This window comes from the organism of the source record quoted next, unplaced genomic scaffold (genome assembly GCF_019419815.1).
Source record: "Pyrus x bretschneideri cultivar Hongxiangsu unplaced genomic scaffold, Pyrus_bretschneideri_v1 Contig13, whole genome shotgun sequence".
Classification (NCBI taxonomy): domain Eukaryota; kingdom Viridiplantae; phylum Streptophyta; class Magnoliopsida; order Rosales; family Rosaceae; genus Pyrus; species Pyrus x bretschneideri.
The window spans coordinates 4,146,094-4,208,882 of record NW_025999424.1 but is presented as its reverse complement, the minus strand read 5'-3'; the positions used below and the strand labels follow the sequence as shown (position 1 = coordinate 4,208,882).

The 62,789-nt window shown below is 36.8% G+C and overlaps 6 protein-coding genes, 1 long non-coding RNA gene and 1 other non-coding gene across 24 annotated transcripts; 2 read left to right on the top strand and 6 right to left on the bottom strand.

The window, feature by feature from the left end:
* Positions 1-6,754: 6,754 nt before the first annotated feature.
* Positions 6,755-7,757, bottom strand: LOC103962740. The gene is made up of 2 exons (XM_009375506.3): positions 7,596-7,757; positions 6,755-7,220 (listed from the first exon to the last, which is right to left on the bottom strand). Exons 1-2 carry the CDS (start codon positions 7,706-7,708, stop codon positions 6,992-6,994), a joined length of 342 nt encoding a protein of 113 aa, XP_009373781.1. The 5' UTR covers positions 7,709-7,757; the 3' UTR covers positions 6,755-6,991.
* A 74-nt stretch (positions 7,758-7,831) lies between these two features.
* TRNAI-AAU lies at positions 7,832-7,905 on the top strand. The gene has a single exon. It is a non-coding gene; the product is annotated as a tRNA-Ile (tRNA).
* Positions 7,906-21,520: 13,615 nt separating this feature from the next.
* LOC103962772 (MYB-like transcription factor EOBII) lies at positions 21,521-23,515 on the bottom strand. Its single transcript, XM_048578669.1, has 3 exons — positions 22,750-23,515; positions 22,438-22,567; positions 21,521-22,295 (listed from the first exon to the last, which is right to left on the bottom strand). The coding sequence occupies exons 1-3, from the start codon at positions 22,889-22,891 to the stop codon at positions 21,740-21,742; spliced, it is 828 nt and encodes a 275-aa protein (XP_048434626.1). The 5' UTR covers positions 22,892-23,515; the 3' UTR covers positions 21,521-21,739.
* A 2,139-nt stretch (positions 23,516-25,654) lies between these two features.
* Positions 25,655-30,910, top strand: LOC103962738 (probable tRNA (guanine(26)-N(2))-dimethyltransferase 2). The gene is made up of 12 exons (XM_009375504.3): positions 25,655-26,198; positions 26,949-27,251; positions 27,360-27,447; positions 27,705-27,826; positions 27,943-28,082; positions 28,176-28,248; positions 28,596-28,684; positions 28,778-28,883; positions 29,319-29,531; positions 29,619-29,813; positions 30,063-30,140; positions 30,327-30,910. The coding sequence occupies exons 1-12, from the start codon at positions 26,103-26,105 to the stop codon at positions 30,561-30,563; spliced, it is 1,740 nt and encodes a 579-aa protein (XP_009373779.2). The 5' UTR covers positions 25,655-26,102; the 3' UTR covers positions 30,564-30,910.
* A 518-nt stretch (positions 30,911-31,428) lies between these two features.
* LOC108865496 lies at positions 31,429-32,655 on the bottom strand. Its single transcript, XR_001951285.2, has 3 exons — positions 32,588-32,655; positions 31,746-31,886; positions 31,429-31,640 (listed from the first exon to the last, which is right to left on the bottom strand). It is a non-coding gene; the product is annotated as an uncharacterized LOC108865496 (long non-coding RNA).
* A 614-nt stretch (positions 32,656-33,269) lies between these two features.
* On the bottom strand, positions 33,270-38,115 carry LOC103926583 (glutamate dehydrogenase-like). 17 transcript variants are annotated; one of them, XR_007256239.1, is made up of 11 exons: positions 37,981-38,076; positions 37,784-37,903; positions 37,579-37,685; positions 37,347-37,473; positions 37,188-37,248; positions 36,611-37,058; positions 36,062-36,126; positions 35,825-35,914; positions 35,288-35,416; positions 34,456-34,520; positions 33,270-33,326 (listed from the first exon to the last, which is right to left on the bottom strand). XR_007256239.1 is itself a non-coding variant. In XM_048579038.1 (5 exons), the coding sequence occupies exons 3-5, from the start codon at positions 37,385-37,387 to the stop codon at positions 36,607-36,609; spliced, it is 402 nt and encodes a 133-aa protein (XP_048434995.1). In that variant the 5' UTR covers positions 37,388-37,473; positions 37,579-37,685; positions 37,784-38,115; the 3' UTR covers positions 36,230-36,606. The 17 variants fall into 17 exon arrangements, 1 of the variants encoding a protein (XP_048434995.1); XR_007256250.1 differs by having other exon boundaries at positions 36,611-36,906; positions 37,347-37,414; positions 37,784-38,110; XR_007256237.1 differs by having other exon boundaries at positions 37,784-38,109.
* A 153-nt stretch (positions 38,116-38,268) lies between these two features.
* LOC103926584 (probable UDP-arabinopyranose mutase 1) lies at positions 38,269-41,351 on the bottom strand. The gene is made up of 4 exons (XM_048579037.1): positions 40,714-41,351; positions 39,280-39,530; positions 39,022-39,190; positions 38,269-38,839 (listed from the first exon to the last, which is right to left on the bottom strand). Exons 1-4 carry the CDS (start codon positions 41,023-41,025, stop codon positions 38,501-38,503), a joined length of 1,071 nt encoding a protein of 356 aa, XP_048434994.1. The 5' UTR covers positions 41,026-41,351; the 3' UTR covers positions 38,269-38,500.
* A 1,912-nt stretch (positions 41,352-43,263) lies between these two features.
* LOC103962743 (cytochrome P450 85A1) lies at positions 43,264-45,905 on the bottom strand. Its single transcript, XM_009375511.3, has 9 exons — positions 45,571-45,905; positions 45,068-45,389; positions 44,736-44,885; positions 44,394-44,639; positions 44,209-44,295; positions 44,043-44,121; positions 43,798-43,904; positions 43,564-43,688; positions 43,264-43,477 (listed from the first exon to the last, which is right to left on the bottom strand). The coding sequence occupies exons 1-9, from the start codon at positions 45,759-45,761 to the stop codon at positions 43,390-43,392; spliced, it is 1,395 nt and encodes a 464-aa protein (XP_009373786.2). The 5' UTR covers positions 45,762-45,905; the 3' UTR covers positions 43,264-43,389.
* Between the last annotated feature and the right edge of the window lie 16,884 nt (positions 45,906-62,789).

Below are 62,789 nucleotides of genomic sequence, written 5' to 3'. Positions count from 1 at the left end.
GCCAGAATGTTTGATATAGAGTCGCTTCGATCCATCATGATGACGTGCATAATTCTTCACAACATGATTGTGGAATATGAGTATGATTATGATGCCATTGATGAATATGAGCCATACACGATGAACAATTCCAGAACACAAATGTATTGTGCTCATGATGCCACCGAAGAACTCGTGCAACACGAGTCATTACAAAGGGATGAACGTTACAATGAAAGGCTTATTCAACGATATACTGCGATTCAGGACCCATATATGCACAATGCCTAACAAATTGACTTGACAGAGCACCAGTGGGAATTGAAACAAGCTCAAGATACTTAAGTTCATTTAGTGTGTTTTTTTTATTTGGTGTGTTTATTTAATTTTATTTGGTGTGTTTTTTAAGTTCATTTAGTGAGTTTTTTTTTTTTGTTTTTTTTGGTGTGTTTGTAATTTTATTTGGTATGTTTATGTAATTTTATTTGGTGTGTTTATGTCATTTGAATAAAGATTCTCTTAGTTTAAATAAATTACCAAATTAAACAAATATACTCTTAGTTTTAAATAAAGTACTAAATTCAATAAATTGGAAACAACATAAAGTACTCTATTCAATAAATAAGAAATTACAACCCAAAGTGATTAGAAAATTATGGGCTCCGATTAAAAACAAATTCCCTAGTCCCTTGTGAATGGAAAATCATCACCTGACCAATTTGTGGTGCTAGGATCATCTCCTCTTATGGTGCTAGGACCATCTCCTCTTGCTCTCGTTTCCCTTGCACGCCTCCTTCACACCACGTCCGCTTTTTCTGAATTCCAAAAATATTTAGAATTCGGTGACTTCCCCTCTAAAGGCTCATTCATAATGTCACGATCTTGTTGAGCCCTTCTTTCTTCTTTAATCTCTTCCCTTTCTTGCCTAAGTAGCTCTCTTTCTTTCTCATTAGCTTGAAATAATCTCTCAACAGCTGTAGCTTTTGCTTCCTCTCTAACCTTATTAGACTCAAATTTAGCCATTTCCCACGCCAAAGTCAATTCATCTTGGCGAGTAAGTTCTTCCATATTTTTGCATAATCATTCTTAGAAGCATTCCCTTTTCTCTTTGAAGCCTTCTTACCTTGAGGCCTAATTGGATAACGGGTCGACCCCGACGCTTGTTCAGGGGGCATTTCCGGCACTTCTTTTGCGTCATCTTCATGAATATGCAAGGTATGATCGGGCGTAGAGTGTAGATGAGTGTTGTTCATGACAACTTCTGGACCGACAGGCACAACTCTGAATTTAGGACAATCTTTGACAATATTCCAACATTCCCACCGGTTGAATGATTTGTTTTTGTTTTTGGTTTTGGCATTATACCAAGCTTGTGCTTGAAGTGTCTACACAATGCGGGAGAAGAAATAATTATAATCAACGTAGCTAATGTAAACTTGGGTATAGTACAAAGAAATAAATAATACATTGTTACCTGATCCGCTAAATTTTCCCACTTCGAAGATTACTACTAACTTGTGCCAAGGCATCTCTTCACATACTAAACAATTGGTTGAGTATTCTCCAACAACCGGGCATCGATTCTTTGGTTCTTTTCCCACCAATTTTCTCAAGATAATTGGTATGAATAAGACTCCACATTTCTCGCAACTGCATCTCATTACCCGTAATCGGATCATGAGTAACTTCAACCCAGTTAGAACACAACGTAACATCTTCAATAAGCGTCCAATTCGTACCTGCATCATTAGTCATTTTGTTGGAAACCAATTGGATTGAAACTTTGAGAGAAAGATCGGAATATGGTTGAAAGTATTTGAGAAAATATGAAATTATGGTGTAAGGTAGAAGATAATGAGAATGTATTTATAGAAAAGTAAAATCAATTTTTTTTTTCTGATTTTTTATTAATTTTTAACATTTTTTATTCACATAATTAATTTCTGCCATTGGATTAAAAAATTTTAAAATCCAGCCCTCCAGATTGTGCCACGTGGCACAACAGGTAAAATTTTAGATTTTTTTACTGTTTTTTCTTTTTTTTTTTATTAATTTATAAAGACAAATAACGTGGACCGTTGATCTCAAATCCAACGGCTGAAATTAAAGAAAGTTTGAATTTTTTTTTTACCGTTGGAAATCCAACGGTCCACAAAAAGTAACCGTTGAAATCCAACGGACATGAAGATGCCACATGTCCTAGCCAATGGTAACCTTTCAGAATCTGCACCGCGGGCCCCACGTCTAAAAACATGTCGGAGACACGCCCCCACGCGTGCTTGAAGTGCACGCGCCTGATGCATAAAAAATAGAACCGTGGTTGACGTCACCCTGACGTCAGCGTTGCATCATCTCCACCTCAGGCTCTCGGGTCAGCGATTCGTGCCAAGCCTGTCGCTCAGGCCCCCTCTGACGCTGAAGCCTGCATGGGCTGGACTTAATCGCCCCAGCGATTTGGTCCTGTTTTGTCTACGGTCCATCAGGCTAAAGGCCCCACTGGACTTGCTCTTATGTATATACATGAATGATTTAACCTTATATATAGAGAGAGCGGAAATGCGGAGATAAATAAGGGCTATATAGAGAAGAGTGGTGGAAGAATGGTGAGGGAGATGTAAGGAAAGGTATACCAAATAAAAAGTAAAAACAAAGATTGAAATTTTTTAAAATTGTTTACATTTCATTTTTATTCTCATTCATCTTTATTTATTATTTCTTCTCCCTCCTGCCATGTTTTTTTGTCTCTTGCAGTGGCTGAGTCAGAATTTTTAATAATGGAGTTGTGATTTCGACCAAAAAGATCTTTATTTGACCCTTTTGTCGAGCATATGGTAGGAACATGCCGATGCTTACCAACATATGCTGAATGCTTATGTCAACATGTGTTAACAACGACTATGATATATAAAGGCTTGTCAAATGTGGCTACAGCAAACTGTAGAATAATGTTGAAGATTGCCAAGACTTTTCAACTGATGAAGCATTTCATCGAGCATTTGGTCCGCACAGTAGAGTCCCACACAAAAAGAGAGAAAAGGAAGACAAATATGATAAAAAAAAATTAGAAAAAGTAGGAGGATGATGTTGTAATTTAGTTTGCCCTAACTGTTTATAGGGTCGAATACAATATACATAGGGTTTTTGAAATTGTTGAGGTCATGGACAACCAATGACACCATGTCGGTTCCGCCACTGGTCCCTTGTGTTCTTTATCATATCTCAAATAAATTAAAAATTAAATTATTTATCAAACGGACTTTGAAGTTAATGGACCATGAAATATAACTATTGTTTAGGCATAATGATATCTAGACATGTATAGCTCGAGGTGTTAAGAATGTGAAGTGTTTATTCTTATGCTCAAGGTCGTATTTGAATGTCCTCTCGTCCAATCTATCTTATACATGTCGTATATGACATACGTATTGTAAAATAAATTTTGTTGTCGAAGAATTGGCTAACTTGGGCTACTAGCCAACAACGAACATTATCATTATAGAAAGAAAAAAAACAATGTTATTTATCCATCTAATAAAATTCTCAAATTCATGTGTAAAACATTTGATGTTTGGAATAAATATTTTAGGAAAAAGGAAATTAAAAGACAGTGTTGGAACCAAAGAAGGCAAAACCGAGCACCCATTTGTCTGTTTTTTTTTCGGTTTGGAGGGAGATCAGGAAAACGCTAGTTTCCAAGGCCGAAGTGACTGCTGGAGTGTCTAAGCAGCACTCCTCCGACTACGTGTCGACCGTCCATTGGGGGTCAGAACAGTGCCAGGTGACGGACATGATTGATGCCAAAACCACCGTGCCGGCGTTTACCCTCCGAACTGTGAAATGCTCTGTACGTCCACATGTCTCGATATAACAGGGGTAAAAACAGAGTTACTGAGTGTTCACTTTTGGCTGTCGACGTCTTGTCGGACGCGTGCTGGGAAAAGATTAAAACTTGAGAGGAGTCCGTTTGCCAGTTTGATTATGCTTTTTTATTAGGAGGCAGATTCTCTGTTCCTCCAACTTTTCGTGCCCTCCCGTATCTTTCTGATTATGTGGTTACGGTTAAATCACGTTAATATTTTATATTATTATTTTTTTTGTCTTATTATTTCTATAAAAAAAATAATATAAAATGTTGACGTGGCATAACCGTGACCACACAAAACAAGAGGGCACGGGAAGTGGGAGGGCAGAGAATCTGCCTCTTTTTTATTATGGCAATTCACGTATTCATAAACAGTAAATGATAAAAGGGAAACAGTAAATCGTAATAGTAGACCACTCTTAGATTTAGGGTAGTGCCATCACACACTCAGTGACGGATGCATATTGGGACCTAGATGGGCGTAGGATTATTCGGAGTTTAGGAAATATACATGTGAATGACTTTCGAAGACCGTCTGAATGTTTGATTACCAATCTTTTTAGTGCTCACGAAGTGTTTGATGAAATGTCTCTCGCATATTGCGTCGACAACACTTTTCAAATTATCTCAATAGCACTCATTAGATTGTTTCTATGTATGTCAATATATGTTGACATATGTGAAACTTGGTTTAGCTGACGACAACAAGCTCATCAAGTGTTCGACGAAATGCCTCATTGAATAAACTGAATTTTTTTTTGCACTTTTCGCGTTCTGTTTTTATCTAAAAAACTTGAATCGTTAACACTGATGCCCCCAAGATTCGAATTCTAAATCCGCCACTGCACACACCTATTTTACTTTTCACACACTCTTCTGATTTTTTGACTATTTGATCGAATGAATTGAAGAAGATTAATGACAAAAAATAAATAAGAGTGTATGAGAGGTAAAAATATATGTGTGAATAGCAGTATCCATAAATTTATAGGGAATGAAAGAAGTAACATACACTTTAAACCTGTAAGATAGTAAAAAGTTAAACAGTTATTAGTTAAAGAGAAATATTGTAACGTACCCTTTTATTTTTCATTCAAAAAATCAATCATAAATCAGATATGTAAATTTGAATTCGAGTCTAAACTCAAGCACTTACTCTATATATGTCACATACCTATCTCGGTGTTAAGTAGACCTAAATGCATTTTCAGGCTGAAATGTGAATCTTAGAGAAGAAATTCAAGATAGAATGAAAAGAGATTTTTTTTGATCCAAACTCAAATGCAGGTCGCAACTGAACATGACTCAAAGCTCAGTCCTACATACCCAAAATACATTTGAACTCTGGTTTCTTTAGCTTTGTCCAATCAAGTTTGCAAGCATCTTCTTAGTTATGAGAAAGGTATAGCACCTTGCAAAGTCTGCTATCCAAGTTGAGTATTTACAACTGGGAATGGCTGTCCTCGATTGAACATCGCTGCGTTTCCATACATGATGTATGCTATTAAAACACCGGGATATACATCCGGGCGTAGGTAAGTTATTCTCTGAAAGAGGAAACACGTTCCTTATTAATCGCGATGTTATCCCAAAAATAGTGAGGGCTAATATAGCATAGGATACCCTATACTCATAGTGGCACATATCCAATTCACCACAGCAGAACTATCGTCTCAGTGACCTTAGTCAAATTGGGCTGCTCAGTGCACCAATAGGCAATAGCTGGTTCATGGTGCCTTGTCACTTCGCATCATCTCTAAGTTTATACATGGAAATATGCACAGTACAGTTGAGATATGAGTCCTCCCACTAACACAATAGTGCCGTGCTTTAAGCTTCACCTGTAACACATATGACTAAGCTTGGAAATCAAAGCGACATAGGCTAAATGCAAGGCCATTTTGCCACTTACAATACCTCGTTACGTATCTAAGTATAGTTTCAATAGATGAGTGCTAATATAGTTTTTGCAGCAGAGAAGTGGGAGAAGTTAGAACTATCACCCCTCCCCTAACCAGATCAACATTTTTACTTCTCTGCGTACTCGTAAAAGTTACACTTACCATAGAAGAAGGGGTGAAGCTTGTATGAGCTGTTCCAACGATATGGAAAAGGGGTGCTTACCTGTTATCCATTAAAACAAGAACCTTCCTACCAACTTCAAAGGGTATATATACTTTCCTGTGAGCTGCTATCTTTGGCAAAAACCCTCTCTTTCCAGCTAGCAATTCACTTCCTAGCAGTTTTGCATCAATGTCCAATCTACCATTTATCTTACGACATGTTCTCGAGATCTTAATTCCTAGCTCAAAGAAAAGAACTGTGGTGGTGGGGGGAATGAAGAAAGAACCGTTCAATGTCACTTCTAATAACAACCAAACTTTACTAGGAAACTCATTCATAAGTTAATAAGTTATAACAGTGCTTTCAAATCCGTGCAGCGGGCGCACCTTCAGATCAGTTGAGGCACTGTATAGACCTACTGACCACATAAAAGATCACTAGCAGGAGCGGACGGAAGGATGGGAGGGAAGCCGTTCATCTGACCTTCAGATGAACTTTCATATTATAGCCCCCTATGCTTCCTATTTGATTCTCTGGCTCCGCCATTAAACAGGCAGCATAAAGGCATCAACCAAATTCAAGCACAAAACATTATATCAGGTTTATCAAAGATGAATATTCCACGAAAAGGGAGAAGATTAACATAGGACCGTAAGAACATAAAACGAATTCAAGCATAAATATCACTGTCAAGGATGAATATTCCAATAAAAGGGAGAAGAATGTAGGAGTTAATACCACCGCCACTAGGAAATTCATCCAACTAGGGAAGCTAGAGTTGCAGAAGTAGTACATATACAGCCTCTAGCACTGACATGTATGGAAAACTATGAATGTACACATATCATATGAACCGCCCTTGGGAAATTATTTATTCCAAAGTATAACAAGATTCACAATGTATATATGGATTATGAACCGTCATATCTCTACTGTTTAATTTGGGTACGTAAATTTCACTGCCCTATATCACCCGTACCAAACAAGTATGGTCACTGAGGACGAAGAAAGCTTTGACATTGATTAATCTTTCTAAGATAACACAAATAGCCTGATCAAGTTTTAGTCTACACAACTTAAACAAACTCAAACAGACGTTGGCTTAGAGCAATCGGGGCACGAAAAATGACCTCTAGCTTGACAATAGGTGCAAGAGATGGATCTTACTTTCGATCCTTCACCCCCAAGCGATTCATACATGTCGTCGATGAGATTTGATCCAAGCATTTCACCTTCTTTGATCAATCCAACTCCTCTACATTTTGAGCATGCTATCATCCTCAAGTTGCCACATCTCTTGCACATTCCCAAGGAACTGAACATCCAAAGGTTTCATACGCACAACACATAAATCAGAACAATAATCCTCGAGACACCAAATGGTGCGTTGGTGCATGCATCAAACTCCTTACTTGTTCTTAATAAATAAGGTTTAAAACAGACACTAATATTAGTCAAACACTGTCGTGTCATTTGGTTAGCAAATTTGGTGCCTGTAGCAATAGCATTACTCAAATCATGAAAAACATCTAATCATACTAGGAAGTTGGGAACTTTGCATTGCTAAGTGGGTTATTTGTGAAATTCTTGGAAACTAATCAGGAGTTGGTGAAGATTATAAACTCAAAACATTAGAAAGAAAGAATGGCGTTTAATGAGAATTAAGAAATGGGGTATTAGCAAGTGTTACCTGCGCTGAGAGGCGGAGATGAAAGCGTCGATCTTTGGGGCGGCAATGGTGGCGCAGAGGAGCAGAGTTCCGACTCCGAATCCGGCTAGCTCGCTCGCCGTTATGTTATCCATTTGCTTTGGTCTCCGTCCCTGCTTTCCTTTCCGAAGGGCCAGGATTTGCTGATAAGCGAAAAAACGCCTTATCTAAAGCTAAACTCTGATATAAATGATTGTCCGGAGCTATCAAACAACAACGGCCTATTAGCTCAGCTGGTTAGAGCGTCGTGCTAATAACGCGAAGGTCGCAGGTTCGAGACCTGCATGGGCCAATTGTTTTTTAAATTTTCCTTTCTGGGCTAAGTTTTAGCATTACGGGTAAATCTATCTGTAGCCCAACTACATTTTTGAGTCTTCGACAATTGTGTTTTGCAGCCCACGTTCTTCTCTCGCTATATTCTAGGAGCCCATAACTAATTATATCAATAGATTCAAATGATTAATAACATGAAAAAAATTAAGGAGATCATTTTTTCAGATTATGTATTGTAAACCATATAATATAACGGTTGATGATTGAACTCTTTCCTTAAATCATCCTAACAACATTTACCTTTACAACTAGTAGTCTTGCAGTTGATTTCACTCAGTTTCTTTTCTTTTCTTTTCTACATTTATCTTTTTACCAACAATTGTAAGGTAAACTTAAGAAGCGGTAAGATTTGTATCGCGGTAAAAATTGGGGAACGACCTGCATGTATCTTAATTAGCTCTTAATTTCCATTTAGTTGCAGGCTTAAATTTATTTATTACAGTATATATAATTACATATCGTAGTGGTATATGACCCAACTGATCTGAGTAGAGTGACTACTGACTGGATGCCTCTGATCTTTTGCCTTCACAATCAATCAGTTGTGGCTTCTAGTTCTACAGCCTGCCTACCTCTTGTCAATCAACTTTCAAATGATATATACTTATAAGTGGTCAACTCTAGGTCATTGACTAATTGACTGGTCAAGACTTTGTCACTTTAGAAGTCAATACCGGCCAAAGGAAGAAGGCCAAGGAAGAACATGTATGATCCATGTTTGACCTATAATCTGTTGTGAAAATATGACTTTAGCCCTTCAAACTCAATTTTCTTCATATAAAACCCTACATAACTTTTTTACTCAAAGAAAACCCAATGACTAGGATCCACATAAGCAAATTCATTAACTTCATATTAATTCACACATTTTACATTTTTTACATGCCTAAAATACCCCTATTACATACTTGATGTGGACAATTAATTGTAAGGAAATAGTAAATGATTTTGCAACAAGAAAAAAAAAAAGACATTAATGTTAAAAATTTATTGCATATTAATTTTTTAGAAAGGTTTTGAATTTTCATAAAACTATTCGATTTAGTTTTTTCACCCTACTCTTGAATACTTTTGAATTTATCCCTTTTTATTAATATATTAGAACATTGTATTTCATTATCTACATGCACATTAATTTACCTACAACAATTATACCATGGGTGTAATATAATATCTCTTTTTTACAATGATGCAAAATAATATACCAACAACAAAACGTGCCTAACATATGTACTAATTACATGGAAAATAATTTACCTATATTAAGAAGGAATGTAGTTCGATGCATAGTATTAAAAAGATTATGTTACACCCATGTTTATAAAACAATAAAACGTGCCTAACATATCTAACAATACATGGAAAATAATTTACCTACAAGTTAGAGAAATGTTATTTGGTTGGGTGTAGCATAAATTTTTTTAATAATTGGAAAAATTAAATATAACTAGGTGTCGTGTAATTTTTTTTTATATAATTAGAACAAATTAATTTACCTACCTACTCTTTGAAATGTTCATTTCCAATGATGCAAAATGTTCATTACCTATCTACAAATTAATTTCCAATAATTTACCTACACCAATTATACCATGGGTGTAGGTACCAACAACTAAACTTGCCTAACATAAGTACTTGTACATGGAAAATAATTTACCTATAACAAAAGAAATGCAGTTTGATGTATAAAATCAACAATATTATGTTCCACTCATGTTTATACAACAACAAAACGTGTCTAACATATATAACAATACATAGAAAATAATTTACCTACAAGTTAGAGGAATGTTATTTGATTCAAAATATATAATATAGGTGTAGTATTTTTTTTTTAAATAATTGGAACAAACTAATTTACCTACCAATTAACATGGATAAAATTGCTACAAAATATATCACGAAAAAAAAAAAAAACTAATTTTCTAGTTTAACATAGATACGGTTAATGCAAACACTTTTTTCATTTTATTTCACTTTTTCTAGTACTTTTAATTTGGCATAAATTTAGGAATTTGAAAAAGGGACCATAAAGTATGAGTGGCATGAGTGTAAATAAATTGCATTAATAGGTCAATAATGTTACTATATGTTTGCAAATTTTAAATTAGGGCTTAAACTGGATCTTTAAAGATAGATGGGTTTTTATCTAGAAATAATGAATTGTAAGGGTGATAGGAGCATAATTAGGCGACTTACTTAGCTTGTTTTCGTGCATCTATGTTGGTAATTCATAGTTATTTTAGTCCTTTATGCTTCTTTTGTGTGTTTTCAGGTTCTAAGGGCTTAGGGAGCAAGAAAGTGCATTTTGAGGCTATTTAGGGCACTTTTGGGCATGGATTGGATAGCTTAATCATGGAGCAAAGAGGATGGACGAAATTGAAGCCTTGTATGCTCTTTGGGGACATCAAACAAAGGGCCTAGCCCAATCAAACAAATCCTTTGAGCCATGGAAAACCTCTAGCCCAATCAAACATATTATGCCATGCAAACCAACCTATTTTAGACCCATTCTATGTACTTAAACCCTAGCCTTTTAAAATAGCCTTATTATCACTTCCATTCACTTATCACTCACCACATATCATTTACTTATCATGTCATTCACTTCCATTCACTTATCACTTATCAAAACCACCTATCATCACTTATCATCACCACATATCATTCATTTATCACTTAACATATCATTCATTCATCTCCTTATCATAACCATACACCTATCACTTATCACTTATCACAACAACAACCTTGCACATGCACTCCCATTCTTTAACCCAATTCCTTTCCAACATCTCACATGCATTTCCACCTTCCTACTTCATCATTTCATCACATTCTCCCTCTTTAATTCCACATGCATTCACTTCATCATTACACCACCATTCATTCTTTATTCCACATACACTCATCATCACACAACCTAGCTAACCCTACATGCATTCTTTATGCAACTCTTCATCATTCCACCATTCATTCTTTATTCCACAAACATCTCACATGCATTTCCACCTTCCTACTTCATCATTTCACCACATTTTCCCTTTTATTTCCACATGCAATTCTTCATCATTGTAGCCACAAACACCTTAAACAAATAGCCATATACATCTCCACTCCTCCTATAAATACCCTTGCATTTATTCATTCAAAAATCATCTCATTCACAACACAACACACCACAAACACTTCCTTAGCCGTGAGTTTCTCTCCCTTAGAATCCAAAAACCATCTTCCATTTCTACCACTCCTCATCCATTTCCATAATTCCCCAACACTTCCATCCCCCCAACCTACCTATCCTTAAACCTTGTGCTACAACAACGAGGAAGAGAAGAGTGCCTAAACGTTCATACAATTCAAGTTTTGAGTTGTTGGAATGTTTAGGTGTTTCTTTGATTTCAAGGTTTCATTTTAATTCTCTTTGTTTTGTACGTATGAGAAATGGAAGAAAAGAGTGCTTAAACGTTCATACAATTCAAGTTTTGAGTTGTTGGAATGTTTAGGTGTTTCTTTGATTTCAAAGTTATGACGAACTAAACCCCCTTTAGCTAGGGGGTGATTCGAAACTATGTTTATGTTTGTAATATGATTTGATTGCTTTTAATTACGTTTCATAAGTTGTGAATTCAATTTGTTTAACTGTTTGATTGATAACCTATTTATGTATGTTTATTAAGAATGAACGCTTAATTTTCATGCATGAATTTGACGCTAGAATATAAGTGAGTTTCACGTAATAGTTATGAACTTATATTCACAAGTAGTGGAGGTTGCTTATAAACAATCGCGTTAAACATATTCTTGGCATAAGTTTCATGCAATCATAGTAACGAATGCCTCGTCAACACTTATAGTTTTCATGATGCTTAATGATTCTTGCTTGTATCTCTATTATGCAATTCATGCAGGGAACTTGTGAGGAATGCTTTGGATTGTCGTATGCAATCATCCAATTCATTAACTTAAGGAAAACTTGACGGTTAATTTAAGCGGACCTAATTAACCCGGGGCGTTGAGAATTCATAATTTATTGAAAAGCAATTAGAAATCGTTTTGTATGCAAGTATAACATGTGTGGCGATGAACCCCTTACCTAGCTTCCCATCCATTCACTTCCGTCAAATCCATATTTACAATTTGTTTTGTTTCCAAGTTTCCATTTTTAGTTTAAAGTCGTCCAAATCCAATCCCCCTTTACTTTATTGTTCAATTTAGTTAGAAATCAATTTAGTTTGTGTTTTTGCATTTTGAGTCTTTTGGTTTGTCTTAGTGTTTTAACGTTTAGTTTCACATTCTTTGAGTTTAGTTTAGTGTTTTATCTTGTTTTTACGTTTTTGAGTCAGTTTCCAAGAGATTAACAATCCCTCCTAATCCCCGGTCCAGAACGATCCCTACTTATACTTATACTACAATTGACAAAAAGAGGGTTTAATTTGTGTGCGTATAAATCTCGCATCAAATTTTGGCGCCGTTGCCGGGGATTAGCAACTTTGCTAATCTCTTGGATTGTTTTATTTTCGTTTGTGTGTATATATTTTTAGTTTTATTTCGTTGATTTTAGAAGCACAACATGGCACTTGATAATGCTTACCTTTTGTCACAGCTCATGGAAAGGTCCCAAATGCAAAACGTTGATATATTTGATTTTCAATCAAGGAATAACGTGTTTTCCAATACTTACAATTCGGATTGGAGTGATCATTCAACTTCTATGTGGTGGGAACCTCAAAATGTTCAACAAGAAAGATATTGGGAGCCACCTCATATTCAATATGCCCAACCAAACTCAAATTCGTCAATAGATTATAATCAAAAGCTTAATGAATTAATTTGTTTGGTGCAGGGTTCACAAAATCAAGCTAAGGAGACTCACCAAGAAACATATTGGCAACCATATGAGGATTCATATGCACCACCACAGCCTTCCCCTCAATCTTCACATCCAAATTCAGGTATATCAAATTATTATAAGGAAGTTATTCAACAACTGAATTCTGTGGAGCAGGGCAGGAAAGCTCAACCATTTCAACAAGACGCATTTTGGCGACCAATTGAGGATTTCGATCAAGCAAAAAAGTTGGCTGAGTGGAACAGTCAATTTAGGCAGAATGCAGAATGCATGGAACAAATTCAAGAACAAATGGTTGAAGATGAGCCCATGGATGAATTGCTACTGCTCGAAGAGGAGGAGGATGCACAAGGCACGGCAAGGGAAGAACAACCCTTGCCGCAACCTCCCAATATTCCTACACCACCCCATTCAAGTAACGTTGTTCCAAATTTAATTATTTCTAACTTTGTTCCCCCAAATGCACCCTTCCCTGGCAGGTTCATGCAATCCATGAAAGATGAGGGGAAGAAAGACATCTTGGACACCTTTCCAACAATTCATGAGGAAAAAGTGGTTGAGGAGCATCTTGAATTCATCAAGGAGGAAATTGGAGTGGATCACACAGCCACAACCTTCAAAATGTCCAATCTGAATGAAAACATCCCTTGTGCATTTGTTGAATGTGCTGCGACTTTAGAGCCAATATTGCAGCCCATAGGTAAGCCATCAACTCAAAATCCAAAGTCGTTTTTGACTAATATGTTGTTGATGTCAATGATTAGGGCACCCACTCTTGAAATTCAACCATTGCCGGAACATTTCAAGTATCATCATCCATTCAATGATCAACTCCATGCCGTGGGTTCCATTAAGGCATGATTGTGTTCTTCGTCCGGCTGCAAGACGTTAAAGAAAGCGCTACTTGGGAGGCAACCCAATACAGTGAATAAAACAAAGCTTTTTCATTAATTTTCGAGAAATTACAAATGTATCTAACAAATGGAGATTCACAAAGGTTGTTTTTGTTTTTGTTTGCGTGAAGACCCACTACGAGGCAAAACTCTAGAAGCGGAAGGCATAGAAGCGGAAGGCATAGGAGCGGAAGGCATCGGAGCGAGAGGCATGGGAGCGATAGGTATCGGAGATAGAGCATTCCAGGCCCCAATACTTGGCGGAACGCTGGATGACCCAGGAAAAAGGTGCCCCTGGAAGAAAGACGCAAGCCGTTGACGATCACTTTGCATCCGACCTTGAGATTCTTGCATCTCATCAAGCTTCCTCTTCATACCCGACGAATAGTTATTGGCAAGCACATGTAAAGTTCTATTCTCGTACTTAAGTTGTTTGATCTCTTGTTTCAGGTTCTCCACCTCCGCCATCAAAGATTCAACCTGACGGGAGCGAGCAAGGAGGCGTTGGCCCATGTTTGACACAGAACCAGCGCACTGAACGCTGAGAGCCAGGGACTCTTGAACGGCCAACTCATCGGACCGTCCTGAAAGCAGCTGACTATCTCTGGGAGTGAGGAGGTTCCGAGCTACTATCGTAGCTGTTGTGGCGTCCTGCATCACAGAGTCTTCACCTGTAAGAGGACCGTTAGAAGAAAAGAAAGAAGGGCGCCATACGTTACCTTGACGCGGCACGCCCGTATCACTGCGGAGACTCAATTCTAAGCTAAGGTTCGATGGGTTTGCCATTTTTCAAAAGTGTTCAAAAAGAAGGGGTGGACGGAGTAAATTTTCAAAAGGGCCGGAGACGAGTATCAAGAATGGGAAATCTTCAGAGTATGTAAGTTGGTAGTGATCGATAGCTCTATAAAAAGCCAAGGCAACGCGTCCACCGATTCAAAAAGCCGGAATTTGAGGCGTAAAGTTCAGCGACGCTCCCTCGGCTTTTTCAGAAAACGCGTTCGACACGTGGAGGCCACCATCACAACTACACGTCTTTAGCCGACAAGCGCAAAGTTCGGCGACGCTTTCTCTGCTTTTCAGAAAGCGCCTGCTCAGAAATCGAAGAGGCGTCTTCAAAGATCGAAGAGTCGTCACTATTTCAAAAAGCTGGATTTGCGGGATCAAAACGTTTGTCGACAAGGGTAAAAGAACAGTACCACCACTTGCTATTGGGAAATCCCTATATTTGTCGACTTTCATCTTTTATGGCAAGGCAAACCTGAAGAAAATGCCCGACTCTTCCTCACCTCTGAGGGCGCACTCCCAGCAAAGCCTTTCGAATCACTCAATTTTTTCTTCTTCCCCAAAGATGATACCAGATGCCTGGAGTACAGATGACCCAGGAGGAAGCAGCACAACAAATACATGTGCTGATTCATTCACCGCTTCTTCAAAAGCAAAGGTATCTCATATCATCAAGGTCAAAAGCAAAAGTATCTCATATCATGCTCTTTCCCTGTCTTTTCCTTTGTCTTTGTTATTACTTGCATGGCAAAGTGAAAGAAGCAATCAGCCGGCACTTGGAGTCTATCTAGACTCTATTCCCTGGTTGCTTACCTAGCTTTGCTGAGCTATCCTCTAACCCTCTTCAATACGAATTGGAGAGATTGAACAAAGAAACAGATAAGAGGAGGAAGCTCAGACCTTCGGGGGAGACCAAAGGAAGCCTGCTGCCCAGTTCAAGAGTAGCACAAAGGAAAATCAACGATGGGAGCAGCGCAGTTCAAGAGTAAGCCTGTGGAAACTCAAGATGAAGCCTCACTGCAATCACCAAGGAGAAGATGGAACGAACACTCCATAACCAGATTTGCATCTCTAAACTCTTCTCTTTGTTAGATACATTCTGCCATGTTTAGTATGTTTAATTGCTGTTTATATGTTTGTTTGTGTTTAGTGTGGTTTTTAACATTGAGGACAATGTTTGATTTAAGTGTGGGGGAGATACTAAAGTGTTTTGATGCAAATTCGTAGGGTTTTATCCACCATAACTTCAAATGTTGTTTCTTGCTGTTTTTAAGTGTGTTTAGTGTGTTTTGACTTAAAAATTCAAAAATCACATAAAAATTTGAAAAACATGTTTTGAAAAGCCTAAAAAGAGTGTTTTGAGTCGTTTTTGTGTCGTAGGTCACCTTCCAACACAATGATAAGGATTTGGTTTCTAATTGCATGACTGTTAAAAAAAAGTTATAAACATGGAGAAAAGTTTGATTTACTCTTGGTATATGCTTGGTTATGGTTATAACGTATGAATTCACATGCAATCATAAAAGAAAAATTCGTTTTTGTAACATGCTTGAAGGAAGGAACTCAAACAAACGCTACAACCCTGAAAAACTTGAGCCTATAACGTTCTTTGGAGAGTATAATCTGTGATTTCTTGTTTTCTAAAGTTGTTGCATGATCTCATTATTATTTGCTTGGTTACTACTTAGAAGGCGTTTCATCATATAGTTCCAAATGCTAGAACTCATGCCCATTTCATTCAAAGCATGTTATTGATTTACATAACATATTCAAGATGAAGTTGTGTAATTGCCACCATAGCCAAATAACCTCACTTCCCATATTTCGTATATGTTGTAAGTTTTACCCCCGTTGAGCTTTGTTTAGCCTTTATTCTTTGTCAAACCACATTATCCTCACCTAGCCTAGTTTAGGACAATCCACACCTTTGTTCTTAGAAGATAGTGAGCATGACTTAAATGAATTCCTTTTGAGTTACATTATGCAAGAAAATGAGTGTGGGAGAAGGAATGCTTGTTCTTAAGTATGTTTTGAGTTTCAAAAAAAAAGAAAAACAGAAAAAAAAAAAAAGAAAGAAAAAAAAAAAAAAAAAAAAAAAAAAAAAAGCTTGAAAAAAATGAAAGAATGAGTGATTGAAGTAAGGGCTCAAAACACCAATTCTGGCCCTAAATTGTCTCCCTTTTTGTTCCAAAGTTGAGTTTTCATTCAAAAGTGAATTCTAAGTTGATTCAATTGCCTTGCTCACTATTTCTTTAAGAACCGTTGTTTTCCATATCCCTTCTTTGTTATCCACACGCCCCAAGCCCCATTACAACCCGTGACTTCAATCTTGAGTGTTATGTATTTCAATTGTGGAGTTTGAATTTGGTATGAGCATATGGTGTCACTGGTTCTCGCGTCTAAGTAGTAGCATTCCATTCATGAGATCATATCTAAACATGCTTATTAACTCCAGAAATTGCGTTCTTTGTGATACATATATGTGAGTGTTCGTTTTCATGTTTACATCAATCTTCTCACATATGACTAGATTAGGGTGTGTAGTTAGAAATTCTGAGTGAAAATCGAGTGCATATCTTGTAAGGAATTGAGCAAATTCTCTAAGGCATGTTACTACATTCAAAACATGGTTTTAAATGCTTAATTGTGAACTAGTATATGGTGACTATGATTAAGAATGTACTTAAGTGTGAAGATGACTAAAATCTGTGAGAATGATGATTTCTAACATGTCATGTGCATTGGAAATCCCTAAGACGGTTGTTGGAAGGTTTAGGTTGTGTTTTACTTGTTTTGTTTCGTTTCGTTTTGTTTTGTTTTTCTTTCTGTTTTGCTCGAGGACTAGCAAAAGATAAGTGTGGGGGTATTTGATAGGAGCATAATTAGGCGACTTACTTAGCTTGTTTTCGTGCATCTATGTTGGTAATTCATAGTTATTTTAGTCCTTTATGCTTCTTTTGTGTGTTTTCAGGTTCTAAGGGCTTAGGGAGCAAGAAAGTGCATTTTGAGGCTATTTAGGGCACTTTTGGGCATGGATTGGATAGCTTAATCATGGAGCAAAGAGGATGGACGAAATTGAAGCCTTGTATGCTCTTTGGGGACATCAAACAAAGGGCCTAGCCCAATCAAACAAATCCTTTGAGCCATGGAAAACCTCTAGCCCAATCAAACATATTATGCCATGCAAACCAACCTATTTTAGACCCATTCTATGTACTTAAACCCTAGCCTTTTAAAATAGCCTTATTATCACTTCCATTCACTTATCACTCACCACATATCATTTACTTATCATGTCATTCACTTCCATTCACTTATCACTTATCAAAACCACCTATCATCACTTATCATCACCACATATCATTCATTTATCACTTAACATATCATTCATTCATCTCCTTATCATAACCATACACCTATCACTTATCACTTATCACAACAACAACCTTGCACATGCACTCCCATTCTTTAACCCAATTCCTTTCCAACATCTCACATGCATTTCCACCTTCCTACTTCATCATTTCATCACATTCTCCCTCTTTAATTCCACATGCATTCACTTCATCATTACACCACCATTCATTCTTTATTCCACATACACTCATCATCACACAACCTAGCTAACCCTACATGCATTCTTTATGCAACTCTTCATCATTCCACCATTCATTCTTTATTCCACAAACATCTCACATGCATTTCCACCTTCCTACTTCATCATTTCACCACATTTTCCCTTTTATTTCCACATGCAATTCTTCATCATTGTAGCCACAAACACCTTAAACAAATAGCCATATACATCTCCACTCCTCCTATAAATACCCTTGCATTTATTCATTCAAAAATCATCTCATTCACAACACAACACACCACAAACACTTCCTTAGCCGTGAGTTTCTCTCCCTTAGAATCCAAAAACCATCTTCCATTTCTACCACTCCTCATCCATTTCCATAATTCCCCAACACTTCCATCCCCCCAACCTACCTATCCTTAAACCTTGTGCTACAACAACGAGGAAGAGAAGAGTGCCTAAACGTTCATACAATTCAAGTTTTGAGTTGTTGGAATGTTTAGGTGTTTCTTTGATTTCAAGGTTTCATTTTAATTCTCTTTGTTTTGTACGTATGAGAAATGGAAGAAAAGAGTGCTTAAACGTTCATACAATTCAAGTTTTGAGTTGTTGGAATGTTTAGGTGTTTCTTTGATTTCAAAGTTATGACGAACTAAACCCCCTTTAGCTAGGGGGTGATTCGAAACTATGTTTATGTTTGTAATATGATTTGATTGCTTTTAATTACGTTTCATAAGTTGTGAATTCAATTTGTTTAACTGTTTGATTGATAACCTATTTATGTATGTTTATTAAGAATGAACGCTTAATTTTCATGCATGAATTTGACGCTAGAATATAAGTGAGTTTCACGTAATAGTTATGAACTTATATTCACAAGTAGTGGAGGTTGCTTATAAACAATCGCGTTAAACATATTCTTGGCATAAGTTTCATGCAATCATAGTAACGAATGCCTCGTCAACACTTATAGTTTTCATGATGCTTAATGATTCTTGCTTGTATCTCTATTATGCAATTCATGTAGGGAACTTGTGAGGAATGCTTTGGATTGTCGTATGCAATCATCCAATTCATTAACTTAAGGAAAACTTGACGGTTAATTTAAGCGGACCTAATTAACCCGGGGCGTTGAGAATTCATAATTTATTGAAAAGCAATTAGAAATCGTTTTGTATGCAAGTATAACATGTGTGGCGATGAACCCCTTACCTAGCTTCCCATCCATTCACTTCCGTCAAATCCATATTTACAATTTGTTTTGTTTCCAAGTTTCCATTTTTAGTTTAAAGTCGTCCAAATCCAATCCCCCTTTACTTTATTGTTCAATTTAGTTAGAAATCAATTTAGTTTGTGTTTTTGCATTTTGAGTCTTTTGGTTTGTCTTAGTGTTTTAACGTTTAGTTTCACATTCTTTGAGTTTAGTTTAGTGTTTTATCTTGTTTTTACGTTTTTGAGTCAGTTTCCAAGAGATTAACAATCCCTCCTAATCCCCGGTCCAGAACGATCCCTACTTATACTTATACTACAATTGACAAAAAGAGGGTTTAATTTGTGTGCGTATAAATCTCGCATCAAAGGGCCAAAATCTAAAGCACCCGTGAAAATATGACCTTAGCCCTTCAAACTCCATTTTCTTTACATAAAACCCTACATAAATTTTTTACTCAAAGAAAACCCAATGACTAGGATACACATAAGCAAATTCATTAACTTCATATTAATTCACACATTTTACATTTTTCACATGCCTAAAATACCCCTATTACATACTTGATGTAGATAATTAATTGTAAGGAAATAGTAAATGATTTTGCAACAAGAAAAAAAAAACATTAATGTTAAAAATTTATTGCATATTAATTTTTTAGAAAGCTATTGAATTTTCATAAAACTATTCGATTCAGTTTTTTCACCCTACTCTTGCATACTTTTGAATTTATCCTTTTTTTATTAATATATTAGAACATTGTATTTCATTATCTACATGCACATTAATTTACCTACGAACAATTATACCATGGGTGTAATTCGATGTATATTAAGAAGAAATATAGTTCGATGTATATTAAAAAAAAGAAATAATTTACCTATATTAAGAAGAAATGTAGTTCGATGTATAGTATTAAAAATACTATGTTACACCCATGTTTATACAACAATAAAACGTGCCTAACATATCTAACAATACATGAAAAATAATTTACCTACAAGTTAGAGAAATGTTATTTGGTTGGGTGTAGTATAAATTTTTTTAATAATTGGAAAAATTAAATATAGCTAGGTGTAGCGTAATTTTTTTTATATATAATTAGAACAAATTAATTTACCTACCTACGCTTTGAAATGTTCATTTCCAATGATGCAAAATGTTCATTACCTAACTACAAATTAATTTTCAATAATTTACCTACAACAATTATACCATGGGTGTAATGTAACATCTTTCTTTACAATGATACAAAATATTGTATGTACCAATAACAAAACTTGCCTAACATAAGTACTTGTACATGGAAAATAATTTACCTATAACAAAAGAAATGCAGTTTGATGTATAAAATCAACAATATTATGTTCCACTCATGTTTATACAACAACAAAACATGTCTAACATATATAACAATACATAGAAAATAATTTACCTACAAGTTAGAAGAATGTTATTTGATTCAAAATATATAATATAGGTGTAGTATTTTTTTTTAAATAATTGAAACAAACTAATTTACCTACCAATTAATATGGATAAAATTGCTACAAAATATATCACGAAAAAAAAATTACTTTTCTAGTTTGACATCGATACGGTTAATGCAAACACTTTTTTCATTTTATTTCACTTTTTCTACTACTTTTAATTTGGCATAAATTTAGGAATTTGGAAAAGGGACCATAAAGTATGAGTGGCATGAGTGTAAATAAATTGTATTAATATGTCAATAGTGTTCCTATATGTTTGCAAATTTTAAATTTGGGCTTAATCTGGATCTTTAAAGATAGATGGGTTTTTATCTAGAAATAATGAATTGTAAGGACCAAAATCTAAAGCACCCTAGTTTTTATTGTGTATATAGACAAATGACTTAGTCCATGATGAGGTTTTGATCAGTGCAGCTCCTAATGCGTTTTCAGTCCTTTTGATTGGGGTTATAGTGATAAAATCAAGACTTTTTCTCGACCAATTACCATTAATTTTCCATTTAAAACTAATTATTAATTTGTTGCAAAACAAAGTTTCCAATGTTTAGAGATCAGTGCCTTTTAAAACAAGTTTAATGCATGAAACTGTGTTTTCTTTCCGATCTTTCTAGTCTGTATGCTGATTAGAAGTCCACATGTACTGTGTTTTCTTCCTCATTTCCCACTGATTACTCGTCTAAAAAAAAGTTAAATGGATACATACGCTAGGAATATATAAAAGACCACACTACCTTTATTTATCATATATATATATATGCAAATCAAAATTAACAATAGTACAATAACGCTTTCGAAACATAAACCAGCATATAGAATTTTATTGATACGCTTATAGCTAACTAGCTAGCTGGATCAGAAGTTCATCATCGATCGTGTCAGTCGGCGACAGAAAAATAATTTTAGTACCAATCTAATGAATGATCAGCATTTCTAATTGGAAGATGTGGCCTCCTACATTGGAGAAAGTGTTGGAGTATCCTCCTCAAAATAAAGCAGGTGAACTAGTTTCACTTCCATTCTGCAATGATATATTGCACGATTCCCCTCCAGAAGATAAAGCCGCAGTAATTCCTTGATTATTGATCTGCATGGCTGCTTTGTTGCACTGGCTTAAGCTTGTGTGTTGCTGCAAATCCATTCGACCGCTTACGTCGTCTAAGTTCCAGAGCTTATAAAACCCTTCTTCTCCTAATAAATCTGACCAAAATTCCACACTTGCTTGGTGCATCAATTTTGGTAAGCAATATTTGTCTTCCTCCATATTTTCTTGCCATGTTGCTTGTGTTTCATGGATATCAATATTATTCATATTGCTTATTATTCCTTGGCTGCAGGCTTCCCAATGATGGTGTGGTGTAGTGGCTCTTGCTTTCATGTTTTGATCTTCCTCTAATTGTTGTTGTTTTGCTTTTAGAATCTCTGCTTTTCGTTTCTCTTGCTTCTGAGTGCATTTCTCTTTCTTTTTGAAATGGGTTCTCCAGAAGTTTTTTATCTCATTGTCGGTTCTGCCTGGCAAGTATCTTGCAATGGTGGACCATCTGTAAATTCATATAACAATTCACATTAGAAATAAAAGATATTGTGTACTTTTGATAATTATTTAATCGAGAGAGAGAGAGAGAGAGAGAGAGAGAGAGGGAGAGAGAGAGAGCATTAGTTAGCTAGGGTATTATTACTTACTTGTTACCCCATAAAGCATGCAATTCAATGATGATGCCTTCCTCCTGAGGTGTTATATGCCCTTTCTTCAGTCCTGGCCTCAGATAATTCACCCATCTGAGTCTGCAACTTTTCCCATTCCTGTTCAGACCTGAAAATAGTATTTTTGTTAAAGAAGAAAAAACCCTAAGTGAGCATGCATGCATGTCTAAGATTATCAGTTAATCCGAAATTAAAGCTCTCATAAACAATATATCACATTTAAATAATTAGAACTGGTGTAAAAAAAGTAGTTAAAAAGCAGTCAACAGACTAGTTAACTTGATTGATTACCTGTAGACCTAGGCACAGAACTCCATCTTCCATCCCCATGTAAGGTGACATATTCACTGAGCAGCTTATCCTCCTCAGGAGTCCAAGGACCTTTCCTCCATCCTTGTTCTCCAACACCACCCCAACCCATCATAGCTACCATCTTTAAGTTCGCACTTTGATCTCTTTCAACTCAACTCAATAAGTAGTACTTGTTTGTTTTCTTCGTATTCTATCGCACACTGGTTATAGCACAATGCATGGCTAGGTTAACTTCCTCTTATATATACACATAATACATGGCATATATCCTCCCTCTGAATCAGTGACTTGAATATTTAATTTGTTTGGTTTAATGCATTTTGATGATCTCAGTCAATATCTTTGAATCGAATCTCTGCTTCTGTCTCTCTCCACATCATAAAATCGAATTGACCCTTCCCTCTACAAACCTGAGTACACGTGTTGAGACATGGGTCTCAACCAGCTCAACACCTTTTTCCAATCACAGCAGAACAGCTGGCTCGTCAAACCCTACTCCGCATATTATATGACATCACCACCAATATTCCTTGTAGCCACAAAGCTACATTTCGATAAAATAAAATTAAAAAAAAAAAAAAAAAACACACAAAGCCACATTGTATAACTTTTCTGTCATTGTTATTTAAGATTAATGAAGAAGTTTCTTAATAAAGAAATGGGTAATGCTAGGGAGACTAAATTTGCAAACTAAATGATATGTCACAAATTAGAATAAGCATGTTATATTAACGTGTAAGTAATAAATCAATCATCAACTTCCATGTCCTTTAGTTTTCAAAACTTTATCCACAAATTTAATCTCCCTAACATTACTCTAAAGAAATTAAGCATAAAATCTTAACTAAGCCGAAATGAGTTAGTGGGTTGTTGATGTCTCCTTGGACAGTGGCTTGTATCCAACTAGGGTTTAACATCTGTGATAAAAGTATTTGCATACTTAATCAGCATTAATATTGTTAATGGTTAATGACCTCTATTTTTTTAAGCACGCAAAGAAGTTTCTAGGATGCTATTTAAGGTAATGGGGGGCATAAAGTATTGAAAGGAGAGGGGATTGATGAGTCACCTATCCTACACCTGGCCTTTGAACTTTGTTTAAGTAACTTATTTGGAAAGTTGAGAAGTGCTTAATTGGCTTAGCTCATTTGTTTATGCATTCTATGCCTAATATAGGTAATGATGTACATAGAAACTATATATTAGTGCTAATCTTTGAAAAGATTACATAAGATAAGAGTTTCAAGATCTTGTCATGCTTAAAGATTCACTGTATAAAATCCTCGATTTGATGGGATCGAAGAAAAGAAAATAGTTTACAAAAGCTTTTGCTCCTCCTTACCCCTTTGAGTACTATTACTTCAGCAATGACCTCGAAACCCTACTTTATGTTGGACAAAACTGGGAACTATCCCTATCAATCTAACCCATACATATCTAAACATTTTTGTCCATCAATTAACATTTAAAATTAATTGAACCTCCTTCATCTATATATATTATACGATATTATTTCTGCTTAATTAAGTGGATGTCAATATATATATGGCTTCTCGAACGATCTAGCTAATTACAATTTACACCATGAATTTCATTTGGGGTAGCTAGGGTTTTTTTTGCAGATTTTATATCGTAGGGAGCATAATCATAGAAAAAGGCTTTAGAATTAGTTAGTGATTAGGTAGGTAGTGTAGCACACTTTGAACCATATAATGTTCCTAGCTAATAAGTGACATTTCTTTATTGTTAAATTTGAACGACGTAGAATAATCATGAATTCAACAGTTAAGATCCACTGCAATATGGAGGATTACCATCAACAGTGGATGCTTAAATCCATGTCTGTCGGCAGTACAACAAATAGAAAATTTGAGAAAACCCTCAAAGCCTACTCTTCGTCTTTCTATTGGGAGTAATATCAGATTTCATAAATCTGATATTATAAGTTTAGAAATGATAAGATGCATGGCTTATAAGAAAATTGTCGAGAGAATTTCTTATTGGAGATGCAAATGCATTCAAATGAACATTTTGCATTTTTGGTTAGCAGAAAAATTCTCTAATGGACGAGATGTAAAATAAAAAAATTCTCTGATGGACGAGATGTAAAATAAATATTTTGGTCGAAAAAAAAATTGTAAATAAACATGTAATTTTACATTTTTTAGAGGTGAATCCCGCCAGTTAGAGAGGGAAGATATATGTTTAGGTATGGTGAGGTTAATGTCACCCAAATTGGTGGTGTTGGTAGAAAGAAGCTCACCAGAATTTGAGCCATTTAGTGGACAAGTCGATTGAGGGCTTGTAATGCAATGTTTGATTCATTGGAGGCCATCTTTGGGGGCATACTATCATCATCAAGTGAGGAAAGATATGTTTTGGAGGAAATGTTTGGGCTTGGGAGGGTGTGGAAAGAGGGGAGAGGCGTGAGATGCCCGGTGGGTCGGCGGGTGGTTAGGTTTTGTGGAGTTGGATTCAAGCCTGTGCTTGTTAATTGGGCTCTATACTTTTCCTTCTGTTGTTACCTTCCGTTTTCCGGTTTTTATTTTTTTTTATTTTCAAATTTTTTATTTAAACAAATGATATTATTTACACTAAGTGGAGGGGGTGGGCTTAACCTTACAATGAGCTAGAAATAATATGTTCAAATTCTTCTTTGACGAGAATCAAATCTAACACTTTTCACTTTACAAATGAAGAGGAAGACAACTAGACTATATTAGAAATATATATAGATATATACAGATTAAGAACCCATATAATCATATAAAAACCCGTAACCAAATAATATTCATAGTTTTTCGTTACATATAAAAATTTCCATTACCATATTAGCAATCTCTCTCACTTCCGCGAACAATCTCTTAAAAAATGTTTTTGTTTCCAATTTTTATTTGGAGCCCCGGATTGGGAGTTACCCGACACCCCACCCAGTCTGCGCACTATCTCCATAACTTCCTGTTCATGTTAGCGAAAACCCACCGTTATTTTCTGAAGTGTACCGGGTGAGATTTAGGGTTTAAGCCGAAAAAGGAGAAAAAGAAAGGTTTCAATTTATCCGAAAAATCATAACTTTTATCGCGATTAGCAGGAAAAGATAGGGTTTTCAAATTAATAAGCATATTTGTTGTCTGCATATAAAAAGTCTTCAGTTTGATGCTAGTTGCACAAACTCTCAGACTCCCTGCACAAATTCGCAGACTCCACCCACAGCTTCCATAGAAGAAGAAGAAGAAGGGGAAGAGAAAGCCTCCTGCTTTTTACAGTTCTGCGTTTGTTCGGGGAAGGAAGAGATTCGGGGGTGGTTTTTGTTTGCATGAAAGTGAAGGAACATGACGACCGATCTCAGTGATTATGCCATCATTAAGGAAGGAGAGGCTGAGATTCTCATGCATGCTAAGAACCAAGTCTTTTACAATAAAACTCAGGTGCCAAAATCTTCTCTTTTTGTGATTTTTTGAATTGGGTTGTGAGGTTTGATGGGATTTTTAGATGAAATGTTTGTGGGGTTTTTTTTGTGTTTTGAGTTATTCTGAATTGGATGTTTGCTGGCTCAGTGTTAGTTGTTCAAAAGTTGGGATTGGCTGCTGGGGAAATAGTGTAGCAATAGGAAAGCTTAACGCTTAGAATTGAAGAATTTCGACATGCGAAAGGTTTTGTTTTCTTTTATTAGTAATCGTTGAGGAATGTGTGTGGTGGAGCCTTGTAGTGTAAAAGTTAGTTGTGTCTCGCATTTGGGTGGAGCATTTGTGCCAATCCATATGTTGAATTATGTATTGCTCAATTGGCTTATCATTTAGTATTTCTGCTTACGCTTTATATATGGAGCGCAAATTAAGTAAGGGCAGAACAGATAAACAAAGAGAGTATATTTGAAAGTTCAACCTAGATTGGATGTGCTTATAGACAAAGCAAGACTAGTTAACCTATAGATAAGCTTTAACTTGTCTACAGCCCTGTGGTCTTTGTTTTTGAAGAGTTAATCCCGTTTTGATTATGTTAGTAGCAATTTTCTTCGTATAGTAAATATTATGTAGGGGGTGCTTTTCAACATGGGTGATTGTTCAGTTTTTAGCATGAGTATGTGCTGGTGGCATTTATTCACTTCAGTTTGCTGGCTGACTTTTAGATTTTGTAATTTAGAGGGAATGTTGATTTTTTCAGTCTGTAATTATTAGGTTAACAACAGAGACATATCAGTTGCTGTTCTGAGGACATTCATAACCAAACGCAAGGAGGAGCATGAAGCAAGATCGTCCAAGAAAGCAAAACCTGCACCGAAGGAGTCTGACAAAGATGCTTCAAATTCTGTTGTAGAAGAAGTACCTAATGAGCCTGCTATTAATGAAGAAAAAACCAATGGAGATTGTGAAATGGCAGCAGAGATATCACAAGGTGAACCATGTAGCGTTTCAGAAAAACCAGACAAGGTCACTGAGGGAAAATGGCGTGGGGAACTGAAGCCACCAAGAGTTCTTGAGGTTTTTCATGAATTTTGATTCGATCAATTAATTAGTTTCTTTAGTCTTTGCTCTTTACTCTGGAAGATGTCAATTCACATTTCTGTTTTGTATCATTTTCGTTCACAGGCCCTGTCAGCTTCTGGTTTAAGAGCTCTTAGGTATGCTCGTGAAGTGGAAGGAATTGGTAAAGTTGTTGCTTTAGACAATGATAAAGGTAAGTTTTAGGTTGTCTCTAACTACTGCACTTAAATGTATATGGCCATTTTTTGTGTTAACCTTTTAAAGATTACTTTGTTTGTCCTGAAAAGAAATGAAGAACTAATGGGCATTTAGACCCAAATTAGATGAGATTATGGACTTCTAGTTTCTATTTAAATACATATTGATATACATAAGTTGTAGCTGCATATGGGCTTTTCTAATTACTTGTAAGCATCATAACAGTTATCACCAATGTTTGTCTTCCTTCAGGTGCAGTTGAAGCTTGTAGGAGAAATATCAAGTTCAATGGTTCAGTTGCATGTTCAAAGGTGGAATCACATCTTGCTGATGCTCGTGTGCATATGCTCACCCATCCAAAAGAATTTGATGTGGTATGCTTATGCTGTTTTATATTCATCACTGCAGATTAATTTCTTTGGGTGGATTCCTATTATTTTGACACTTCATAAGGCAGTAACATACTCTTTGCTGGTTATTGGTGTTTCAGGTTGATCTTGATCCTTATGGTTCTCCCTCTGTCTTCTTGGACTCTGCAGTTCAATCTGTTGTTGATGGAGGATTGCTAATGTGTACAGCAACTGATATGGCAGTGCTATGTGGTGGAAATGGGGAGGTTTGCTATTCAAAGTAAGCAGTAATATCTTTCTGCTGATATACTTTGATTGAAGCATTTTATTCTGATTCTTGGACTTACTTATCACGAACTGTTTTATGGATTAGATATGGTTCCTATCCTTTGAGAGGGAAGTATTGTCACGAAATGGCTTTGAGGATCCTCCTAGCTTGCATTGAGGTATTGTTATGTCCTTGATTATAGCTTTTAACTAGAACGTGCAAACCACTTGAAACTTGTTATTAACAATTTAGCCAGAAGGGAAGTAGAATTGATACTGCATTTGCCTTGGTAATATAGTTGTTGGCACGTCTTTTCTATGGCAACTATTTACAGCTTTATTGTGGGGTGTTTCGTTTGCATAATGATGATGTGGATAATAATTTTAGGTTTTCAATCAAGTTTAGATTGAAGGTAGATTGAACTTGAAGAGTACCCTTATTGGACCATAATTTATATTTCAGTTAATAAAAATTGTATATATTTCTATTTCAGTGCACGGATAATTTCTTCTTGATAAAATGCAGAGTCATGCAAATCGTTACAAACGGTACATTGTTCCTGTGCTATCTGTTCAGATGGACTTTTATGTTCGAGTTTTCGTCCGTATCTACTCGTATGTGACCTATTTCCTTTTAATTCACTTAATGTTATCTATCTAGGCTTCTTTCTTTTGCTGTTAACTGATAGTTCAAATAATTGGTTGCAGTTCTGCAAGTGCAATGAAGAACTCTCCCCTTAAGCTATCCTATGTTTATCAGTGCATTGGCTGCGATTCATTTCATCTTCAGCCTATTGGAAGGACAGTCACAAAGGTATGGTGCTGATATACTATACCTTGGGAGTTAGGTTGTGCTTATGTATTCATGACAAATATCATCTAAGAAATGTTCATTCTCTTGCTTTCCCTGAACTATATGTAAGTGTCGTCTAAATTTTATTTGTAACGAAGACTTTGAAAAGTTAAGTAGAGAGTTATGAGGGTTGATTCTTTGAAACTATCTTTTAGGAGAGTTAACCTCAATTGTAGGACACACATTGATCTTCATAGTTATTACTCTATTATTAGCAAACTTTGCCCCCTTGCAGAATATTTTCATGTGTATGTGTTGAGTATGTTTGACCACTTTTATTTTTACGGCTTTACCAAGAGTTATTTGTCTGTTGAAGTCTTGTAGCTTTAGATAATGGATTTATTTTCTCATCCTAGTTTGTATCAATTCTGATAAGGAATCCCTTTACATTTTCAGAATACCAGTGTAAGATATCTACCGGGTTTTGGTCCCGTTGTTCCTCAAGAATGCAGTGACTGTGGGAAGAAATTCAATATGGGTGGACCTATATGGTCTGCTCCTATCCATGATCAAGAATGGGTGACTTCCATACTATCTGATGTGAAATCTATGAAGGAGCGGTATCCCGCTTATGGTCGCATCTCTGCTGTACTAACAACAATTTCAGAGGTGTGCCCTATGTCTTAATATTTGTCCTAGTAGACAAAAATTAGATGTGCTTATGCAGTTTCACTGATGTGTCTGTATTGTTTGCAGGAACTGCCTGATGTTCCTTTGTTCTTGAGTCTGCACAACCTCTGTGCCACATTAAAGTGCACTTCCCCATCTGCTGTGATTTTCCGTTCTGCTGTGATCAATGCAGGGTATCGTATATCTGGAACTCACGTAAACCCATTGGGGTTGAAATCAGATGCTCCCATGGATGTCATTTGGGACATAATGCGCTGTTGGGTGAGCAGTCTCTTTCAGCTCTCATTTGTTTCTCGCATCATGCGTGTATTAATTTTTCAATAGTAGACAATCTTTTAAGATCCCTGCACGTAGATTCCTTCCTGCCCCCCTTTTAACAGTGTGGTTCTGTTGTTGCTTGCTCCGTCTCTACTCTGTAAATTATGTAGACTTTCTATGAGATTAGTGCTATTTACTATTTCGTTGCATTGGGTGTGTGATGGTATCTTATTGAGCCTTGATTTTGTGTAGGTGAAGAATCACCCGGTGAAACCTCAGCCAGCGGATCAGTCAGGAACCGTGATACTTGCCAAGGAACCCATCCTTCAAGTATGTTTCTCCCATTTTTGGATACGAATAATGATTTCCTTTTTCTTCTGATTATACTTTCCTTTTCTTCTTTTGGTATGTGCATGTAATTTCATGGACCAAATCAACCCATGTGTGAGTGCGCGTTTGAGAGGGCAGAGAGAGATATCTAACGTACCACTCTTTCTGACATTTTCTCTTTTGCAGGCTAACTTTGCTCGAGCTGTTGCGTCTCTTAGCAAGGCACAAACCAAGAAGGTAGCACGCTTCCTTCCAAATCCAGAAAGGCACTGGGGGCCAAAGCTTAGGGCAGGTCGTACAATCACCAGCAAACACATCTCTCTCTTGGGTCCGGAGGCTGTCAATGGACATCTTAACCATGAAGGTGGTGAGGAACATGATGCCAAGCGTCAAAAGATTGAAGATCAACCCACCCCGAATTGAAGAAATGAGTGGTTTTAAGTTTGTCGACCAAGTTGACCTTGAGCTCCATAATCCCAGTACTGAAACAACACACATAATCCTTCGTCATTTTTACTTGGAGACAGCGGGTGGAGAGAGCTAGGCTTCTTGCAACCATTAATTAAGCCATGAGCAACTGGAGCGGCAACTTTCTATTTAATTAGAAGCCAATTTTCAGCAACTTTTGAGTTTGATACACCATTTTTATTTATATTTGCATACCTTTTGAGTTTGTAAGCAATTTATCTTGGTCACATTGGCTTCAATTTTGATTCCATCCTTCAATTCTGTCTGATATTAAATAGTGCAGTTAAAGTTCCAGTTTCTTATCTCTTATGTTTGAGTTATTTCACATCAAACAATTCAAACATGAGTATATGGGCTCTTGGAGCTCCCTTGTTTATCATAGTTATTACTAGAAAATGTGCCCGCGCGTTGCTGCGGGACTTGAATGCATCACCTTGAACTGCATGAATAAGATACATTTTACCTAAATGAAGAGAGGGATAGATGAGTGGAACAGTTGATACGTACTTATTACATCAATTACTATGACTAAATGACGCGTCAATTCCATCATTATGCAATAAAAAAACATAGGGCTAACAAATATGATCAATCATTCTAACATTCTTCCTAGCTTATCCAATCTAAATGACAGAAATGGCTAATTTCGTTGACCAATTAACCGGATTAGCTAACACTTCCTGAAGAGAGATTCTTCATGCTTCACATCTCTTAACTGGAGCTGTAATAGAATTCTAGCATAGTATCCCAAATGCTATTGAATTGGATGACGAAAATGCCGAATTTCTAAATAGCTCATCATATACTTGTGATTTGTGAATGAAGATTTTGTATTCATGAATAACGATTAAATGCTTGACAATTATCGTGCTAAGTAATTATCAATCACATTTAAAATCCAGGCAGAAAAGCTTTAGAAAGATAAATAAAAAACCCATATAACTAAATAGGCTTTGAATATGCTATCAGGCCACATAATTATATACCTAAAAATGGCAACAAACCAGCTTCTTCCTCCCACGACCCGACTTTCTGAAATTTCCCAAGAAGATAAATCCATTAGCAATTGAGAGAAATTCGAGATATATATATATATATATATATAAATCAAGAAGCAGAGGAGCAGAATGTTCAAACCTAATTACACCAGAATCTCAAAACGACCGATGCCCCAGAAATAGCCAAGCCCTATTGCTTCTCCTCGTTCCCAGTTTGCTCTGAAATGGGGATGTGACTCAATAGTTTGATCTGGAATGGGAGTTTGACTTATAGGTTGATCTGCAATGGGAGTTTGAGTTATAGTTTGCTCTACAATGGGAGTTTGAATCTTGACCGAATAAAATTATTGATCAAATTCGTTCTATTTATTAATGCTTGTTCAGAGATATAATCATACCAAACAGAAAGACTCAATCCATTGCTAACATCAGCAACCCTAGTTTCCCACCAAAAGAACTTAGCTCAATAGATTTCTTAGGAAACAATTCTTAGTCGCAGCGAACCATGAACTATGCAACCGAAACAGAACCAGATTAAATAAAAGCACTTTGAGTAAAGAAAACAAAGTGAAATCTGTTTTCCATGCAAAGAATCTTTTGGCTCTCCTTTCAACACTTTTGATACGTTTTGTTTAAAATGGTTTCTGGAATCGGTCATCTCACAGGGTATTCTAACTCTCTTTTTCATTCATTTCACGCAAACCAATCATACATTTAAAATAGGGCTTGAGTAGCCTAATATAAACTACACAAAAAAAGATTTCGAACTTGGTTTAGCAGCTGAAAAGAATTTGTGCCTCCAAATACTAATGCTTACCCATAACCTAGAATTTAAAATTAGCATTTTGTGGCATTTGGATGTGAAAACTGAAGCGGCAGGTGGCAGCAGTGGTACCAAATTACAATTCTAAATCTAGTAACAGAATCCGGTTGATAATTAACCCAGAATATAAAATCTAAATAAGTTAGAGCAAAAATCACCTCTAATGTTTGCTTCTCTTGTACTTTGGTATTATGGGGTTGACTTGTAAACGGTAGATAAAGTCTTGAAAACCGAGAATGAAAAGCATTCTTTTAGTTAACCAAAAACCATTCATAAACAAAGTAAGACATGTAAACAAAAAATAAATCTTGGAAAGCAAACATAAACAAACTTCAATCACAATTACCTTAATACATATTTGGATACAAAGGAAAATTGAATTTATTAAATTTTGATATAAAGAACATTAACTAATGCAGGAAGAACATTTGTGCCTCAATGGTGTGAGAAGTACTCAAAACAAACTTTGTGATGTGCAAACAGAAAATGATCATGCTCTCCAACTTAATGCAGGAAAAACATTTGAATTCTTCCATGATATCCATGTTTTGCACATTTAAATATTTATATACCAATTGAGAATAACAATTTAAAGCCCCCACCCACCCCTTCTCCCCCACCCAAAAAATTCACCTAAAAATCACATTAACCGCCACAATTTAAGAATCCATATTACATTTTTCAACAAAAAAGAATCAGCCTTCAATTATTAGCCTAAATATTGATTTGCAAACACAATGTAGCAAAAGAGTTGTTCAATAGCTCATTTTGGATTATAGGAAGTCGATTCAAAGAACTGAAAAAGCATAAATGAAAATATTCAAGAACCAACCTTTTTTGGAAACCACTGGTTCTAGTCTTATGATCTTTGATTCATTTAGCAAGAACCAAATTAATCTGAAATAAAAAGAAGCCTGTTAGTTAAATCAACTCAGAATTCAAAACTAACATAGATTGACAGTGAAAAAAGGTATTCGCACACACATAATGCAAAACACACGTGTAATATACAATTGAGTAAGATACTTTGATGCCATGTGGATCATTAACTGATCCCTTAAGCCACAATTTTATTTGAATTAATGTACTAAAGATTAATGCTATGTACATTGAAAATGTCGAGTAGATTGTTATATCAAAAGATTTGACCACACAGGTAGGCCATGCGGCTTTGGATCGATATTAGTACTCTTACATGCAAAAAATTATGAAATATTGATTGTTTTATTAATAACGTTAATGAAGATTCTTGTTTTTGGCGTGTGTCAATAAATATTGTTTTGTTACATCATTTTATTACTTAACATTATTAGTTAAATTTAAATACATAATGTTATGATGTGAGGATTATTTTGAATTTAAATCATGGATCTCTGCTCTAATCTGTGCAAACACATCATACACATTTTAAAACAAACAATAACAATAACAAAAGAACCAACAGAGTGATGGCATAAAAATCTCAAGCATGTGGCATCATCTGCCAATGAACAAAAATCAGATGTATCATGTATTGTAGAGGAATAGATAACTGAGAATTCCATTCACAAAGTCACCACCACGACAACAAAGAATAGAAGCATGAATAAAAACATGCAAAACACATACAAATTGTTTTTTGCATAGAGGTTGTAACACTGAAAAAGTAGCAGAGCAGGAGGAAAAAGAGAAATGGAGAGCAAGGTGGTAGCCAAAAGAGAAAATCAGAGTTATTAATATCTTCTTAGCTCTCCTAATTTAATAATTTAGACTCAAAATAAATTCTGTCAGATGTCTTTCTGAATCCATGTTTTGAGAAAGATGGTATTGTCCAAGAAGAGCGGGACTTTTCCTTTCTAAAAAAAGGAAGCCAACAGCAATCATGAATAAAAGTGGGTAGAGAATATAAAATTCTACTTGTCTTTTCTTGTGGCTTTGGTGGGTTTGGCAAATGGCAGCAGAAAAGCAAGAAATCATCAAATTGGACTCGAACTTACCAATTTTTTTATTCAAATAAACAAAAAAAAGGAGTTGGAATCAAACTAACCTCCGTTTTCTATATGCAGCAAACTGCATCTTGTTTTTGCCTTCGCTAGCAACATACCGTTGGCTCTGTACACACCAAAAAACACAGTAAACATCTCATTCATTACTAATAACCATTTCAATTAATTAATTATTTAGACAAATTTTTCAACGATTCCAAAGCTCAGATAAAATCTGCAGGAGAAAATTGAGATTATATGCAATTGTATGTCAAATAACTGAAAAATACCATATATCCAATATTAAGTGCATACACCTATAAACTAATCTTTATATATACTTTAAAATAATACAGATTAATGTAATCTAAAACATTGAAAACATTATCATACAATTAAAGAATAACGACGCAGAAAATTTTCTTTGCATTATTTTCAGATAACTTTTCAGGCAACAACCATTTCTTTTATCCCATTTATCCAACACCACCCGCATTTCAAACAAAAAGGAAGAGTTTAATAACTAATAATTTCAGGCACTTTCCAATTCTCAGCTATGATAAAGGCCATGGATAATTTATTGTGTCCATTTTCCTGCCAACTTAAGTGGCCAGAAACTGAAAATTTCTTATCAAATGTGTTAATGCTGCAATATATAGGATGACGAAGAAAATTCCAGTGAAGATTGGTTGAGGAAATTGACAGTGTCACTACTCGCCTTTGGAAAGATGTCTTTTCTGGAAACCATTTCAAAGTGTTTAGGATCCGAAAACTCGTAATCGATTATAGTGTGCCTAAAATCAAAAAATGACCTTCACAAAAACTAACTCAAAAACCCTAAATCCCTAAACCAGAAATTCACATAATAAAAAAAAACCCTAATTCACAAATTACCTAGTGTTTTCGACAGCGGTGATGTGGCGGCGGTGGTCGCGACGGCAGTGATGGGGTTACAATAGTGAATCGTGATGGTCTGAGCTGCATAACGGCGATCGCACGAAACCACAACCACCTTCTCAAATTCTGAAATATCCATCAAAACAGAATGAGAGGAAATCAAATTTGAAAAACAAAAATATAAACTCCACTGATACAAATAAGAAATACAGAGAGTTACGAAACACGTAGCACGGTTTAGACAACCAATCTGATTTAACCACAAAATGTAATAGCAACCTATTACAATAACATTTATGGCCATTCTATATTGTGAGCACCCCCTTCCTAAACTATGTATATAGACATTTTTAGCTTGAACGATAACAATAATGTAAAAAAAATAAAAAAAGCAATCCTCGGTTTTAACCAAATTTTTTAACCACATACATCGAGTAGGACACAATGGTGGTTCATAATTATAGACTGAAATGCACAATTACTGAGTTGAATTGCAACAATATTGATTAGTTATTGGTAGTGGAGTAAACTCACTGTTCTCTGTCCGGGGATAATTCGAGAGACAGAAGCTAATTTCGGAGTTCGTTCTTCTACATGTGAATACCGGATTAGTGTGGTTTCATCCTGTTAAAGATACGAAAAATGAAGCCATTCAAGCGGTTAGGATATCTAGTAATGATCGTGGAGATGCATAGTAGGAAGAAGATGTAAGATAAAAAACTTATTAGTATGAAATGAATCCAATATCCTAATGTAAAGGAAATTACTCACAGTAGAAATTCTGAATGGACAAAGTTTTGGCTTCCCTTTCCAGCTATACTTGATTAACTGGGAACCTTTTTTTTAATGCAATCAGTGACTTCATGAGAGAGAGAGAGAGGAATATTAACCATACCAAACATCATTTGGTGGATTCTACTCACATAAAATCACTTCAAAAAGTGGTGGCCATTCTAACAAAACGAACTCAATTAACCCAACATCTTAGTAAGTTATAAATCAGAAATATTAAAGGATACAGAGCAGATTAATGCATAGCAGTTATGTATGCAAGGAATACATAATGGTTTTTTCTTACACTCTTTGCATCGAACTTGAGCCATTTGGTTAACTAATGACATAAACATAAATTTTTATACCACATTCACAACAAATGACAACATAAACATAGAACACCAGTTCTGTATGCATACCAGATCAATTATGTTATAAATCACAACATTGACAACAAATGACATAAACATAGAATTTACAAATTACTTACTTTTCAACTCCAGGAAACTGATTTTTGGCTTAATTTTGTCAGTGTCGAATACTTACAATGGGCTTTCCAGTGACAACAGCTGGTGAGTGACCATTAAATTTGGAGTACTCATCCAACATCCATGCCATGGTCTGAACATTGGTGCCCATATCGGGTGCGGGAACATCAGTATGAGTTCCAATGAGGTCATGGATTTTCTGAGCGAAGACGTGATCAGACGCTCCAACTTGCTCAAACTTAAGTCCCTGGGGGTGCATCCGATTCCACCCTCGGCTCCACCATATGGAATGTCGGCCACATCAGTCTTCCATGTCATGAGTTGAGCCAGGGCATTCACTTCATCCGGATCAACCTTTAAGAAAACAAACCAACAACAAATTTGATACAGAATCCCTCAACATAAGACATACACTTCGCTAAGCCCCTTGGGATTTTATCCCCTGTGATATGATCCATATTAGCCTGCTTCTTCGTCGAAACCGACTTCACAAACACCTTCTTCTTCTGTTTTCAAATTTTCAGAAAGACAACAATCAACTACGTTTCCAAGAAAATTAATCAAAAAAAAAAAAAAAAACCTCTTTGATTCAGTTTTCTCAACAACCAAACAGAACCTAAAAATTTCAAGCTTACAATTTTGAAGCGAGCCATGGATAGCGTTTGCAATTTCAGCTCCGTAGCTTTGTGATTAATACTGCAAAAAATTATACACATTTAGAGTAGAAAAAGAGTGAATTTATGCTAGGGATTCGTCGGATAATTAAAACTAAATGAAAAATTAAACAAAATTACCTTTGGGCGTTTAGGGTTTTGGGGGAGCTCTGTCTTTGCATGAGGTTTTAGACGAAGGAAGGTGATGACTGAACGCGCGAGGCAAATTAGGTTTGTTTATTAGGCGCATCCGAACCGTCTAAACATACTAAGGAAATCAAGATGCATCCAAAACACAAACAGTCAAACTGGAATGTGCATGGAGAAGCAGAAGAAGAAAAAGAAGATGAAGAGGGGGTAGTCGATAGCTTACCCGACACTGGTCGTGGTCGGAGTTGACAGAAATCAACGAAGCCCTGTGCGATTTCATCGTTGTGAGCTGTGAGAGAGAATACGATCGTCACATCATGATTTTATCACCTGAAGGTCGACTCTTCCAAGTCAGAAACAGAAAAATTAAAATTCAGGAACAATAAACTAACAAAAACAAATTACAGAAGAGGAAACAATCAAATTACCTCAACAAAAATCAATGATTATTCCATGAGTGCTGATTCTATAGGTTCTAAAGGGGGAAGGTTTTTTTTATTTGAGATGGATGATGTTCGATCTGGGGATTTTAGGTGAGCAGATTGAAACTGAGGGAGAGAGAAAGAGAATGATGAAGAGAATGGGATCTGAGGGAGAGAGAAATAGGGGAGGAAGAGAATGGTACCCTGCCTTTCCACGATCATCAACACGCGGCGTCAAAATCAGTGGCAGAGAGAGACAGTGGCAGCTTCGTAAATAAACTGAAATGTGGTCCAAAACACTGTTTATTTCTACAGTGCAATTTTGCCAGCTTCTTTAGACTAAAGTAATTGAACGAAGAGGAGCCGGCGGAAGATAAAAACTTAGATGCAATCGAGCGTATATGAATGCCAAATTATAAATTGACTCAACAGTAATTCCATTTGGACACGTAAAAGTAAAATTGACATTTCCTATCGAGATGGTAAAAAGCTTGACAATGAACAACTACGTACTTTTATTGCACTAAGCTCATTGGAGAACGTTAAATAAAAATTACATCTGCCGATATGTAACTGAAAGCGATGACCAAACTGGCTCAGGAGGAGGGTAAAAAACAAAAGATTAGATTCACTAAACTAACGATAGATATAACTCCCGGAAGGTACAGTAAAAATATAAAGAGCAAAATGCAGTTAAATCAACTTTTTATCTTCTATTTTTTTTCACTCGGCCTTGCCGTTGGCCAGTTTGGATCCAGGTCCATTAGGGTTGAGCTCATCCCAAGCTTCAATCCATGTTACCATGGCGTCGGCGAGCTTGTCGAAGTAGGGATCCACCTTGCTGAGCTTCTCCTTGACCTGCTTGGAGAGCTCAATGTAGCATGCTTGCACGGTGGTGCAGTCTTTGGGAAGGACAGCAGATTGGAAGAATGGGATAATCTCTTCCTGCCAGAAGATGCCTTTGTACTCCTTCCTCAGGTTCACAAATGGGTTGCTGGCTTTGCTGTGGTAGATATATGGCAGCCCTGTCTTCACTCCAAGCCCCAAATGATCTGTTATCACCTGAAATTTTCATGATAATACATACTGTTAATCTTCAGTATCAAGTACGACACATTGTTCTGACCAACTGACCTAACCGATATATGCAACATAATATAGTATTCACATGAAAGAAAGAACAATGGAAGAATTAGAAGACATATGGGCATATTGTATGGTTAAAACAAGAGAAGAAAGGGAACCTTGGTGCACCAGCCAGCCCACATATCGTCGTAGCGTCCAATTGGCTGACCGTCACCCATAAGTCCGAAGTACATAGCAGGGCCGATGAGGTCACGGTCGAAAGCCAAGTTCATCCCACACATTGGGAACAATGTGCCCTTTGGGATTGTCAGAACAGCATCCACAAACCTAGTGAAAGCGTAAGCATATAATGTTAGGAACATATATTGCACGATGCGTACAATGCAAGATAGGTTTTTTTTTTAGGGAGTGTCTACCTTGTGTTTCTCTCAAGTGGCTTCACAAGCTGTGTTGGTGCATCATAATCCGGGATATTGAGCCAGAGACCGTGAGAGACAGCGGTCGGAACACCCTCACGGAGACTGAAAGGGTATCCACGAACAAAATCCGCACCTTCTCTGAAGGGTTCATACAGCGTGTTGAAGAAAAATGGGGTCGATGGTGCAAGGAGGTTCTTGATGTGTTGCTCCAGTGCATTGATTGGTTTGCCAGATGGGTCTGTTGCAACCTAGAAGTATATACACACAGAAAATCATGATAACTTAAAAATAAGCCAACAATTTCAGAGTTGTAGTACAAACAAATTGAAATTAAGTGCTTCAGAATTGGGAGGGGAAAGGACAGAAGTAAGTTGTACATAAAACAAATGCATATGCTATATCTATATCTAGGAACAAAACAAACAAATATAGTGATGGAAGAAGTCCAACAGAGAAGTTAAACAAGTTCAGTGTAAAAATATTTTCCAAATTTAAAATAGTGGGATGGATGGGATCTTGGGAAGGAGGGATTTTCATGCAACAAAGATGTCTATGCAGTGGCGGCTTTCTAAATTAATCACACATTGATATGTATGAAAGTTTAAAGGCATGACAATGTGAAATTAGTTTGGACACTAAACACACAGTAATGTGTGAAAAGTTAAAAAATATGATAGTGTGTGAGTAGTGTGAGATAACGACATAGTGTCATTGCATGCAAGTTTCTCTGTATAAGGAGAGACATATTGTTATTGAAATTGATTTAAAATAGGGATTTACCTACACACAAATCCTACTGTGGTGATGTGCAGTTTCATGTGTTTAACTTTGCATGCATAACAAATTAACATTATTCAATCCAGATCAAACTAGATGCCATCAGTGCTATTTACATACAATCTCTAACAAATTAAGGACTCTTATTTCATTTTATATGGGACTTTACATGTATTAGGCAATAGTCATATAATTAAAATATACAAAATCAACAGTTAAACATGGGCGGATCCGTGATACCATTAAGACTTATATCTGTAGGAAAGAAAATGGACGAATGCGGTTTTACAAAGGAACCCTAAACTCTTAATCCAACGGCCATATGATTTTAGATTTGGATGATTTTTTGTAGACAAGATCTTTAAGAAAGACTTAAAAAATAAACAATGCGGATCATTGAGATACGTTACGAAATGAGCTCCACAAAGTGTAAAAAAATAATATCACGATCAATTAAAGAAAGGAAAAATCGATAGAGACAGAAGAACGTGCCGCATGAATTATTCAGTCATCCATATTTTACGCAAAACCATGAAATACAAGATCAAATAAAACCAAGATCCAGACTTTAAAAACTCATAAAAAAAAATCAAAATCCAAAAACAAAACAAAGATTGGAAAAATCTAGAAAAATAAGAAAAGGAGAAGCCATACAAAGCAGTCATCGTCGATGGTGAATATGTACTTCTTCTTGGAGACCATGTATCCGAAGCATCGGCAGGCAGAGTCCTTGAACGAAATGCAGGACGACCTCGGACCCAGAATCTTGTTAATGTCGTTGCGGTTATAGAGCTCGTAGTCGTAGCCGTCCGGGACTTTGATGGTCTTCGACGGATCACCGTCCTGGACGATGATGAGGTGGTAGGGCTGCAAGAACGGCCTCCACATCTCCAGGAAGTCGAGGTTTCTGATGGTGGGGATCACAATATCGAGCTCATCCGTCAAAAGGGGTGTCGCGGAAGCCATTGGATGATCGAAAGGCGCAAGGTTCACAGAGAGAGAGGGGGAGGGGGAGGAGTGAGAGGCGTTTGAAGGAGGAGAGGGAGTTTGAATAGGAATATAAAAGAAGGGGGACGTGGTGGCACGTGAGGAGGCGGAGGAAACGGCACGAGTGTGGGTAGGGAGGAAACGTGTACGAGATTTAAAGGTGTAAGAGAATTGTTCAACTCTTACAAAAGCAAGCTGGGATTGAGAACTGCAATTGCAAAAGGACCAGATTTTGATTTTATGAGTGTTTAAAAAGACTCGATTTTAGCCTTTTGGATTCTAATTCTAGTCATCCATTTTGAACCTTCCACGTGTTGTTTACGAATAGTTTATGGTATTCGATACGAGATTTTTTTAGTATGATCACTGCGCTATCACGTGTTGTTTACTATTAGTATAGTTTTGGATTGAGGGAAGAAAAACTTCAATGTGGCAGTGAGTCCCTTCTTTGACCTCATTCTTTCTACAAACACACAAAAATATACAATTCTAATATTTTGGTTAATCTGACACTACTCGTGTTAACATGATACATAACACCTTTATTGGCTTAGTCTACATGACCAACCACGAGACATCCCTATTGAAGATTGTTTCTTAGTTTCAGACGTATACTTTGTCATTCACACATATTATAACATGTGGATTAGTAGCAAACGTAATTGTGTGACTGTCATACTCAAAATTCTCTCTATTTTTTGTCATTGCATTAGCAGTATTTCAAACTTATAATACATTGTTTGAGAAGGTTAAAAGTTACGACAGGTTTTGAAATTTCTTAGTAAACTCGATGACTGAGAGTCGATATATCCCCACAAAACATTTATCAGCTTTTCAAATTGGTAAAAAGGTGGCTTCTGCGTTGCTTTGAACGTTTAGGATATATTGGTTGCTTTCATGCACAAATTTGCAAGGACGATGATAAATAGGCGCGAAGGGGAACTGTACTAATTGTGGGACTTGGTTTTTGACATGACACATGAATATGCTTTGGTCCACAAGTGAGACATCACATAACTCCTTTTTGGTCATTAGAAACATAATATAACATGTAGATCGCGCTTTATTGCAGTGACGGAAAATAATAATGCCTATACAGTTTGGTGCAGGTTAGATTCAAATAAATTTATCTTCCCCTTCACATTTAACAATTAAACTCTCAAACGCTATCATTTGTAAAATAACATAATATAACTTGCATTAATTACGAGTGTATTACCGTAAATTAATTGAGAATGTATAAGTTAAAGGTTAATTATGGCAACCACTCTTCAACTTATACTCATTTTTTATTTTGGTCATTCAATTGAGTTCTTATATTTTTATGCTTTTTCCATGTAACTTCCCATTTTAATCCTCCGATGCTACGATTTCGTGACTTTCGTTACAAGTTGACCAGCCTCTAACGTAAACTGAAAAAAATAAAAGAACCCAAATTAACTACAAGTGCTAAAACCATTGAACAAAGGAGGAGCAATTGTTGAGTACAGACAATCTGGACGGTAAAAAGAACAAATAAACAATAGATTCGGAGACGAGAAAAGTTTTTCTAGCATGCATCAATGTAAAGTACATTAGAATCTATGGCCTTCAGATTCTTCATTGTTGAATTCTTGGACAGACATATAGCTCTCTATTCACATAAACCACGTCGGACAGCAGTGCATGATAGAATATTTGAGGATACAAAAAGCGTGTGGGATTAGAAAGTTACACAATTAGTAGCGTAGGGGTTCGAGTTTTTCTTTGCGTCCAATTCAATTCACCTTAATTCCTGCAATTCATTTCGGGAGGCTTAATCTTCATATTAAGCAACCTAATAAGCTTCAAGAAGCTTTTACGTTTTTCTTCATCCATCAATACTCAATCGAGTTTTTGAATGACCAAGCACAAAACCCATATGGTCTAGGATTTAACTTGGGTACAACTTGGCCCATTAAACAATGGACATCTTCATTGCTTAGCGATTAAATAAATTTTGGTTTAACCGTTTTTTCAGTGCTTCTATTAGGTTTGCAAACAATATCTTGTTAAGTTCTTAACCGGTGAATCAATATTGACCTAATTCGTTAACAGATTCTTCACGGGTGACTCGATAAAGATTTGTTTTGTTAACAGGTTGTCTCGGAATCTGGTAATTTCGAGTCATCTTGTGTCGAGTTAAATGAGTTATGCAAGAAATTACCATGACTAATTTGCAATGCAAAAATTATAATATCCAACAAAAGGAAAATGCTCAAATTCCATCAGTTTTTCTAATATGTTAGCACCTTATCATACATCATATTTCTCTCACATGCCCTATATACTATTTTCTCTATTTTTTCCATGTACATATATTAGTCAATAAGATGAAACCCTAAGGTGCAGTCCATTCGGTGCCTCTACTCTCGGAAATTTCATCAGCTTGTCTCCCCCAACTTCTTCCCACCTGCAAGCAAATAAATATTACAATCTTATCTTTAATAGTAAACAACATGTCTTTTACCTTAGGTAAAAAATCAGATCAAAAGCTACCTGTATCTAGTTACAAAGTAGTGGAGGAAAGTTGAAATTTCTGCCATTCCCAGCTCCTTTCCTGGACATAGCCTAGTGCCCCCTCCAAATATAAAGAAATAGTTTGAAGACTCCAAGCTCTTGTCCTGCATTTTGCATTCAAACCCGGTTTAGAAATTCCGAGTTTCAAATTTCAAGTTTATTTCCATCGACGAAGCTGAGGAGTCAGACAGAAATACAAAGAGTTTCACTAACCAGCCATCTCCAAGGATTGAAGGTTAATGGTTCCGGATACAGAAAGGAGTCATAATTAATCTCTCTTGTATACACATAAATTCTCCACCCTTTTGGAATCAAATATCCTGTTTAAACATACAAAAAAAAATTGTTATAAATCTTTTAAATAACATTAAAAGACGAACTCAAGCCAACAAGACTCTCTGCTTTGTGGGGTCAATAGAAACGTCTAACCTTGAAAATGTAAGATATATTTTCCTTACCATTTAGTTCCATATCTTGAGTCGTTTTCCTCAATACCCCATTCACAATGGTAGCTAATCTTGAGGTCTCAAATATAGCCTGCAGGGTGAAAACATAACATGAAAGATATTAACAAACCAGAGCAAATGGTAAATCCAAATTTTTCAAGGGTGGGAAATTTCTTACCGCACGAGTAAACTTCATAGATTTCAAGTCGTTCCAGTCAATTGGGTCCTCTGCTTTTTTCTTTTCTCTAATTGCCAAATGCTCTTTCTACAAAATGTGCAGTTAAAACGTCAGAAACCGAACTCCGAAGCTAAGCAAGTTTGGGCGAGACTACTACCAAAAGCCAAAACAAACCATAAACTTACTCTGAGTTCTTCAAGCACTTTGGGATGATCATGGAGGTACTTGACAGCCATCATGGAAGTAGTGGAAACGGTCTCATAACCCGAATACAAAATCGTGACGACCATATCGATTATTTCTTCGTCACTGAGTTTGTGTTTGTTTTCATCACTTGTCAGTAAGCAGCCAAGCATGTCTTTCTGGACTTCTTTGGAAGCCCTTCTCTCTTCTATGAGTTTTTCCAACATGCTTACAATATTCTTCCTTGCCTGCATATAAAATGGTTCGCCAGTCTCAATTGCTGGACCTTCCACAACAACGTCCATTGGAGATTTTGGTCACAAGAAAATAAATCAGATGCATACCTGAAAACCGCGGCAATAATTCGTGCCAGGAAGATCAATAGGCAATGAAAGGGTGCCTAGCACAAGCTTGAAGAACTCTGTCTTGAATGCTGGAGTAATTGAGCTTGATTCAATGCCTGCAATCTGCTTCAGAGATGATAATAGTGCCATCTGTACAAAACAGTTGAAGAAAAACTGATTAGACCGGTGATCAACAAAGGAATAGTATCAGAACATGTTTACTATCCGAAATCAGCGAGGAAAAACACAAGTACTCCGCAATCAGAGTCAAACGAACTGCAGTTCGACTCTGATTACGGATTACATGAAAGATGGGATGTTGTTACACAAACCTCTTTGGTTTTTTCTTGAATGTTGATAACTTGGTTGTCCCAGCCAGCGAGGTGGGATGTCATGAACTCATCAATTTTGGGCAAAATCTGGTCTCTGATCACGGTTGGGTTAATGAGGGCAAGCAATGCGCCTCTCATGTACTTGTGAGTGGAGCCATGGACTGCGGCAATGTTGCATTTTCCCAAAATATCCAACATGGATTGTGGGTAGCCAGGAACCAACCCTTTGGCTTCATTCATTAGGATGTATCTGTTCACCTCTGGATCCATGGATACCACTGTAGGGCACCCCAATATGTGGGATTTGAAGAAACTCCCATACCTGGCAAAAAAATAAATCAATCATACAAAAATGTTTTGCCAATTTAATTTACGAAAAATGATACACACGACTTTTCACCCGTTATACACATGTTTAATCATGACTGTTGTTTCCGTTTTACTCAAAAAACCAACTAAACTTTAACAGAGGAGAACCCAAAAAAATATAATAATATACTCACCTTGCTCTCTGGTTTTTCAGGAAGTTTGGGCCTTGTTTGAGAAACTCAGTGGTTTCACCAAAGACTGGCCAGCCCATTGTGCCTGGAGGGAGGCCCTTCTTTCTGTATCTAACTTCATTCCATCTGAGAAGAGCAGAGCAGATGCAGACCAAACAGAGGAAAGAGATAAGCACTATCATGAAGACAGCCATTGATGCTCTGCTCTCCTCCTAGAAGCTGCAAGGAACCCTAGACAGAGAGAGCATTCAATGGTATGCGCATGCTCTAGTTTTGTGGTGTAGCCAAAAGTGTTTCATATATATATATAGGAACAGACCTCTCCCAAGTCTCAACTACCATACGAGAGAGAGAGAGAGAGAGAGAGAGAGACCATATTATAGGCCAATCCATGCACCCTATACAAAGTGAGGGACCTTATCTATGACCTCGAGCAGTAACAGCTCACTTGAATGACTAAAAAGTGTTTAGTTCTTTCACAAAGATGAGTCAAGTGTTGTTATTGATCTCTTCACGTGCATATATCATGAAGAAAGTTGAGAATTTATCGTAAAATTATTTGGCAACGTGAGAAATGCTAAAGGAGGCTCCCTTAAAAGTTGGACTCTCTATTAATTCTCTATTACTTCATGTTTTTTTTCATAATATTTTATAATCTTTGTACATAAATTAATATTAAACTATAAGATGACAAAGAGTCATATTGAGAAACTTCCCTTTACATTTCTCTTTGCAACAAAAACTAAATCAATCGAGAGTTGATAAAAATTGTGTGTCCACTTATTTATGATCAAATATGAATCCACTCTTATAAATTAAAGCAGTTTAAAATATCGTGTGTTAAAAAATAAAAATAAAATCACTCTTTCCAAAACTTTTAACTTATCTTACCGCACGACCCACAAAAAGATTTGAATTTCCAAGCCAAAGCAATTGAATAAACAATGATTTGCTCAAAAGTGAAAAAAAGTTTTTAACTATCGTATTCATAAACTAGTTTAGACTTCGAAGGAAGGATGCTGTGGAAAATTTACTGCTGTAATATTTAATTTCGAGGGTACAAGATTTCAAGAAATGAACTGGGGTAACTCTTAACTCCAAGTAGTAAGTTTGAAAGGCACATGCAGACCACCCTCTAGGGCCTAAAAGAAAAGTGAATCCCTTTCACATGTTCGTCAACAAGATCTGGCAATGGAATTGCAAAAACCAGAAGAAGACACAGGAGCTTGGTGACCATGTGAATAAGAGAGAGAGAGAGAGAGAGAGAGAGAGAGAGAGCATGTATTCTTTTGGTTCCCTTCTAACTGCTAGTCTGAAAATTGGACTGCCCCTTGTTCTAGTTTGAAACTGTGGGCTGATTTAATCTCAAACACCTTCAAGGGAATATATATAGAGTTCCAAATAATCTCAAAATACCATAAATCTTGCCTCGTCCATGAGTATGAATTAACATATTCCCTAACTCTGACTGACAATCAGATTTTGAATCTGAATCATTAACCGAGCTGATATTTATCTAAATTTGTGATACATTTAGAGTATGACAGTATGAGTATCCATCGTGTCTAAATTATCGTTATCATATAATGAAAGCATTCACCTTCTTGCTTCAGTGATAGATAAAAAAAAGGGCCACAAACATTTAACATCCCACCCACCATCGTTAGCTATGTTTAAATGCCGTCATTAGTAGGGAATCTTCACCATTAACAATCTGGTTAAGAAGCATATGCAGACTGAGCACAAGAACATCGATCCATATATTGTAACATTGTTTTCAATCATAATTTACAGTACAGAATCTGCAGATTATATGCATCACGAGCACTCCTTTTTCCTTATCTTTTGGTCGATGGATAACGATATATGCGAGCGTTCTTTAAAGTATTTAATGGTAGCCATTAATTATCTTTGCAAGATCTAATACCATAGATGGTACATTGGTTGGTGAGAAGAAGATTGTCCTTTGCTATTAAAGATGGAATCAGACTTCGAAGTATGATGAAGTATATACCTTTACGTGTTCTCACTGGGGTAGGTCTAAAAGGTAAAAGAAAACTATAAGGAGTGAGGATCTTCATCGGATATTCTTTGTGAGAATTCCGGAAATTCTCAAATCACATTCGTTTATCGTACATTGTGCGGTCAGAAATCATTGTAAATTTTTTTATTTAAAATTGAATATATACAGTACATGACGAAAACTGACCGCTCAATGTACAATAAAAGGATGTGATTGAAGGATTCCCAGAATTCTCATAAAGAGAATCCGACGAGGATCCTGAGTGAACTAAAAGCACTCCTCAATAAATCAATATATTGAAACATAAACTTCAAATGTCAAATATATGAAAGAGAAGTTTGGTCACAAATACAACCATAAACCCTAGAGTGCTAACTAGACCTATCTAGTAATAGAAGTTTTCCATTAACATCTTTCTACTTGTTTTTAATGAATAATTTGTTGAGAAATAGCTATACCTAGCTAGTTATAGAAAATTTCCATTAGTTTCTTTTAACTTGTTTTTTATGAATAATTTGTTGAGACATACTAAGGCGACTCTCTCAAAAGTGGGACTTTTTATGGACTCTCTGTCATTTCATGTTTTTTACATAATGTTTATAATATTGGCACGAGAATTGACATTAAACTGTGAGATGGTAGAAAGTCCATAAAAGTCTTACTTTGAGAGATTTTCCTTAGCATTTCTCTAATTCGTTTCAATAGAAGAAATGTATGATCACTTATTGTTGGGTATGATATTAGGGGTGTAGATTAAATCAATGTGCTATTAATGTTTCAGATTCGACGGTGAGTGACCATGTATCCTTAGTCACCAGGTGACTAAGAGAACATGATTGTTTTGTTTCAATACTAATTAGGCTTTTTCTCCAAAGTGGTCCCTGAGATAGATACAACTCCTTACTTTATTCCTTGACAATGAAAATTGATAGAACTAGTCCCTAAGTTTGTCCACTATAAATCATTTTGGTCCTCATGTGAAAAATTTGCCAAAATATTTGTTAAATTGTCACATGAACAACCCCATGACCACTTTTTGAAGGGTATTTTTGTCAAACTAACTCATCTACGAGGATAATTACAGACTTTTCAAGGAAGGACAAAAACGATTTACGGTGAACAAACTTAGGGAGCACTTCTATTGATTTTCATTGTTAGAGACTAAAGTGAGGAGTTATGTCAATCTCAGAGACCATTTTGATTAAAAGCCGTACTAAACATCTATTATTTCTCTTGTGATTCCTTGCGCAAATAGTGACAAAAATAGTAAAGTGCGTAAGTAGGGTTTGTCGTGATGATCGTGATCATGAATTTATAATTCATAATTAATTAACATTCACCACATGTTATCTTCGGGGCAGCCCGTACAGTAGGTGTCGATGATCATCAGTCTCATCACATGTTACATGAATCTAATGAGACATGGTTCGTCCTGTAATTCGCTTATCTCTTCTACTCTCATTTTGTTTCTTGACTTTGGTTTGAAGCTGATGGCTTGTCTTTGAGTGGAAAATAAGGTGGATTGGATGGTGACTTGAAGAAAGGTGGGGATGCATATTGAGATCCTTGGAAAGAGATTAGACACAAAAGGGGTTTTACCAATCTTAACTTAGTTTTCAAATTAAAGATAGTCGGTAATCGTTTTGTAGTAGGATAATGAGAGTTATTACAGCAACAGTAACGTTATATGTGATCTTCATGTACTTTTATGCTTGTGAAAACTATAAGATATTTTTTTGGTTCATCATTTTATGTACATTTCATATTCTAATACAAACACATCATAACGTGCTATATGATCCAAAATATATAAGATCATTTTCTGATACAGTTCATTGAATAGGGTACTTTTATCTTTGATGTACTTGATCCAATTTGAGAATTGCTAGATTTCAAAAATTGAAAGAGATGTTCCATCAAAGCCTATAGGGATGTATATTGAAACTCCTTGGAGTTTCTAGTACACACGAGTGTCTTGTTTGGCCGGTGACAAATGGCATATACATGTAGACACCCTTTAATTCTCCAACTTGTTATCCAATTCCGAAGTAATTTGTTATAAGATGGCATGACTAGGTAGACGATTGCATGCCGACATGAAATGCATAGAACAGATTGATTAGAACAAGCTAAAATCCAGGAAAATAAAGGCCAAAGCTAAAATAATAATAATAAGAGAGGAAACTAAGTGGAGAATAAGAGGATGTGGATAAAATAAAAAGTAAAAAAAATAAAAAAAAGGTTGCATGGAATTGCGTACATGATACATACGGTACTGGTAGGCTGCAAAAGGTTATATTATGAGAGAGAGGGAGGGAGGGGAATGTTGAGAGTTGTCCCACATTGGTGAGGAATAAGGTTTGTTATGTGTTTATATGATCTTATGTTACTTTTCATATTGCTAATTGATTTTATGGTGGAACCCCAATTTCATCATGGTATCTGACCAGGTTGTCCCACGTGTGAAAGCCGAAGGGCCACACGTGCTCACGTATCACCCAGTTGTTATCCACGTGTAGGCTTGAAAATCCGCCACATGTGCAGGGACGTGTTGAGAGTTGTTCCACCTCAGTGAGGGATAAAGTTTAATATATGCTTATATAATCTTAAGCTATTCTTCATATTACCAATTACCTCAATTTCATCGGAGAACCTGAGGGGCCATATGGCTGGCCGCTACAGTTGCACGAGGGCCTCTAGTTTGTTCTCTTCTACTTTTTTCATGCCAGAGCGGCAGAGATGGGTACCCAACCAATTATTTCCTCTAAATTATTGATCTCATACAACGCAGGGGTGGATGGAGACCTGTGTGCTTACGCACACAATTCATCAAGATACTATTTAAGTTCTAATTAATAACTTAATTTGTTTTAATTCAAAAGCAGAACGTTAGGCAGATGTAGGATGTGGATGGCCATGATAGTGTGGTAGTCCTCTTGAATAAATTTGAATCTCTCTTATCATATAGTTTAGATTTTCTTTTTCTTTTTTTTTCTAAAAAGAAAAGGCTCTACAGTCATGTTTTATTAGTGATGGAGCTAAAAATTAACCTTGGGGATCCTAATGTCGAAACAAACCTCTTTAGTTGTATAACTTGGGCATTTCGTCATCCGCCAGGCCATGATGCTCGCACGCTGGCATTTGTCAAGTTTGTCGATAGGGCCTATTGAATTATGTTGAGTAACATTTCTAAGTTAGTCTAGACCTCTTGTCGAGTGATATTGATTCATTCTATTGAAGAATGTTCACGTGTTCTACTAGGTACCATAAATATATGTTAAACATGCATTTCATCAATTACTTGATGGACACAAAAAGACTCCTAACCAGACATTCCAAAAGTCCATGAAAAATCTTAATCACCATATTTCCCAACGCCGGATGGCTCTAGGACCACCCGGATTCCTATGTAGCCCCGCGCCTGATTTTATTCAACTAACCTCATACGGGCGTGTTAATGAAGTCTCCTTTTGGTGGACGTAAACTCTCATTTCTTGTTTCTTTATAATTTTAAATAAGATTATGTATTTGTTCGTTTAAAATAAATTAGCTTTTGTTTGAACAAGTGAAGGTAATTTTGGATGATTTTGTCTTTCACAAGGCGATTTGATAGTCAACTGCCTAAGGTAATTTTGGGTTATTAAAAAGGATAATGATTGTGTGAGAAAATCACAATACAAAGAATATGTAGACATTTAAACTACAAATATCAAGAGCTGAAAGCGTACCATAGTAAAGAATTTTCCGAACAAAAGCTTCGGCCCAAGTCGACCAAATCTCGGTTGTGAATCGAACTGACCACACCTCCATATTACTTATATACGCACGCACAGTATAGACATTTGCATAAGATGTAGTCTTTATATATAAAATATTTAGAAAAATTGATTATATTGGAACTAAATCCAAAACGGTGTATTCAATTGGAATATTAAAGAATTTTTGGTCAATTAATAATACAGTATGATGGTATTCCTCTTCACTTGGATGGTGAATTCGATAACAAATTAAGCTACCCAATGTATGGCTTATTCGAACTTCTTGTCCCTTAATGTAAAAATATCGATGTATTAAAGAAAAAAGAGTTTAAAAATTCAACATATTCAATCAAAATTTTGAATGTATTTATAAAATTTAGGGATATTTAGTAAGAATTTTAAAAGAACAAATAAAAGTACATACAGTGTATTCAGTCTTGATCTAGGTGTATTCAATCATGTTTTGGTTTTAAAAGGTTGAGGGTTCTTTTAAAAGTATATAATTTTGATGGATTTACATATATTTCATAGTATACTTTAGGCTTTAACAAATTCAACACGACTCTTGTTACTTTGAGAGAATTTACTCAAAATTCAAATGACATATATGGAATCCATTCAAATTCATAAAATTAAAACTCTTCTAAAATTCCAGTTAAATGCACCGTAAGATTTTATACGCTTGAAATGGCCTATCTACTAACATATTTGGTTCGCTGGATATGAATTATAATGTTCAAAGCTTTAGGTTGCTCACCCTTTGTTGAAAGATTGTTTTCGTGTGACACAACATGATCTCTCCATTATATGTGGCATGCATGATGCAAATTAATGAGAAAGATTAAGTGAAATCAAACATGGAGTGCGGAAAACAATAATTGAAAACCCTAAAAATCAATATTTTGGCCAAAAAAGGGCAAGGAATAATCAAAACTTTCTTTTTATGACAGTAAACTGAAACAATCGGTGTAAAAAATGTCAAGTGTCAACTACATGCCGATGCCACAGAGAAACGTCTTGAGACTCACAAATCTCAGTTCCCAAACGCTGAACTTGCAAAATAAATAAACACAACAATTATTAAACAAAAACATAAAAATTAAAAAATATGAAGTTAAAAACATTTGTACAGAAGTAGTACATGGGGTGCTAAAAACTCCAAAGGATTAAAGATGTCTATTTCTTTGTTTGTTTTGTAGTTTCTTGACGTCTTTATCCAAACCACAAACCCACTCCCCATTCCCATAAAATGATCGTGTGCACGTGTGGTAGGTCTATCCAAGTGCACCTGTTTTATTCGCTGAATTGATTGATTTGTTATTTTGCTTCTCATTCTCTCTCCCAACCCCCCTTCTTCCTGACCTAGCTTTCTGATATTTTTCACCCCATTTGCTTCTGTCTCAATCTGTCACCTGTTTCACCCACACTTTTCTATGCTTCTTTACTTCTTACCTACTGGGGATAATGACAATTTGTTTTGACCTTGCAATTGTTACCCCGGCGTACTGACGGTTGGTAAAGATGTGAGGAGACCATAACCAATATGTAGGTTTTTTTTTTCAAACAAAACTTCACCGATAGAATAAAATTTTACAAGTGATAAACTTAAAGAAAAGATGTTAGCAAGCCAAGTGAACAAAAAATCCTAAGCAAAACACATGATGGTCATTAGACTACGTTGCTGACACAAGTAGTCATCAACCAACCACCATGTATTTTACCAATTTGTTGTTCGTATCAGTCGAAATGTGATCAACACAAACAAAACACAAGAACCATAAAACAATGCCACAAATTCAAAAAAAATCCAAATAGACAAATCTACTCCCTAACTTAACAACAACAAAGAAGCCACATGTAGTTGAGTACTCTTTGCTCATCACGTTTTTTAGTCAACTCATAGCTCATTAAATCCCTTTGTACAAGTCACACCATTTTGTTTGTTTGAGAAATTGTCGTAGCTATAGTATACTTTCGTATGTATAATCTTATTGTCTATTCATTTATCGGATCCCGTGATGATTTATACATAGACGTTACAATACAATTTTCCTTTATCTCTCCTTGAGAGAATAGTACATCTTAAACTAGTTTTAGTTCCTACAATTTTCAGTTAGGGAAATAACATATCAAATTAAATAAATCCTCTAATATGTCTTAGGTTAGAAATATTACCATATATAAATATGCATGTATATAGAGGCAGATCTGTAGTATCACCTTTTTACATAACTTTTTACACATATTTTTGTAGAGCTCGCTTTGTAATGTATTTTAACGTTTCGAACTGTCTATCTTTTATGTCTTCCCTCAAAGATCATGTTTATCAAATATCATTCAAATCTGAAGCCATATAATCATTGGATTAAGCGTTTAGGGTTTTTTTTGTAAAACTGTATTTGTCTACTTTCTTCACTACAAATGATTGTCTTAATGATTTTGAATTTGTCTAACTTTTACAAAGATGATCTATAAACAGCGTTCTAAAAAATAAACAGTTCTAATCGTTAAAATACATTTCAAAATAAACTCTACAAAAATGTGTATATATAAAAAATTAGGGTAAATTACATAAAACTACCTCAACTATTGGGTCATTAACAGTTTCATACATTGTCTTTAAAAAGTTTCAAAGTCATACCTTATCTTCAAATTTGTTGCAATGTCATACATTCCGTCAATTGTTTGTCAATTCCTCCATTAAATGCTGACGTGGCTTGAGACGAGACCCACTATTTATTAAAAAAATAATTAAATATTAAAAAAATAATTAAATATTAAAACAAAAACAAAACAAAACAAAACAAAAAACCCAAAAAACCACCCAAATCCCCTCTCCCCCCCTCCCCAACTGAAGCTCCCTATCCCCTTCCCCATCGACCAGTTCCCCCCCCCCAACCCCTCTTCACCTTATTTCCCATTCAAAACTTAAAAAAAATAAAAAATAGAAACAAATTCACCCAGATTGTCCAAATCGTTTCACCTCACCCAACCCTTCCTTCCCATCGAAGTTGGACCCCTTCAACTGGTCCTCGAGATGTGGCTGCTGCTACTAGCAGTGATGGGGGGTTGGGATTGTCGTCTGGGTGGGTGGCCGGGTTGGGCTTAGAGGGGTTGAATGGGAAGAGTTTCAGATGGGGGGGAATAAGGTGGGGGGGGGGGGGGGGAGGGAGACCGAGAGAGAAAGGAGGAGAAGTGTGGGGAGGTTAATGAAGCAAGAGGGGTAGGAGGAGGAGGAGGGGGATGAGCGCTATGGGAGGGAAGAGGAGATGGAGGAAGAGAGGGCGAGCGGCGGTGGGGAGACAGGTGGGAGGGAAGAAGGTGGGGGTGGGGGGACGGGTCGGTGGGGAAGGGCATGGGGAGCTTCGGTTGGGGGGGGGGGGTTGTTTTTGGGTTTTATTTATTTATTTATATTTTTTTTAATATTTATTTAATTTTTAATTAATTTTTTAAATATTCAATTAATTTTTTAATAAAAAGTGGGTTCCGCATCAAACCACGTCAGCATTTAAATAAAGGAATTGACAGACAACTGACGGAAGGTATAACATTGTAACAAATTCGAAGATAAGGTATGACATTAAAACTTTTTAAAGACAAGATATGAAACCGTTAATGATCCAATAGTTGTGATAATTTTATGTAATTTATTCAAAAAATTATGTAAAAAAACACTACTACGGATCCGCTATGCATAAAAACGTGTATATATAAACAATTATGTAAAAATACAAACATAATGCAGAAGTGGACTAGTTGAATTCAATTATTGTTTCATTGTCCTTTATGCTGAAGTGACTAAGCTCTATTGGGATTACAACACGTGTCTTTCCCCCAGGATCAATACCACCTAACCAAAGTTGATTATTTTTCATTCACAACAAGTTTCAATTGTTCCTAAAGATATTTGGAACCCACTATCGTGTGGTCATGGATTCTATGTAATATAAATGGCATGAATATTTACTTAAACAATTTCCATTGTTAACTACTAGGTGTTAAGTGTTAATACAAAAATTAAAGGGTATACATTTTTTTGTTACATATTTAACATCGTCTTACCTTTTTTATTAAACAATTGTGCTTTCTCATTACTATTCTTTCCAAATTACGATTATGCTCCATACATTGCACCAAATTCTCATGTTATAATTTTCCTTCCCAGACGATCAACCCATCCCTAACTTGTTTCATTATATAACCGAAGCTAACTTGAATGTGTCCCAAATTATAAAATTAGGGTTTACTTTTTCATGTTTCCAAGCTTCTAAATAGGAAAATTTACAGGAAACTGAAGCTGCAATTACGGTTGAACATAAGAGCAACTCTAGCGTTGCAAAGGCCTCCTAGGGCAACTCACTATTGAATAGCCTCCAGTAAACAGTAACTGTTTTTAATGAACAGTAACTGTCATTTGTATCTCCACTCCTAAACTGAATAGCTATGGAAACATGTAATAAAACATTAGTATTTTTTATTTTATAAAATAATACAAAATAATTTTATTTGTAATTTCGGATAAAATTTTTAATCGTTCTCATTGCGCCATGTGTCATTATCCAAAAAGACAATTTTTGGTGATAGATTTCGATAAGATATTTATCCAATGTCGTTGTGCCATATGTCGTTACCTTTTCAGAATTGTTGAGGATAGATTTTCGATAAAAAATTTAACCAATTATGTCGTGCCACATGTCACAATCTGTGAGAATAGATTTCGATCATATTTTTAACGAATGACGGCATGCCACGTGACATTATCTACAACTTAATCCTTTCTTTTTCCTCCATATAACCCATCATCCATCCTAAGAAATCACACACCAAAATCAAAATCTCTATCATTATTCATAGTTTCTGCTTCCTTCTTACAATGTCTTCTTCAAGGATGTTGTGGGAAATCGATGAGCAAGAGAAAAATTTGTTTAAGCAAGGGGAAGAAATGTTCAATCTCCAAGTGGGTGAAAATGAGATGAAAGAGGATGAGGATGAGGATGATGATGAGGAGCGTAGAAGGAAAGATGATGAAGCAAGAAGCCAAAAGAGCGTCACATTCCCATCGAGTCATCCAAGATGTGGCTCAAATTTGCAGGCCTAGCGTTCCGCAAACATTGATAGAAGCAGGCAACGACGAGGTACGGATCTCTTGGATGATTATTTTGTCTGTAATAGTGTATTCCCTGATACGTACTTTAGACATCGTTTTAGAATGGAACAAAATTTGTTCAACAAAATCATGATTGCTATTTGCAACCATGATTCTTACTTTGTGCAAAAGAATGATGTTTTTGGTGTTATGGGTCTCTTTCCCGAGCAAAAAATCACTGTTGCCTTGCGGATGCTTGCATATGGAGCATCTGCAGACCAAGTGGATGAGATAGTGAAGATGGGGAAATTAACCATTCTTGAGTCCCTGATAAGGTTTTGCTCCGCAATTGAATCTATCTACACCACAGAGTACCTCCAGATACCTACTGAGATGGACTTGCAAAGGTTTCTGAAGAAGGCCGAGATGCAAGGTTTTCCTAGAATGATTGCAAACATTGACTATATACACTGGACCTGGAAAAACTGTCCAAATGCATGACAAGGAGCTTATGGGGGACAGAAAATGAGCAAAAGGTATCATTTTGGAGGCGGTGGCATCATTTGATACGTGGATTTGGCATGCTTTTTTCGATGTTCCGGTGGCTCAAAACGACCTCAATGTCCTTGCCCAATCCCTAGTGTTTATCGATGTCTTGCAAGGAAAAGCACCAAGAGTCATGTACTGGGTCAACGAACATAAGTACCACGTGCCATACTACCTAGCAGACGGCATTTACCCAAGGTGGTCATCGTTTGTCAAAACAGTGCCCCGTCCGCGAAGTGCAAAGGAAAAACACTTTGCAAGTTGTCAAGAAGGGTGTAGAAAGGATATGGAACGTTGTTTTAGTATCCTCCAAGCTCATTGGGCAATGGTTAGGGGTGCTGCTATAATGTTTGATTTAGAGTCGCTTCGATCCATCATGATGACGTGCATTATTCTTCATAACATAGTTGTGGAAGATGAGTACGATTATGATGTCGTTGATGAATATGAGTCATACACGATGAACAATTTCGGAACACAAATATATTGTGCTCATGACGCCATCGAAGAACCCATTCAACACGAGCCATTACAAAGGGATGGACATTACAATGAAAGGCTCATTCAACGATATATTGCACATCAGGATCCATATATGCACAATACCCGGCAAATTGACTTGATAGAGCACCAGTGGGAATTGAAACAAGCTCAAGAAACTTAAGTTTATTTGTGTGTTTGTTTTTATTTGGTGTGTTTATTTAATTTTGTTTGGTGTGTTTTTTAAGTTCATTTAGTGAGTTTTCCTTCTTTTTTTTTTTTTTTTTTTTTTTTTTTTGTAATTTTATTTGGTATGTTTATGTAATTTTATGTGGTATGTTTATGTCCTTTGAATAAAGATTCTCTTAGTTTAAATAAATTACCAAATTAAATAAATATATTATTAGTTTAAATAAAGTACTAAATTCACTAAATTGGAAACAACATAAGGTACTTAATTCAATAAATAAGAAATTACAACTCAAAGTAATTGGAAAATTATGGGCTCCGATTAAAAACAAATTCCCTGGTCCCTCGTGAATGGAAAATCATCACCTAACCAATTTGTGGTGCTAGGATCATCTCCTCTTATGGTGCTAGGACCATCTTCTGTTGCTCTCGCTTCCCTTGCACGCCTTATTCGCACCACTTCCGTTTTCTCCAAATTCCAAAAATATTTAGAATTCGGTGACTTCCCCCCTACAGGCTCATTCATAATGTCACGATCTTGTTGAGCTCTTCTTTCTTCTTTAAGCTCTTCCCTTTCTTGCCTAAGTAGCTCTCTTTCGCTCTCATTAGCTTGAAATAATCTCTCAGCAACTGCAGCTTTTGCCTCCTCTCTAGCCTTATCAGCCTCAAATTTAGCCAGTTCCTGCGCCAAAGTCAATTCACCTTGGTGAGCAAGTTCTTCCATATATTTTGCATAATCATTCTTGGAAGCACTCCCTTTTCTCTTTGAAGCCTTCTTACCTTGAGGCCTAATTGGATAATGGGTTGACCCCAACGCTTGTTCGGGGGCATTTCCGGCACTTCTTCTGTGTCGATTTCATGAACAGGCTTGTGCTTGAAGTGTCAACATTCCCACCGGGTGAATGATTTGTTTTTGCTTTTGATTTTGGCATTATACCAAACTTATGCTTGAAGTGTCAACACAATGCGGGAAAAGAAATAATTATAATCAAAGTAACTAATGTAAATTTGGGTGTAGTACAAACAAATAAATAATATATTGTTACCTGATCCGCTAAATTTTCCCCACTTCGAAGATTAGCACTAGCTTGTGCTAAGGCGTCTGTAGACATCAAAATTTCGGTGAAATAAATGTTGACCAAAAATTAAAATTTCAACGCTCACATATCACATAAATTTTACATGTAGCGTGTGACTCAACGAAAAATCGAAATAAATTGGAAAAGTCATCAAATAGGACACGTGTCAATACCTGGCAGACATGATTTATTTCATCTGATTATTTAAATCCAAAAATCAAGTTTTGGAATTCTATAAATAGGAGGCCAAGGCATTCATTTTGGGGAGGAAGAAAAGAAGAAAGGAGGAAGAAAAGAAGAAAGGAGGAAGAAAAGAAGAAAGAAGGAAGAAAGAAGGAAGAAAGGAAGGAAGAAAGAAAGAAGCCTTGAAACTCTAAAGCTCTCAAGCAAAACCCGAAGAATCAAGAAAGCACTTTTCGTTCATCGTTCATCATCCATCAACCTTCAAGATCAAGCCCCAACGCCCTTGAAGAACTTCCACCAACTCAAGATCAAGCCCCGACGGCCCTTGAAGATCCGTTCATCCTAAGATCAAGCCCCAACGGCCCCTTTGGATCAACAACCTCAACAAATCCACACATCCGTTCATCCTTCAAGATTAAGCCCAGAAGCCCTTGAAGATCCGTTCATCCTAAGATCAAGCCCCAACGGCCCCTTTGGATCAACAACCTCAACAAATCCACACATCCGTTCATCCTTCAAGATTAAGCCCAGAAGCCCTTGAAGATCCGTTCATCCTAAGATCAAGCCCCAACGGCCCCTTTGGATCAACAACCTCAACAAATCCACACATCCGTTCATCCTTCAAGATTAAGCCCAAAAGCCCTTGAAGATCCGTTCATCCATCAACCTTCAAGATCAAGCCCAACGCCCCTTGAAGATCCATTCATCAGCTGTGCATCCTTAGATCAAGCCCCGACGGCCCTTTGGATCAACAACTCATCCACAAACCCACACCCTACGAAGATAGAATCAGAGGACCAAATTACAAAGAGATTGTAACCCCAAAATCATTAATACAAAATATTATTTTGTACACGTATTCTTGTCGCTTGTTTCAGGAATTTCTCGTGTTTACAAATTTGGCACGCCCGGTGGGACAATCTCTACCTCTCATCTCTATCCTCAAATCATCAAAAACGCAAATGGCATCAAGAAAGGATCAAGCTGTTCCTGCAATCAAAGCAAAGAACAAGAACATCATCGCCGCAAGTGGTGATATTTCGGGCATCATAACCCGAAGTAAGGCAAGAGATCTTTTTGCCGCGGCTTCCGCCCCTGCATTAACTCTGTCAAAGGAACAAGAGCACCTGAGGTACGAGCCTGTGATCACCCTAGCCTCGCTAAGGGCATCAAAAGGGGAGAGCCCAAGGAAATACTCAGAGTCCCTACTCTCCGACGCTGATTCAAGCGGCAGTACAACCATGCAAGTCATGACCACTGGAGCAACTTCAATCGAGGAGCAGCTAGCTCAGATGAATGAAGCAATTGCAAAGCTCACACGGACTGTGGAAGAGAAGGACTTGCAGATTGCCGCACTCGTCAACCAACTAGATGCGCAGCTCGACGTGAAAGTCGACCCAATTGTTGGCCTATTAAAGAAAGAAGGCGACGAAGAAGAGGAGCCTCCAGCAGAGAAAGTCGAAGAGAAGCTGAAACTAGACCAAGCAACGGCGTCCATGGGATCTCTCTCTATCCAGCAACTACAGGAGATGATTGCAAGCACTATCAAGACACAGTACGAAGGAAGCTCGCATGACTCCGTACTGTACTCAAAGCCTTACTCCAAGAAGATTGATGCTTTGAAGATGCCAAGGGGTTATCAGCCCCCAAAATTCATGCAGTTCGATGGAAAAGGCAACCCGAAGCAACATGTCGCCCATTTCATTGAAACTTGCAACAATGCTGGGACAGAGGGAGACTACCTCGTCAAACAGTTCGTGCGTTCGCTAAAAAGTAACGCTTTTGACTGGTACACTGACCTCGAACCTGAGTCTATCAACAGTTGGGACCAGCTAGAAAGGGAATTCCTCAACCGTTTCTACAGCACTCGTCGTACTGTAAGCATGCTAGAGCTGACCAGTACGAAACAGTGGAGAGATGAACCTGTCGTCAACTACATAAATAGATGGCGCTCCTTAAGTCTGGATTGCAAAGATCGGCTTTCTGAAACCTCTGCCATTGAGATGTGCGTTCAAGGCATGCACTGGGGGTTACATTATATCCTCCAAGGCATAAAACCCAGAACATTCGAAGAGCTAGCAACTCGTTCCCACGACATGGAGCTGAGTATCGCTAATCACGGGAAAAAGGAGCCGATTACTAACTTCAATAAGGATAAAGTATTCGCCCCAAATGTAGACAAGACCGGGAAGAAGCCCGCTAAGGAAGCTTTCACCGTCAACACTACCCCCATCAAGACCTCCTCAGCGCCCATCAAGACCTCCTCAGCGCCCATCAAGACCTCCTCAGCGCCCATCAAGATCTCCTCCAAGAAGAAAGCGAAGGAGATAAAGACAAGTGAGCCTCCTCGCACCCAAGACAGATACAAGAGCACCTTGAGAGAGTTGGAACAGAAAACGTACCCGTTTCCTGACTCTGACATGGCTGCCATGTTAGATGACTTGCTGGAAAAAAAGGTGATTGAGCTACCCGAATGCAAGCGTCCTGAAGAAATGAATCGCACAAACGATCCTAGGTACTGCAAGTACCATCGTATTGTAAGCCATCCTGTTGGCAAGTGCTTCATTCTTAAAGAACTCATCATGAAGCTAGCGCAACAAGGGCAAATTGAGCTCGATCTTGAGGAAACGGCCGCAACGCATACCACTACAATTGCGTTTGGATCGTTTAATCCTGTGCCTCTCCAAACGACACCTGACCGTTCCCGTGAATGCTCAAGTTGCACGGCACCCCCTACACAACCATCACTGGAGAGAAGCGACCAAGATGCACATGCTGATGATGAAGAAGGATGGATTTTGGTAACCTACAAAAAGACAAGGAAACCAAGACCACCAGTCATACAGCCAAATGTGGAACAAAGAAGAAATCACCACGGCCGCAACAATGCGAAGTCTAAAAGAAACATAAAGCATAATAAAACAACATATGCTAGGGAACCTATGGAGCAGGAGCCACGCATTCCCGTTTCCTTGCGTGAGTACTTCCCGAATGACTTTTTGCAACAGGGCACTACCATGGCCTGTCACATGGTTGAAATAGAAATAGAAGAGCCCTTAAAAGGCAAAGCTATCGCCACTGAGGTAGAAAAGACCCTCACACCTGAAGAAGGTCTGCCAACACACTTTAGCATCGAGGAAGCGCTACCATTGCCAAAAAAGATACGAAGAGCACTAGCAGCAGTCCTGGCAGGTCCCGACGACCACGAAGTGCGAGAAAGTAACGACGAAGGCTTGAAGCTTCAGCCACATGAATGTGCCACATGTTGTGCCACCCATGACACAATTAACTTCACTGACGAAGACCTACTGCTGGGATCAAAGCCTCATAACCGTCCTCTCTTCGTCTCAGGGTACGTAAGGGAATACAAAGTCAACCGCATGCTTGTGGATGGTGGATCGGCCATAAACATCATGCCAAAATCAACAATGACCATAATCGGCATCAAGGTGAATGAACTATCCCTGAGCCGTCTGCTGATCCAGGGTTTTAACCAAGGAGGACAAAAGGCGATGGGTATGATCCGAGTAGAGATGACCATTGGTGAGCTCAAATCAAGCACGATATTCCACGTGATTGATGCAAGAACTTCCTACAGCTTGCTCTTAGGAAGACCTTGGATCCACGCAAATGGGGTAGTGCCGTCCACCCTTCACCAATGCCTAAAATTTTACCGAAAAGGAGTGAAGGTGATCCAAGGTGATACCAAGCCATTCACCGAAGCCGAATCACACTTTGCAGACGCCAAGTTCTACATGGATGAAGACGTGGTACCCGAAGCCCTTCCGGAAGATATCAAATCCACGGGCAAAGCAGCACCTACAAAGCAGGAGTGGCAAGTCATGCCTAAAAAGCAAAAAGAGCAGACTGTGCCATCT

Bases quoted from the DNA above. Each gene is read 5' to 3' on its own strand.
- LOC103962740 (XM_009375506.3), bottom strand. From the start codon at position 7,708: ATGGATAACATAACGGCGAGCGAGCTAGCCGGATTCGGAGTCGGAACT. The intron at 7,221-7,595 runs GTAACACTTGCT...TTGGATGTTCAG, and splicing joins ATCTCCGCCTCTCAGCGCAG to TTCCTTGGGAATGTGCAAGA.
- LOC103962772 (XM_048578669.1), bottom strand. From the start codon at position 22,891: ATGGTAGCTATGATGGGTTGGGGTGGTGTTGGAGAACAAGGATGGAGG. The intron at 22,568-22,749 runs GTAATCAATCAA...TACTATTTTCAG, and splicing joins TTCTGTGCCTAGGTCTACAG to GTCTGAACAGGAATGGGAAA. The intron at 22,296-22,437 runs GTAAGTAATAAT...ATGAATTTACAG, and splicing joins CATGCTTTATGGGGTAACAA to ATGGTCCACCATTGCAAGAT.
- LOC103962738 (XM_009375504.3), top strand. From the start codon at position 26,103: ATGACGACCGATCTCAGTGATTATGCCATCATTAAGGAAGGAGAGGCT. The intron at 28,083-28,175 runs GTAAGCAGTAAT...TTTATGGATTAG, and splicing joins GGGGAGGTTTGCTATTCAAA to ATATGGTTCCTATCCTTTGA. The intron at 28,884-29,318 runs GTATGGTGCTGA...TTACATTTTCAG, and splicing joins TTGGAAGGACAGTCACAAAG to AATACCAGTGTAAGATATCT.
- LOC103926583 (XM_048579038.1), bottom strand. From the start codon at position 37,387: ATGCAAAGACAGAGCTCCCCCAAAACCCTAAACGCCCAAAG. The intron at 37,249-37,346 runs GTAATTTTGTTT...AATTTTTTGCAG, and splicing joins AAAACCCTAAACGCCCAAAG to TATTAATCACAAAGCTACGG. The intron at 36,907-37,187 runs GTAAGCTTGAAA...GTTTTCTTAAAG, and splicing joins CCATGGCTCGCTTCAAAATT to GTTGATCCGGATGAAGTGAA.
- LOC103926584 (XM_048579037.1), bottom strand. From the start codon at position 41,025: ATGGCTTCCGCGACACCCCTTTTGACGGATGAGCTCGATATTGTGATC. The intron at 39,191-39,279 runs GTAGACACTCCC...CGCTTTCACTAG, and splicing joins CCACTTGAGAGAAACACAAG to GTTTGTGGATGCTGTTCTGA. The intron at 38,840-39,021 runs GTTCCCTTTCTT...TGAAAATTTCAG, and splicing joins GGGCTGGCTGGTGCACCAAG to GTGATAACAGATCATTTGGG.
- LOC103962743 (XM_009375511.3), bottom strand. From the start codon at position 45,761: ATGGCTGTCTTCATGATAGTGCTTATCTCTTTCCTCTGTTTGGTCTGC. The intron at 44,886-45,067 runs GTTTGTGTAACA...TGTTTTGTACAG, and splicing joins TTCAAGAAAAAACCAAAGAG to ATGGCACTATTATCATCTCT. The intron at 44,296-44,393 runs GTAAGTTTATGG...CACATTTTGTAG, and splicing joins AAGTGCTTGAAGAACTCAGA to AAAGAGCATTTGGCAATTAG.